General features: G+C 34.0%; 2 protein-coding genes and 2 long non-coding RNA genes across 4 annotated transcripts in view; 1 reads left to right on the top strand and 3 right to left on the bottom strand.

Annotated features, from left to right (window-relative positions):
- LOC147398094 (inactive poly [ADP-ribose] polymerase RCD1-like) overlaps window positions 1–1,912 on the bottom strand; it is a 3,726-nt gene extending 1,814 nt beyond the window's left edge. The window contains exons 1-3 of the mRNA XM_086448938.1: window positions 1,599–1,912; window positions 262–1,025; window positions 1–131 (exon numbers count right to left, since the gene is read on the bottom strand). The exon at window positions 1–131 is cut by the window's left edge and continues 99 nt beyond it. Coding sequence (XP_086305064.1) covers window positions 1–131; window positions 262–1,019 — 889 coding nt within the window. The 5' untranslated portion in view covers window positions 1,020–1,025; window positions 1,599–1,912. The remainder of the gene's footprint in view (window positions 132–261; window positions 1,026–1,598) is intronic.
- A 40,255-nt stretch (window positions 1,913–42,167) lies between these two features.
- On the bottom strand, window positions 42,168–44,497 carry LOC147398093 (uncharacterized). The gene is made up of 3 exons (XR_015180156.1): window positions 44,188–44,497; window positions 42,864–43,627; window positions 42,168–42,733 (listed from the first exon to the last, which is right to left on the bottom strand). It is a non-coding gene; the product is annotated as an uncharacterized LOC147398093 (long non-coding RNA).
- Window positions 44,498–66,364: 21,867 nt separating this feature from the next.
- Window positions 66,365–68,503, bottom strand: LOC147398092 (inactive poly [ADP-ribose] polymerase RCD1-like). Its single transcript, XM_086448969.1, has 5 exons — window positions 68,469–68,503; window positions 67,148–67,911; window positions 66,785–67,017; window positions 66,632–66,680; window positions 66,365–66,527 (listed from the first exon to the last, which is right to left on the bottom strand). Exons 2-5 carry the CDS (start codon window positions 67,903–67,905, stop codon window positions 66,524–66,526), a joined length of 1,044 nt encoding a protein of 347 aa, XP_086305095.1. The 5' UTR covers window positions 67,906–67,911; window positions 68,469–68,503; the 3' UTR covers window positions 66,365–66,523.
- A 2,895-nt stretch (window positions 68,504–71,398) lies between these two features.
- The window catches only part of LOC147398091 (uncharacterized), a 19,278-nt gene continuing 18,587 nt past the window's right edge, over window positions 71,399–72,089 (top strand). The window contains exon 1 of the long non-coding RNA XR_015179748.1: window positions 71,399–71,664. This is a non-coding gene — a long non-coding RNA (uncharacterized LOC147398091). The remainder of the gene's footprint in view (window positions 71,665–72,089) is intronic.

Genomic DNA, 72,089 nt, shown 5'->3' with positions numbered 1-72,089 from the left:
CGTCATCACCGGAGTTGGCATTACTACATGTACAAGAAGGTCCAGGCCTGTTACGTTCTCCATTGCCCAATATGACTTGGCATAGCAATATATGTTGCATGCCATTTTCATCCACCTCACAATCACTTGCACTATAAAGATCCAAACACGGTAAGAGTAAAATATTATTCTTTCCCAAATTAAAAATGGGTCTACTAAGATCATAAATATAATGGAGAAATACGTAAAACAAAAGATAGGCATTTATAGATTATAGAGCACCTCATGTAAGCGCAGTTTTCTGGGCTGAAATTGATGCCACTGCCGGAAATGTTCTCTCTTCCAAGAAATCGACCAAGTAAAATCTCGATGATCCCTTCTTTGGACGCACCAATCCATGCCCATCTAAAATTTTGGTTCCCTGGGCACCTACTAGTGATCTCTATATGTTTTTGAAATAGAGATGAATACGATATCTCCATGTGATCTTTAGGGACATACTGGTGAATTGCAACAACATTACTTGGGTTCACGAATGAACCCATCCCTGAAAGGAATTTGTTATAAATAGACACATAAGAGGAACCTCCTCTTTCTAGAAAAATTAGCCTCTCATTGGTAGACTCAAAGCCACAACTTCTATGAAAAGAAAAGATATAACTACTATTCTCCTTGTGACTATTGGGAGCTTCGCCACCATCGGAGAAAACTGCGGGGTAGTAGCACTTGCCGGATTCATCAACCCAAGCAATAAATTTATGAAAGTTGGAATCTAAATCTTTCATGACCATGTCTTGGAAATCTACGATAAAACTCCAACCAAGCATCTTATATTCGAATGAAGATTTTCCTTCTCTAAATGCTTTAATAAGGGCAGAATTTATGGGTCCAGGATAGTGGTTCCATTCTCCAAGAAAGTAGAACATCATTTGCTCAGGCGGTCCACTCATGTGAAAATTCGAGTGATTAATATTCAAATTTGTTCCTCCCCCTCCATTTGAACTCGGAGCCAACTCGTTAACTCTAGAACTAGATGCCATTGTAAACTGTTCAACAGAAATTCAAATTAAAATCTCACAAATTAAAAGATCAATATTTTCAGAGCTTTTTAATCAAATAGAAACGTTTTTCATCGAAAGATCATTAACTTTAAGGTTTGTTTACATCACATTGTTTTTCCAAAAAAAAAAAAAAAAAAGTGAAAACATTTTAAGAGCTTTTTATTCCAAAAAAAATGAAAAACCCTGTTGTTTTTTTTTCTTAATCAATTTCAATCTTGAAGTCAAATCATCAACACTAGAACTAGATTCCATGATAAACTGTTCAGCAGAAAATCAAATTAAATCTCAGAAATCTAAAAATCAATATTTTAACTGTTTTTTTAATCAAATAGAATCACTTTTTGATCCAAATAGCCTTAAATTTAGGGCTTGTTTGGATCACGATTGTTCTTCAAAAATAAAAAATAGAAACATATAAAGAGTTTTTTTTATCCCAAAAAAGAAGTCATTTTTTTAGTTCCAAACAGACTCGTGAGCTATAAACTAAACCTCATGAAAAATAGCCATAAATGGAAGAAAAGAATTACAGAAATAAGGAGAGGGATGGATTGAACTTACATGAATCGAAAACTGAAAACCCTAGTAGAGAGTTTAGTGTTTTGTTGTGTGAGAGTGATGTAATCCCTCGTGTAGACCGCCATTTAAAGGCACTAAATAGGGAGGAATCCAAAGAAAATCAGAGAATTCAGAAATATCTTGACAAATGGATTCAAAGATATGAATTTTGGGGGAAGATGTGAGAAATCAAACCATAAAAATGCGTTTTTTTCCTCTATTTTTAATTTAAGACAGAAAAATTGATAGAGGCTAATAATGATCCCATGTACCGCGGCTCTTCAAAATATAATGAGTCCTCTACCATAATTTGCACGTGACAAACTTAAAAATAATTCTTATTGTGACTAATCTAGTAATATTTCAAATCTTACCAAGGTTGGTTCGACTCACACTGTTATAGTATGGAAATCCAACACCAGACAATCTTCTAGATTTCAAGGAAAAACTCACATTCACAAAAAAATTGATCTTTTTTAAGTTTGATCTTAGTTGTTAAAAATATTCCATGCTGAAAACTAACCCTTTTTATATTTTATATTTTTTATTTATTAAAAATTTCTTAGAATTTTGTCCTCTTTGTGCGTGTGCATCGGATCATGTTTTTTGATGCCATAAAATGGACTCAAGAAACTTTCCTATTTAACTTAGTAGGAAAAGTTTTTTATTTTTAAAGAATAATATGTTGGTCATCTGTAATCATTAGTTCTGAAAATCTATATAATAAAACAGAATGGTGGGTCCCACTCCAACTCCAGTGGAGAGGGTCCAAATGACCCACTTTATTGTATTTCCTCTTCACCCCCTCCAATTTGACTCTCTTTCCTCTTTCACTCTATTTTTGACTAATACCCCTCTAACTTTATCACGTATCTTCTTTTATCCTTTAACCCTAAAGAGGATGTCAATTGTTAATACGTGCAACTCAAAGTTCAATTCTCAATCAAACCAAAATCATTAATTCTTTAAGAAAATGATTAAAATGTTGAAGTAAAGGGTTGGGAATCACCAGCCAACTTTTTGTAGTTTGTACGTCCAAATAAAATTTAGATTCAAATACATTGGCATAGTGGATCCCAAAAAGAGAACCTTTTTTTTTTTTTTTGCTAAGCAAGCAAGAAGATGTATTAGATTATAAACAAATATGCAAAGATAGAACCCTAACGAGTTACATATCTAAATTGCAGAAGATCTAGCTTATCTCCCATATAACCATTTTTTACATTTAAAGGCAAATCGCAAACTCTTTTGAATGTCGACGACTGAAGGTTCAGGATAGCAGCAGCAGCAAGTGCATCTGCCGTTGCATTAGCTTCTCTCCAAACATGGCACACTCGAGCATCTATTTTTGAAATCAATGATCTTGCCTTAAATACCCATTCATCCAATTTCCACGAGACCGCATGATGTGCAAGACCCTTGACTATGATAGCTGAATCCATTTCATTGATGATATTCTTACCTTGTAAATAAAAACTCTCCAGCGTGGCTACCAACGCAAGGACTTCTGCCATATTGTTTGTCGCCATTCCGAAGTTCCAATGACCTGCTTCTACCAAATCACCATGTTCATTACGTAAAATAACACCACCACTTGATAAACCTTGATTACAGATTGTTGATCCATCAGTGTTTAACTTAAACCAACCATGGGGCGGTCTCTTCTAGCAGATTTTAAGTAGAAAACGTTGAGCGATCTGTTTTCGATGAATTTCAATATCTGATAATTTTCGGAGAGCATCATCTGAAGATGGGGGCTTGAAAAATAAATGTTCCTCCAATTCCTTTACCCATTTCAGACAATTATTAATGACCACTTGAACTGAAGGTTTCAAGTTTTCAAAAAGACATCTGTTTCTAGTTATCCATATGTTCCAACAGATTACCCACGGAACCATACCACTAACACTTCCAAATTGGGATTTCTTTGAAAAACCCCATTTAAGTAAAGACCCAGGCGTCATAACTCTGGTTGTCTCCTCAAGCAAATGATAGCTGAAGTAGTTCCACACCTCTATCGTAAACGGACATTGGAAAAAAAGGTGCTCAATAGTTTCTTCATTACCTTTACAACAAGAACATCTTGAAGCCATAGGTATACCCCAATTTTTTCGAATACTGTCCACCGGGCACGCTTTATGATAGATTTTCCACGCTAGAGTCTTCATCTTTGTCGGCACCTTTGCATTCCAAATTACTTTGCAGATTAGAGAGACATTTCCCCTAGCTCTCAAAGATTTCCATGCCGATCGAGAAGAAAACAATCCTGAATTAGAGGCCATCCAAATTGATCTATCATGATTTCCTTGTTGAACATTTAATGCCAGAATCTCTTCCACTGCTGAATTATTCATGACCAAGGCTCTAAGTTTCGAAACGTTACAACCCTCTTGATCCCAAACCTCCTTCAACATAATGTTTTTGTTTTCATTCGGATATAGATCTATTAATGGACTTGACCCTCTCCAATTATGTAAGAATAGAGAAGTTTCTGCTCCATTTCCAATCAAGCTCTTTGCCAGCCTAATTGTTGGTTTAATAAAACACCGGAAAGTTCTCCAAAGCTTCGAGCCTCTCGTTTTTGAAGGATTCCACCAATTACCATCCTTCACATATTTTTGCTTGAGATAGTCAATCCATAGCCCCTTCTCATTCATCAATCTCTAGCATGTCTTCATTAAACCCGTTCTATGAACCTCAGAAAGTGTTTTAATGCCCAGGCCACCTTCTATCTTAGGTTTACACACTTTATGCCAAGCCACAAGATGATTTTTTCTCTTACCCCCAGTGCTACCCCAAAAGAATTTTGCAAAACATGATTCCAAAGAGTTTGAGATAGACTTGGGAATAGGTAATAACGAGATAAGGTACACTAGAATAGAGGAAAGTACATGAGATAATAAAGTCAATCGGCCTCCCTCTGAAAGGGTGTTTGATTTCCATCCCGTCATCTTCCTTGAAATCTTTTGAGACTAATCCCCTACACATGTCTCTTGTAATTTTTCCTGTGAACAACGGAACACCCAGATAGTTGGTTGGAAGGGAACCCTTGGAAAAACCCATAATGGTTTTAACTATCTCGATTCTTCTAACTCTCACATGATCAGCCATAAAAAAATAACTCTTCTCCAAACTAATTTGTTGACCCAAAGCCATTTCATAAGAATCCAGAAATTCTTTAATAGCCTTTAAGGACTTGGAGGTGGCCTTCGAGAAAATAATTAAGTCATCCGCAAAAAGGAGATGGCTTGGAGCAGTCCCTTTTTTTGAAACAGAAAATCTATCCATTTTACCTTTAAGAACTAGGTTATTAAGACCCACACTTAGTGCCTCCTCTGCAAGGATGAAAAGGCTAGGTGACAAAGGATCTCCTTGTCTCAAACCGCGTCTTCCTCCGAAAAACCCATAAGAGCATCCGTTAACTAATACTGAGTATGAGACGCTCTGCAAACAACCTTTGATCAATTTTATAAAATCAACCGAGAACCCCAACTTGGAAAGAACAACCATCAAGAAGGGCCATTCTAGCCTATGATAAGCTTTCTTCATGTCGATTTTCATTGCCAAATTATTACCCCTGACTTTTAAATTGAGATCATTTAACACTTCATGGGCCATGACGATGTTATCATAGATATTTCTCTCCTTCACAAAAGCCCCTTGTTCAGGGGAAATTAACGAGGGAAGGATCTCTCCTAGTCTCGAAGTCAAAATTTTAGACACAATTTTATACAAGAAATTACATAAGCTAATTGGTCTAAAATCAGAAAAAGAAAGTGGTACCTCAACCTTAGGAATCAGGGCTATGGATGTGGCATTTACGGCTTTTGGGATGAAACCTTCTCGGAAGAAATTTATAACTGCCTTCAACAAGTCTTTCTTGATAATGTCCCAACATTTGATGTAGAATACCCCTGAAAAACCATCTGGGCCTGCAGCTCCTTGGGCATTCATGCCTTGTATGGCCTGGAGAACCTCAATCTCAGTGGGGATAGCACACAAACGATTATTCTGACCACTAGTAACTTTGCTTGTTAAACCCTCCAACAAACTTCCAAAAGAACATCTTTGAGTAGAGTTTAGGAGATCTTCAAAAGCACAAACCGCCTCTTTTCCAATTTCTTCTGGATCTTCTATTATTGTCCCATCAGGCTTTCTGATTCTTCTAATCGAATTTCTCATTGTTCGCATCTTAGCAGACAAATGAAAAAATTTCGTATTCCTATCACCCTTTTGGAGCCAAGATACTCTAGACTTTTGCTTTCAAAGTGACTCTTCATTACTTGCCCAATTAGCATACTCCATCTTGGATTTTTGGCACTCCAAGTAGATACTATGATCCCAACCTTGATTAACAAGTACATTTTCTAGTTCTTGTACTCTAGATTCAGCTTCCTTTAACTTCATTTGAACATCGCCCACTACCTCCTTATTCCAAATTTTAAGAACACCTTTGAGTCTTTTGAGTTTAGAAAAGAACCGATATAAAGGTGAACCAATCGCTCTAGGCTCCCAAGAAACCCGCACAATTTGTAAAAAATCATCCCTATCAGCCCAAAAATCCATAAATCTAAATTGTCTAGCCAATTTTGATACCTCATTTTGGTGATGTATTTTTCCAGCTTTTGAAAATAAAAGTAAGATTCAAACATGTTGGAGTTCATATCTTAAAGTATACAACGATTGTTATTGGCAAAAAATGTATTATCCATGGATATTACGTGAGTATATTATTTCTACAAGGGAGCTAATGAAAATATATTATGAATTATAGTGTTCTACTAATTCTCAAAATCAAAATAAATTGGTGAAATTCAGAAAGATTAGTATCTACATACGTGTTTTAAATCTTACAATGATATCTAGAGTTGTAGCACATCACTTGTGTGTAAGAACTCCATGTTTTTTTTTTTTTGATTGGTAAGCTGAGGTTAAAGGGACCTCTCCCTAAAAAAAACTACTATTGAGTGAAAATACAAATTAGATCTTCTTCTACAATTCTTAGAAGATCTTGAGGAATATTAGAACAATCATGAAAGATAAAAAAATCATTTGAAACAGCGCCCAATTTCGCTAGATAATCCGCTGCTCTATTTGCTTCTCTCCACTGAAATTCAAATTCACATTCATCAAAGGCTTGAGCTTGGTCTGCAATTTCCAGCAAAATTTCTACATACTTCCACGAAGGTACGAATTCCCCCTTTATGCACTTGAAAGAATACAATGAATCTGATGAAATCAGAATTCCTTTGAATTCCCTTAATCTTGCAAACCGCATTGCTTCTAATATAGCTTGGTAAGGACTCCATGTTGGTTCGTATATATACAAATATCTCAATTTAGATATTCAATTGCAAAGGCTATTTTAATGAAGAGTCAGTCATAGCACGCCAGTAGCAATGCAAGTATAGTCATAAGATAAATTTTCATGAATATCGACTACAAAGTCTCCATATATTTTTACTTTTCAATTTTACAGTTTGAATTTGTCATTAATACCCACTTAAAAAACAAACATTGTCGACCTTTTCGGTAATGTTATACTAGTTCTCCAATATCAATTTTTTTCATAGATCTCATTTATCTTTCATATCTTCTTTCCATTCTTGATAATGCACATTAGTTATAGCGAATTCTTAAGTAATTGTGAAACTTCAAAGCATTGAGTTCGTAACCATTTGTGATATTATAACTTTTGATTACTCATGTTGAAAGATTCTTCGTCATGAAAATCATGTTACTATGTCCACAAGACCTTTGAAAAATCTATTATTGTGTACTCTTAAAACATATATATCTAGGGCGGGACATAGTTGCACGCTTTTTGTTGAAAAAAAAATCATGTATGTTGTTGTTCTTCTTTCTCTAATTTTTTATTCTTGTTTTTATTTATTTATGACATTCACAATTTTAGCAATTTAGGTTTTAAAGCAATCGGTTACAATCTTGTTCTTATTTACATTAATTTATATTAACGCAAGCTCTATAAATTCCCAACTTACTTGAATTTCACTAGTATAAAAAATACTTTAGACATTGGTTTAAAATCTGATGCATATGAGACTAATATCTTAAGTCTCTTCTTTAGAGATTGGTTAAAAACAACTGTCGAAGTTGTCACAAACCGATGTCTAAAGTTGTCAAAAAACGATGTTTTTTAAAAGAAAAAAATTTCAGGCACCTTTTACCTGCAGTAGAAATAGACCCAAACAGAGAACATGCAGGTTCTCTGTCACATTAATTTATTAACAGAAAATGGTACATGGAGTTATAATTTACAAAATTACCAAGTACTTCACCATCCAAGTGGAAAAGAAATTTAAAACAAAATCAATTAAATTAGAATAATTCTTACACATATGGGGCTCTACAAAAGCACTAACTGATTTGTTAAAAAGGGTAAATTTTCTTCTAAAAGTAACATATTTACAAATAAAATACCTATTACCAAGATGTCATTATCTCGATACCATCTTATTCAACTGTTTTGTAAATGCATGACACTCATCAAATGCACTGGGCACCCACTTCTCAATATTGAAATTAGTGTCATTTTCTCTAGATTTGAATTTGAGTTGATCACATTCCCCCTATTTAAAATCATAACATTATACTATAATTAGTGAGATGATCTTATGTATATATATGGGGGCGGTTCTAGGGACACAAGTAAAAAACAACCATTTTGCAAAATATGGATTAGAAGTTTTAGATTGAGCTGATTCTTTGGTGCTTGTGTTGACTGATAGGCATAGTCAATTCATTCTAAATTGCAGTCATGAGAGTTGTGATGCCTAATGTAGGGATAAAGTTCTTATTAGGTTCCATACTCACGATATTAGATTATCATGTGCCCAAGTTAGATTTCCAAACAGAAATAAGGTATTTTTCTAGTTTTTAATTATAGTCAATTAAAGCCCATATAAGTCTACCAAAGGAATAGTTCGATTTCCAAGACAAAAAAAAAAAAGAAAGATTACATTGTAGCATAAATATAATTCCATGAGAGTGCCCACAACTTATAAAAAGAAATAACATGTATTAATAATCAAATTATGTGTACAAGGTCTTTAGATTATCGATTGGTGGAAAGCCGAGATAGTTTTAAAAGCATGCTAAGAAAAGTATTGACTCGTCGTTGAAAATAAATTAGAACAATTCTTGTTAGTGAGTTGGACGAGCAAAAAATGAAATATGTGTAATTTTTAAAATTTAATTTTAGCAAAAGGCATGTATTCTGAAATTGCAAGTTTGTTAATCCTAATATGCATCTTGTAGTTGAACATCATTTCGACAGTATAAATGAGTATATCTCACATCTTCTTTTGCATTTTAAAGTTGTGAGGCCAAAATCCAAAAAGTGTGTATAGAAAAAAAAAAAAAAAAAAAAAAAACTAAAAAGAATAACAAATGCAAACAAACTATAAAGTTTGTACTTCAAAAAATTCCAACAGTAAAAATGAGCATATCTCACATCTTCTTTTGCACTTTAAAGTTGTGAGACCAAAAGCCAAAAAGAGTGTGTAAGGCTAAAAAAAACTAAAAGAATAACAAATGCAAATAGACTATAAAGATACTTTTAAGTTTTTTTAGCCTTACACACGCTTTTTGGGTTTTGGTCTCACAACTTTAAAGTGCAAAAGAAGATGTGAGATATGCTAAAAAAAGAGAAGAAAAAGATCGTACTTTAAAAATTGGGGAACTTTTTTAGCTAACTGTTATTGTTGAAAAGTACTTTGGCTTTCATGCCAAGTGAAAATTGAAGACTTAGATTGAGAAAGGAAACAATAATTCGTAAAAAAAACGAAGATACAATAGGCACACATCTCATCAAAGGGGTACAAATGCTGTAACGACATCAATTCCGCAATGAATATTCCTACTTGTTTAGCTAACAATTAAGAACTAAATATTTTTTCTGTCACTCACTTTATGCATTGTAAGTTAACTGAACTATTGATGATCTCAAATTCACAATTTCAGATTTAGATTTCAGCTATATATATATGAGAAGAAAATCATGAGCCAAAGTGACAAACTTTTTAAAATTTCAACTTCATTTAAGGTATGGTACTCAAATTTATCACCCATTTTTGTGCTGTTTTTAGGAGTGGAATTAAGACTACCAATTCGAGTTCCTAATTTCAGTTTGTAGTAACTATCATGTATGCATGTTGTGGATGGATTACTTATAGATTGATGAAGCGACCATCAATGAGATTCAATTAACATTCCATCAAAACAAGCTCACATTGAAATAACTAGTACAGTACTTACACTTAGTACATATGCAAATTAGATATTCATGACATTATTTTATGCAAATAAGACTTCCCCTCCCATCTCTTTACTAAATATCCCATAAATTTCACCTTTGCTAATTAGAAAGTGCCTTCAATTTGATATTTAAGAGCATTTATTAACAAAAAGGTTTCTATAAATAAACAATATGGTGAAAACTAGAAATTAACCACTAAAGATTCTCTATTGACATTTTCGAAATTCTGATTCGGTCCAAATATTTTGAAGGATGAGAGACAAATTAAACAAATCTACCCAAATGAGATTCAATTAACATTCCATCAAAACAAGCTCACATTGAAATAACTAGTTCAGTACTTACACTTAGTACATATGCAAATTAGATATTCATGACATTATTTTATGCAAATAAGACTTCCCCTCCCATCTCTTTACTAAGTATCCCATAAATTTCACCTTTGCTAATTAGAAAGTGCCTTCAATTTGATATTTAAGAGCATTTATTAACAAAAAAGTTTCTATAAATAAACAATATGGTGAAAACTAGAAATTAACCACTAAAGATTCTCTATTGACATTTTCGAAATCCTGATTCGGTCCAAATATTTTGAAGGATGAGAGACAAATTAAACAAATCTACCCAAACAAATTTAAAAAAAAAAATTACATGAAAGGAAGGCACAACATGGTGATTTGTTATAACCCCAAAGAGATGTGAGGCTTAATTTTCGGCGCTACTAACACTTGGTGCTTTTAGTCCACTGGTTGGGCTTGTACCAAAAGTATCCAAACTTGTCATCCACAATAACTTGTCATCCAAAAATAATAAAGAAGATTGAAAAAAGAAAATGAATTTCAAATCAATCAAACCGCAAAACTAAAGAACGCAAGCATAAAGTTAAATCTAGAACATAGTCATAAAATAGCTAGGGTCTAAGTAGGGATCATAGAGTTGGACAAAACACCAAATTAAGCTCAAAAAGCTTGGATTTGAGTAGTCAGAAACTTCAAAGATCATTAATGGCATGCTTTGGAAGAAAATACTTCTTATAGACGTAATATCAAACATATTGTGAGTAAATGGAGAAGGGAAGAGAATTCTATTGAAATACTAGCCCATCTTCTTTTTTGAAAAAGAAGATTTTCTACTTCCATTAAAATCATCGACGATCGAGACAAGTCCATGAAAGAAGTGCAATCGAAGGAATTTAAATAGGGATCGAACAGAGAAAATACACACAACTCTCATGACTGCAATTTAGAGAAAGAGAAAGTGATTCAGAGATTCTTTCACAAGAAATAGAAGATCAATCATCTCAATAAGCTTTAATGGGATAAAACTCCAACCAACCATGTCTTGGAAATTAACGATAAAACTCCAACCAACCATCTTATATTCGAATGAAGATTTTCCTTCTCTTAATGTTTTAATAAGGGCAGAATTTATGGGTCCAGGATAGTGGTTCCATTCTCCAAGAAAGTAGAACCTCATTTGCTCAGGCGGTCCACTCATGTGAAAATTCGAGTGATTAATATTCAAATTTGTTCCTCCCCCTCCATTTGAACTCTGAGCCAACTCGTTAACTCTAGAACTAGATGTCATTGCAAACTTTTTAACAAAAATTCAAATTAAAATCTCTGAAATTAAAAGATAAATGTTTTCAGTGCTTTTTAATCGAATAGAAACATTTTTCATCGAAAGATCATTAACTTTAAGGTTTGTTTAGAACACATTGTTTTTCCAAAAAATAAAAAAAAAACATGTAGAAACATTTTAAGAGCTTTTTTATTCCAAAAAAAAAAAAAAAAACCCTTTTTTTATTTTATTTTATCAATTTCTTGAAGTGAAATCATCAACACTTGAACTAGATGCAATGATAAACTTTTCAACAGGAAATCAAATTAAATCTCAGAAATCTAAAAATCAATATGTTAACTGTTTTTTATTTATTTATCAAATATAATCACTTTTTAATCCAAATAGCCTTAAATTTGGGGTTTGATTGGATCACCATTGTTCTTAAAAAATAAAGAACAGAAACATAATAAAGAGAAAAACTTGGGGTATGTCCTCTTTGTCCCTATGCATCGGATCATGTTTTTTGATGCCATAAAATGATGCACTCAAGAAACTTTCCTAACTCACTTAGTAAGAAAAACTTTTTTTTTCAAGAACGATACGTTGGTCATCTATAATCATTAGTTTCGAAAATCTATATAATAAAACAGAATGATGGGTCCCACTCCACCTCCAGTGGAGTGGGGTCCACATGACCTACTTTATTGTATTTCCTCTTCACACCCTCCAGTCTGACCCACTTATCTCTTTCACTCCATTTTTGAATAATACCCCTCTAACTTTATCATCTATGTTCTTTTACCCTTTAACCTTAAAGAGGATGTCTATTGTTAGTACAGGCAACTCAAAGTTCATTTGTCAATCAAACCAAAATCATTAATTCTTTAAGAAAGTGATTAAAATGTTGAAATAAAGTCTTGAGAATCACTTGTCAACTTTTTTTAGTTTGTACGTCCAAATAAAATTTAGATTAAAATACATTGGCTTAGTGGATCCCAAAAAGAGGCCCAAGGTGGAATTTCTTGCCAATTTTTATACCTCATTTTTGTGATGTATTTTTCCAGCTTTTGAAAATAAAAGTAAGTTTTCTTATCAAACATGCTGGAGTTCATATCTTAAAAAGTATACAATGATTGTTATTGGCTAAAAATGTATTATCCATGGATATTACGTGAGTTGCTTATTTCTACAAGGATGAAAATATATTATGAATTATGGTGTTCTACTAATTCCCAAAATCAAAATAGCTTGGTGAAATTAAGAAAGACCAGTATCTACATATGTGTTTGAAATCTTACAATGATATCTAGAGTTGTAGCACATCACTCTTGTGTGTATGACCTCCATGTTGGTTCATATATTTACAAATATCTCAATCTAGATATTCAATTGCAAAGGCTATTTTAATGAAGAGTTAGTCACAACGGTTCATCGTTGATCTTCAAACAAGTTTCTGATTTGCCTCTAATTGTCAAAAATGCTTATTTTGGTGATAAGCTTGATCTTCCTCAATTTCGCTCTGTAATTCGTTAGGGATCTCCCTATTGTACACTTTTTACAATTTTAAAATAATTTCATTGCTTACTTAGCAAAAAAAAAAAAAAATGATGAGTTAGTCATAGCACGCCAGTACCAATGAAAGTATAGTCATAAGATAAATTTTCATGGAAATCGACTACAAAGTCTCCATATATTTTTACTTTTCAATTTTATTGTTTGAATTTTTCATTAATACCCACTTGAAAAACAAACCTTGTCAAACCTCGTCAACCTTCTTAAATAATTGTTATACTTCAAAGCATTGATGTCGTAACCATTTGTGATATTATAACTTTTAATGAGTCATGCTCAAAGATTCTTCGTCATGAAAATCATGTAACTATGTGCACAAGACCTTTGAAAAATCTATTATTGTGTACTCTTAAAACTTATATCAAGGGTTGGACTTAGTTGCACGATTCTTGTATTAAAAAATCATGTATGTTGTTGTGCTTCTTTCTCTAATTTTTTTATTCTTGTTTTTGTTTATGGCATTCACAATTTTAGCAATTTATGTTTTAAAGGTATTGGTTACAATCTTGTTCTTATTTACATTGATTTATATTAACGCAAGCTCTATAAATTCCCAACTTACTCTTACTCGAATTTCACTAGTATAAAAAATACTTTAGACATCGGTTTAAAATCCGATGCATATGAGACTAATTTCTTAAGTTTTGTCTTTAGAGATTGGTTAAAAACAACAATCTAAGTTTTCACAAACCGATGTCTAAAGTTGTCAAAAAATGATGTTTTTTAAAAGAAAATAATTTCATACACCTGTTACCTGCAATAGAAATAGACCCAAAGAAAGAACATGGACGTACTCTGTTACATTAATTTGTAGACACCCCATTGTTGCATTTGCCTAATTCGATAATTTATCATCTAATTGTTGTGGTTTCCTAATGATGAGCATAAATAACTCGAAGGCTTGAGAGTACTATCCCCAATATTTCCATTTCTAGTCATTCTATCTCTCTTACTCGTTACGACTCGACATAGAAATTTACGCACGTTTAGGATCCCTACACCTTACACTCGATTTAGCAAGCACGTATGCTTAGGTTTGCTATACAATTCAATAATTTAGAGACCTCGATAAGTTATGAAAATATGACCTCGAGACTTATAAATAATCACATTGGGACTAAAAGAAACCTAATGCCAAAATTCGTAAAAATCTGCAAAAATCACCTAAATGATGTAAATATCTCTCATAAATTTCGGACCTTCGAAAAATTTTAAAAGTACCTTCATTGCACTCAAAATATGATTTTGAGTCTAATTAGACCAAAATTGACGAAAATAGAGAAATTTATGAGACATCACAAAATGACCGAAACACCCTTAATGTCTGAATTACAATTAAAAACCTTGATTTTTAGAAAAATATAACAATTTTTTTTAAACAAATTTGAAAGCTCTCGACTAATCAAAGTACAATTAGCCTTCAAACAACCAATTAAAATTTACAATGAACATTAAATTAAAATTAAAATCTACCCAACCAATTAAAATTCAAAACCGACTTAAAATTCAAATTAAATTTTAAAACTAAATTCAAATAAACCAAAACCAAATTTAAGATTAATCGATCAATGCAAATTAAAATTCTACCAAAACCGAACTAAAATTCAATCAATCAATTGAAATGTAAAATCAAATTTCGTCAAAATCCAATTAAAAATCCAAATTAAGTGTTGATCCACAAATAAATCAAAATCAAAATTCCAAATTAAAAAAAAAATCAACCAATAAAAATTTCAGATTAAAAATTAATTGACCTGTAAAATTGGAATTAAAATAAAAACAAATATTTAAAAATCGAAAAGATAAAAATCGACCAATCATGAATTCATAGATGGGGGACCGTCAAGGTAAGTAGTGTGGGATCAACACCCTTCTATTCTCTTAATAGAAACGTGAGAAAGAGAAGAAGAAAAAGGAAAGGAAATAAGAAAAAAAAAACGTGGAAGAAAAAAGAATAAAAAAGAAAAACTTCTTTAAAGAGGACGTCCTCTTGTTGAAAGAAAAAAAAAAAAAAAAAAGGAAAGTAGAAAGAAAATTCTATAAAAGAACAGACCAATCTCTCCATGTGTGGGAGGCTCTCTCTCAATCTCTCCATGTCTCTATCTCTCTCAGACCCCTCTCTCCCCACGTTTTAAAGAAGAGTACTATTGCTCTCCAGAAAAGGCTCTCCCACGTTTTAGGCAAAAACTTCCTCTCTCCAGAAAACGGCTGACATCCCTCTTTCTCTCTACTAACCAGATCTTCCATATTCTCCTCTCTGCTATTTTTTTATTCCTTCAAAAATGAACTAAGGGCAGACAAAAGATAAATAAGAAATAAATTCAAAATAGGGAAGAAGAAGAAGAAGAAAAAAACATAGCAGTTGTTGTGTCCTCCATGCTTCTTTTCCTCTAACTTTCCACAGCACAACCATGTTTCCCTCTCTCTCTTGAACGTCCCAAACAGCCCCAACCATCTCGTTTTAATCTTCCATCTCATCCCATAATAGCACCCCCATTTCTGCAATTCTTTCTCTTCTCCTTCAACCCACGCCATAGCCACTGAGCTGCGTTTTTGTCTTCTCTGATAAACCCACAGACCAGTGGTCATTCCTTCATCATAAACTTCTTCTCTGATGTCCCCAACAGCAGCATCATAAAACCTCGTCTTCTTCTTTCTTTACAGTCTCTAGAACAACCTCATTATAGCAGCCCTCACAACAAACACCATCTCCATTCTCTTCTCTTGAATTCCCTGACCACGGACGTATTCAATCTTCCATCTTCTCCGCAACACACCCAACAACACTGTCATCGTACCTCTTTCTCCTCTTCAATACCTCTCACGTTGCTCCAAGTCTTGCTTGAAGGAATGACGTTCAACCGACATCTTGTGTTAGAGGTAAGTTTTTATTTAGTTCTTTTTATTTGTCTTTTTTTCCTTCTTGCTTTCTTTTCTTTCTCTCTCTCTCTCTCTCTCTGTCTCTCTCTCCTCTTGGTAATTTTTTTGTGTTGTGTTCTTATGAATGTTCTGGTTTCTATTGACATCCGATAGTAATCCTGAATCGCAATCATCATGATGGAATCTTTTATAATAGAAGAAGTTCATTTTTCTTCTTCTTAGGCTATTAGGATTAAATAATATTTCTGTTTTGTGATAGTTTTGTGATCATCATGCTTAAATTAATTTTATATGGTGAATTATGGTTACAGTGATTCTTCATATTTGGGTGTCCAAAGGGTTTGATTCGACAGACCTTAGCATGTAATATGATGTGTCCATGTGACGATACAATGGCTAATTTAATAAATTTGCACATTTTGAGTGATGACTATTTTGGGAAAATCAAAAGTTGTGCACATGCGCCTGAGTGGTTAAATTGAAAATCGAATGGACATGGAAATTTTTTCATATATGGAAATTGTGCATACATCATTATTTTATTAATTTCCAATATAGTAATTTGTCATGTATTTATGATTTTTTAATTCGGAAACCCATATCAGCGAGATGCTATTTTAAAAAATTCATATTCAAGAATTTATAATTCGATAATGCATCAATTTGTAGTTTTTTAATTTGGAAACCCACCTTTATAATTTCTTAATTTGAAAGATTTCATGTTCATAATTACTCTTTTGGAAACTTCATTTTTGGAAATTTCTATTTTGGAAAATTCATAATTTTCTAATTTGGAAAAATTCATATTCATAAATATCTAATTTAGAAATTTCCTTTTTGTGATTTTCCAATTTAGAAGTTTGCATTCTCCTATTTAGAAATTTCATGTTCATAGAAATTTGTGATTTTTTAATTCAGAAATTTCGCGTTCTTTTAAAACCTTCTATTTTAGGAAATTCCTAGTTTGCAAATTTCTAATTCGTGACTCGTCATATTGGTAATTTTCTATTTTACAAAAATTATTTTTATAAATTTCTAATTTGAGAAATTTCACATTCCTAATTTAGAAACTTCATAAATTGCTAGTTTAGAAATTTCACAATCATAATTTTTTAATTAGGAAAATTTTCATAATTTCTTATTTTATCTGATTTGGAAAGTATTTGTACATGTGGATTTTTAATTGACTTTAGATCATGGGATATAGAAGGCTTTTTCAAAAAAAATTTCTTTTTACGAAATTCGAGAAATCATGTAATGATCGGGAAAACTTTAGCCTTAAGATTCGTTTAGCAAATCCAAAATAAATTGATGATGATTGGACTTTTAGTCTTTGTGTATTTTTATTATTATTGATAAGTTGTGGCTATGAAGGGCTCTACCCTAATATATTAAAGAAAAGGTTAAAGCTGAAAAAAAACAAACATTCAAATCCTCTAAGATGATATTATCAGATCCACAAGAACATTCGAAGAATCAATAAAACTTAAATTATCATAAAACTCTCCACTCCTAGCTAACCAATCGACTGCTTTGTTAGATTCTCGCCACGAAAACTCCAACACAACCAAATTAAAGCGACGCATAGCATATTTGATCTCTTTGACAATATTAATAACTCTCCACGGCATATTCCATTCTTCTTTGATCCCTTGGATCGCAACTAGCGAATCTAAGTTAACAACTATATCCAAGTATCCTTTCATAATCAAATGATTCAAACCTTGAAGAATGGCCTCCATCTCTATAGATATAATATTTGCATGCGTTGAACAACCAAACCCAGTAGTAAGTAATTCTCCACTATTATTCCTTACTATAAATCCAATTCTAACACCATTATCTAACAACAAGCCATCCGTGTTCAACTTGATCACACCCATTGGAGGAGGATTCCATCGAACAACTCTGTTTTCTTTAACAACCAGTGCTCAATTATAGCCCCAAATCTAGACCAAATGAATAATAATAGAGTTAGGCATCCTTATTCCTTTAAGCTTTCCACAAGCATCAACCATATTCATTTGGCTAAGCTGTTACACATTGACTTCCTTTTCCTCAAATATACGACGATTCCTCTCACGTCAAATATGATAAATGGTTAAGCAAAACAAAAGGCTCTATTCAATGCTGTAAATTATGATAAAATAAATAACAAAAAAAACCTTGGCAAGTAAGGGTCGAACCACAGAGACAACATTAATCCAAAGAATTTTTTACTTCCAATCCAATTCAAGTTTACAGAAACGATTAAAAATAATTTTGAAGGGGATTTATCTAAAATAAACTACTGAAATAAAAATTTAAGAATACGAGAGAGAAGTATAGATCAATTGGATCTACCTTCACAAACTTTATCAGTGAATTCTAGTTCTTTTTTTATCTCGATCCACTAAACAAAGCAATTGTTTATGGATCAAAAAATTAAGTAGTTATAATATAAACGAAATCAAAAGTATGCAATAATTTAGGCAGATATTATTGGATAAACATTAAGTGTTCTCTATGAAACATGATTCTTCTTGAACTTATCAAAGAAAGAAACCATCAAAACTATGAGAAACATTTAATATTCAACCTAATAATAAAAACCTACATTATCTTAATAACTCAGGCTGAGATTATTAGACTCGATCTAACAAAAATAAGACATTGCAAAATTAATAAAAAATTAGACTCAAACTAGGTGACATGACTGTGAAAAATTAAAGACAAGTACCCATAACGGGTTCAATTACAAATTGAGGACCTAAGACATTGTTTTCAACCAGCAAGACTAAAGCATGGTAATCTTCAAGGAATAATTGGGCAATGTTGAGAGACTCTGTGGTAGTTTGCCAATATTGAACTTCTTCTTCAGATTCTGTGTCATTTTCTAACATTTTTTTATTCAGACTTGATTCCTTTCCCTTGACCAAGGTTGTATTGAGTTTAGATATTTTGAAAATTCTTTCTTTCCAAGTCACATCTTCACATTCATTGCAATAGAGGGAGAAGTATTCGTATTCTTAGTCCAATAAGTAAGGATTTTCATCTTTTAAGAAACTAAATTCTTCCAAGTCCATTTGAGTGATGAGAGTAGAGCTATCATAATGAGGTGGGGACAAGCAATATATTCCATCTGAAGTTAAGTCGATTGGTTCACAATCAATAGTGAGAACTTCCTTGAGGACTATCATTCCAATAAGCGAAGGGTTAGGTGATTTAGAATTGATTGGGTGGGTGAGGACTGGGTCAAATGGGAGATAGGTATCGAACACCATGTTCAAGGTCTGAGGCGGTTGGTATGTAGGTAAAGGATTGATGGTAACATTTGGTTGTGCAGGGGAAGGGACAACAACTTTTTTGACATCAATGAGGTCTTGAACGGTGTGATGAAAGACGACACAATGATCAGTAAGATGACTAGGATTTTGGTGAAACTCATAATATGAGTTAAGATTGTGAGAAGCGAGCAATGGACTTGGTAGAGGTCGAGGTTGGAGAGGTGTAATGAGCCCTTTATTTAATAGTTTCTGAAAGACAACACTCAAAGACATCCCGAGATTAATCAATTTCCTGTGCGATCAAGGTTGACTGGTATTAGTTTGGTTAATAGGCAGGGTAGTAGAATGCACTGGTGTAACAGAAGTATTGGTTATATGAGGGTGATTAGTGTTGGCCTTAGAGTTGATGGATGGATTTTTGAGCTTATTGTTAGAAGAGTTGGAGAGGACCTCGAAAGTGAAGGCATTTTCCAATTGGCTACCGACTTGTAATAGAGATTCGAATGTAGGAAGGTACTAGGAGACTAGATGTTGAGCATACCCTAGGAGAGGTTTTTCAAGATGATAGCTACTTATTCTTTCTCTAAGGGTTTATCCCACATTTGCGCAGCCTTGGCCCTCTAGCAACCAATGAAATCAGTGAACGTTTCCCCATTCTTTTGTTTAGTCGATTCCAAATCCCTTCGAGAAGTTTCGATTTCAGTGTTATATTTGTATTGATGTCAGAACGCCTTCGACATATTTTCCTATGTTCCTATTACAGTTGGATCTTGAGAAATTAATCATCGCAGCGCTGATCCCGATAGAGTACGTTGGAATAGCAAGGTCATATGTTCATTACTGAGGTCCATGGTGCGCATATTGGTGATGTACACCTTGAGATATTTTTTTACGCAGCCTACTCCATCGAATTTTTTCATTTCTGGCATTACAAACTTCTCGGCCAAACAGATCTTAAGGATCTTATTTAAAACCTCGATTCCTACTACGATTTCGTCAATTCCTTTTATGTTATTAAGGTTGTTTCCAACTGGGTCATCCTATTAGCTTGTATTGGATTTTCATTGAAGTGTTCTTCGTTTCCATTAAGCTCTTCCGAATTTTTTACCGTGCTCCTTTCCGGTCACCTACCCCTTTGATCGTTAGGGGGATTTCTTATTGACTTAGAAATCTGCTCTAGTACTTTTATTTTGCATTTTATGTTATTGATGTCCATTGCAAATACCGCTAAGATCTTACAAATTTTTGCCAGTTTAGATTCAGAAGTCATTTTTGACGGTTCACTTGGTATTGATGTCTGCCCTAATCGACTTGACTCAAGACTCCAATTAGGTGGTGGATGCTTAAGCTTAGGAGTAATGATATCTTGAAATCCCATCAAATGTGGATTATTCATTGTAGATCCGAGGTTAGGTTTTAACAATTAGAACTAAAGGTCCCTCTTGATAGTGTTTATTAAATTAACTCCCTAGATTCAAAGTTTCTAACCGATGAAACATTCCGAGCAAGAAATTGTATGAAGATGATTTGCCGATTGATCAGGAATCTTAAGAAATTTAACAATGATTAAGGGTTGTACGACCATCAAAAAGTAAGATTTAGGTTGTACTAGTTTGTACATCCCTTAATATGTTTGTTACTAATCCCGATCTTGTTGATTATAAAATATTCAGTCCATTGAATTAAATTTGCCAATAAAAATTATTGGGACTACGTACCCATTTGAATTTGGGCCGATTCGACCCAATGGGTCTGAATATTCTACTTGAATCATTTCATCCGTTATTTTTAAGCCACTTAGTCCAACCGGTCTATGTCTTGATCCATAGGACCCATTTACCAATTGGGCTAATTAGTGTTACTTGATATTGATCGACATGTTTTGTGAGTTACATTTATTGGGTTGGACCGGTATTGTGGGTTCAGTTTGAACGGTGTGGACCGGTCCACCCTCTTACCTTTTGGTTCAATTAAATAAATTAACCTGGGAGCACTCTTGGTTAGTTTGAGTTGTGGTCTAGTAGGACCACACCTAAATTCAAGGTTCTAAGCTCACTATATGAATGAGGCTAAGTTAGGACAAAGCTTAGGTCACTTCAGCCCGAAACACCGATATACTATCCCAATTTTACTTGGTCAAACAGTACGTGGTACTCCAGTTTGATATACCCAAAGGTACTATACTGAAATTACAGTGTTCACTATCATCTCTTGTGTCTTGAAGGACTAGGTCAGCTTGGATCCAACTACGGGGGTTTATAAGGATATATTATGATGCAAATATGAGTATGCATGCTCGTGAGTGTGTGCAAAGGGACAAAGTATGCCCGAGGAATTTTTGCGAATATCCATCAATACAAACCACATACATCCAATCATCAATCTAATCAAAATGAAAATAGTAATTGATTACATCCAATTACACACCAAAGAAAGAAAGGACAAAATCTAACCTAGTTTAAGAGTCTGTTTGAGTCGACTAGGTTGACTCGAGTAAAATGTCAACCTAAGGATAGTCTTGGATCGGGTCGAGTTTGACCCTAAAATCCCTAGTGGAGCCGTCACTGAAATCATCTCGACCTTTTTTCACAAAATGGTTTAAAGGCTCTGATCGGTTGTAAAGCTTGCAATAGAGATGCAGAGATTAAGATTAAGAAATGGACTTTGGGTAAGTCGAATTCGTTCCACAGGGACAATGAGGATTCAAGGATTCATTCGGATAAAAATGCCAAAACAGAATTTAGAAACAAAAACAGATTAGTTTTAAAAACAAAACAAAGTTGTAGTAGAAACTAAATTGAAATCTAAACAGAAAATAAAGATTGAAATTCTAAGAGAGAGGGATTAGAGAGGTCAAGTAAACCTTTGCAAGTAATCCATAGTGTAGATAAATTCTGAAATTAACTCAATCCATGGAGCAAGTCATTGCTCATGGATCGGAAGATGGATCAATTAAATTTTTGAAAGAAATTAGAAGCTATTCATGAAAATCCTAATATGATGGAGATTGCCCAATTTATATTCTGATTATTCACATAGCATAGCCATTCTTGAACTTATCTAAGTAATGGCTATCTAAGTTGGATCAGAATTATAAGTTGGATTACCTTAATCAGAATAGAATTTTCAGAATTAAAACATGTAAGCAAGCAAGAATTTAAATCTACACTAGAGGGATTAATTTGCTATGGCTTCCTTAACTTCTCTAATGAGAATTTAGCCAATCATTGCAAGCATTGTAATTGCAGAAAAATAATAAAAGAGAAAAGAGAGAATAGGTGAAGAAGATGAAGATGATGATCGATCCGAATTCTTCTTTTATAGCTCTCCCAACAATTTACAAAGAAAAAGAATTGAGCACTCTTGATGTTCTCACTACACTCAAGAGATCTCTCAATAGAAAATTACAGAAAATTAAAGAGAGGAACAATCAAAAATTGGAGAAGAAGAGAGCAAGGAGAGGGCCCCTTCTCTAAAATCAACCCTTCAATTTATAACATTTGTATTCGGGTAATCGGGTCAACTTTTCGGATGATTTGCTTCGAACTACCCATTCAGTTACAACCACCGAAGCAATTGGAAGCTTCTGTGAAAATCTCGAGGACAAATTCCTCGAGATGACCGCGGCGCGGTCATGCCTAGCCGCGGCGCGGTGACGTGGCGCCCAAATCGATCGAGATTTTTCTGGATGCTTCCTTTCGGCTCGTGTATTGTAACCGTAATTGTTTCGCGATTTGTTGGCTTCCACGTGCGCTACAATTAACACTAATATATCATTAGCTTTATTAATTTGGATAAATAAAATAATTTTGCAATTATTTAAAGGAACTAACATTTATGCAATGGTAATCTTAATGCAATTACGGTCCCAAAATCGAATAATTGGGACCTTATCACACCCCAAACCTCAATTTTGCTAGTCCCGAGCAAAACTTAAATGTAAACAACTCCTCTTTCGTGAGGTTCCCGACTGCATTTAGCTTATGCAGTAAGCCCTTAAACCCCTAGGTTACCCCTAGTGGACGAGTTTGACTCGTGAGGGTTTGCAGTGAATATGCCCACAAAATTCTAACATTTTAAAAGATAACAACTTCAAAATTATTGTATATAATGCCATCACACCAATTTTCAGAATCCAGTCAAAGGTCTATTTGAGTAAAAATTCTTTTTATTCCTCATTTTCATAAATATCTTGAGTATGTGCACAAAATTTTCTGATTGTAACATAAATTTTTCGGAACAAGGTTTCCCTTCTTAACTACTAAAATGTATGGGTCTGCCTAACGTCTAACTCGAAACTGAGCTTCCTGTCTGGGATTGTGAGAAGTATGGATGTTCACTTTAATACCTCTAAGGGGCTTTATCTGTGATATTCCAATGTACTCACGTTTTTACCATTGACGGCTTTCACCCTACTGAACTATTTTGGTCTCATTGGACTCTTTTCACAATTTGCACTTTTTCAGTTCTAACCTTCACATCTTTCTGCTTTTCTTTTCAATATTTTTCATGCTTTATCATTTTTTTCGATATTCTTTTTTTTTTTCAAAAAGCAGGTAGCCCTTTTCAAGGTACCCAGTCTAATCCTATGGTTGCTGTCTCCAAAAATATCAACTACAGTTCTGTTTTTCTTCTATTCAGCCAACCAAAGGACAAGGAGGTCAAAGTTCATTATTTTTCAAGCTTTCCCTCTCATTCTAGACAGTGAAGAAGACAACTCTTAATCCAAAATAACTTTTTCACTACAATCAGAAGTGGCGTGAATTTTATTTTTCAAAATATCTTGTTTTTGAGGAATAAGAATTTATAAACAAATTGGACATGAGCCTGGTTTAAAAATTCGTATGATGACAGTACATATAAAAATTTTGATGAAGGTATTTTTGAAAAATGTACCGAAAACAATGTAAAATTTTTTTATTTATTTTAATTGAAATGTGCTATCCACACCCCCAAACCTAAATTTAGCATTGTCCTCAATGATTAAAGAGTAGAGGTTTAGAGTACACCTGAAAGCGGATGTCATTACGTTGTAAAAGTTGTAGGTACAACCAAAAGAAGTGTTCCACACAGGGTGTAAAAGTGAAAAGCACACTACACAGGGTGTACACCTGAAAGAAAGTTAGTGAATGCAGAAAGAATAGTCACGCAGAATATGTACAGAAATCAAGGGTTGCCTCCCGTAGTAGCGCTAAGTTTAATGTCTTCAGCCAGACATGGAATTAGAGCTAATCCTGGTACACAGGATTTCTCAAGAATGAATCTTTTTCTGATGAATGAGGGAGAGTCTGAAATGGCTTCAGCCTTTGGCCATTGACTTGGAAAATATTTCCATTGGCTGGGTTGAGTACCTCGATGTTTCCATGAGGGTGAATATTGTGGATCAAAAATGGTCCAGTCCAACGGGACTTTAATTTCCTGGAAATAAATGAAGGCGAGAGTTATACAGGAGCACTTTCTGGCCTACGTGGAAAGATTTTCTCTGAATGTGCCTATCATGCCAGATTTTCGTTCGATCTTTGTAAAGTTTTGCGCTATCGTAAGCATCATTCCTTAATTCTTCCAACTCAGTGAGTTGGAGTTTTCTAAGCTCGCCGGCCTTCGCTAGATCAAAATTTAAATGTTTGATCGCCCAATAAGCTCGATGCTCAAGTTCGACTGGCAAATGACAAGCTCTACCAAAGATTAACCGATAAGGGGACATTCCTATTGGAGTTTTGAACGCTGTTCTGTAGGCCCACAAGGCATCAGATAATCGTAAGGACCAATCTTTACGAGTCGGATTGACGGTTTTTTCAAGAATGGTTTTGATCTCACGATTAGAAATTTCGACCTGCCCACTGGTTTGTGGGTGATACGGAGTAGCTACCTTATGAGTGATTGAATATTTGCGCATCAAACTTTCAAAAACTCGGTTACAGAAATGTTTCCCTCCATCACTAATGATAGCACGAGGGGTACCAAATCGGGCAAACACTGTGTTTTTGAGGAATTGAACAACAACCTTATGATCATTCGTTCGACAAGCTGTGGCTTCAACCCATTTTGACACGTAGTCGACTGCGACTAAAATGTATTGGAATCCGTGTGAAATGGGGAAGGGACCCATGAAGTCAATGCCCCAAACATCGAAGATTTCGATGATCAAAATTGGTTGTTGGGGCATCTCATTTCTTCGACTGATTTTTCCTAGACGTTGACATCTATCACAAGATTTAGCAAAGAGATGAGCGTCACGAAAGATTGTGGGCCAATAAAAACCACACTGTAGGATTTTAGCTGCTGTTTTCTTTCCTCCAAAATGCCTACCACAAGCGTGATTGTGGTAGAACTTGAGAATACCACTTTGTTCTCTCTCATCAACACACCGACGAATTATCTGGTCTGAGAAGTATTTAAATAAATACGGATCATCCCAGAAGAACCATTTGGCTTGGGCGAGGAAGCGCAGGCGATTTTGTTTACTCCAAGAGGTGGGAGTTTGACCTGTCACCAGGTAGTTGACAATGTCAGCATACCAAGGTGTGTCAGAATTAGAAATTGCCATGATTTGCTCGTCAGGAAAATTTTCAGAAATCGGAAGAGAATCAGAGAGAGTTTCAACTACTAGCCTAGATAGGTGGTCTGCAACCACATTTTTGCATCCCTTTTTGTCTCGAATTTCGAGATCAAACTCTTGAAGAAGAAGGATCCATCGTATCAACCTTGCTTTTGCATCCTTTTTGGCAAGAAGGTATTTCAGCGCTGCGTGGTCAGTGAAAATGACTACTTTGGACCCTATAAGATAGGAACGGAATTTATCTAAGGCAAAAACTACTGCTAGTAGTTCCTTTTCCGTGGTGGAATAATTGAGCTGGGCATCATTAAGCGTCTTGCTGGCATACTGGATGACATGGGGGAGTTTGTCAACTCGTTGCCCCAATACAGCACCTATAGCGTAATCGGATGCATCACACATCACCTCAAATGGGAGATCCCAATTGGGTGGTTGGATAATAGGTGCTGAGGTCAACTCAGTTTTCAGCTTCTCAAAGGGATAAACAAGCGGTAGAAAACTCGAAAGAAATGTCTTTGGCTAACAAATCACACAGGGGTTTTGAAATTTTTCCGAAGTCTTTGATGAACCTTCTGTAAAACCCTGCGTGCCCTAGGAACGAACGGACTTCTTTCACAGTTCTAGGTGGAGGGAGATTTGCGATGAGATTGACTTTGGCTTTATCTACCTCAATTCCTTTGTGGGAAATAATGTGTCCTAGAACTATCCCAGAGGTAACCATGAAGTGACACTTTTCCCAATTTAGCACGAGGTGCTTCTCTCGACATCTTTTCAAAACTAACTTCAAATGATCCAAACAGTCATCAAAACTCGACCCAAATACAGAAAAATCGTCCATGAAGACTTCAAGAAAGTCTTCGACCATATCAGAAAATATACTCAACATGCACCTTTGAAAGGTGGCAGGAGCATTACATAGCCCAAAGGGCATACGTCGATAGGCGAAGGTCCCAAATGGACAGGTAAACGTTGTCTTTTCTTGGTCTTCAGGAGCAATTGGGATCTGGTTGTATCCCGAATATCCGTCAAGAAAACAGTAATAAGCATGACCGGCTAAACGTTCAAGCATCTGATCGATGAATGGAAGAGGGAAGTGATCCTTACGTGTCATCGAATTTAGTTTTCGATAGTCTATACAAACTCGCCATCCGGTTTGGACTCGAGTAGGTATGAGTTCATTATCCTGATTTGTCACAACTGTGACACCCGACTTTTTAGGGACAACCTGAACTGGACTAACCCATTTACTATCCGAGATGGGGTATATAATACCCGCATCTAAAAGTTTGATGACTTCTTTTCGGACGACCTCTTGTAACACCGGATTGAGTCGCCTCTGTGGTTCTCTCGATGGTTTGAAATTTTCCTCAAGATGAATTTGATGCATGACCACAGAAGGACTGATGCCTTTGATATCAGCTATGGTCCACCCAATAGCTTCTCGATTTTCGCGCAGAACGTCAAGTAACCGATTTTCTTGTGATTTTTCTAGAGTAGGGGAGATAATGACAGGAAAAGTTTCAGCATTACCCAGAAATGCGTATTTCAGCGTATCAGGCAATTGCTTTAACTCGAGCTTTGGAATTTCTTCCACTATTGGAGATGACGAGAGAGAGGACAGACTCTGAATTTTTGGGTGCCAATCCATCATAGGGACAGATTCAAGAAGAGAGTTCACTTCCTTGATGGATTTCTCAATATCGAACTCAAGGCCGAATTGGCCAAAATACTCTTCTAGCGGATCCTTGTTCTCCACTTCCTCAAAAGTGCTACTGACCAGGGTGTCGATCATGTTGACTTCTTCCAAATCATCCATGTCAGTAGATTGAAACTTATTTTGGAAGACATTCATTTTGACCTTCATGTCCCCAAATGATAGGGTCATGATACCATTGCGACACTTGATGACTGCATCGGAAGTGGCTAAGAAAGGTCTTCCTAAGATGACTGGCACATGAGAATTTGGGTTAATGACAGGTTCAGTGTCAAGAACTACGAAGTCGGCAGGAAAGTAGAAATCCTTCACCTTGATAATCACATCCTCCACTATTCCCTTGGGAATCTTCACCGATCTATCTGCTAGACTCAGAGTGATATCTGTAGGTTTAAGTTCACCTAAACCTAATTGCTGGTAGACTGAGAAAGGAAGAAGATTCACACTAGCCCCAAGATCTAATAGACATTTCTCAATCATCGTTTCTCCAATGTGCACAGAAATTGTAGGACAGCCTGGGTCCTTGAATTTAGGAACAATTGTCTGCTGAATCAGACAGGAAGACTGGGCTGTCATCACAGCCTCTCTTCGCACAAGAGTTTTTCGCTTCACTGTGGTGAGATCTTTGAGAAACTTGGCATATGAGGGAATTTGACGAATTGCGTCAAGGAAGGGAATATTTATTTGAACGTTTTTGAACACTTCTAGAATTCCTTCCAATTGTTTTCCCTTTTTGTTGTCTAGAAGTCTATGAGGGAACGGAGCTTTGGGAATGATCACTCGACTTTCGAGAGGAGGAGGTGTTCCTTAGACTGGTCTTCTTTTTCTGTGGAAGGTGCACTAGAGGTTGTTTCTTTGGATAGAACCTCCTCAGGCATTTCAACTTTATTGTCCACCAATTTGCCAGATCGTAAGGTGTGGACGGCTTGGACAGAATAGAGGGACCTGCCTGACTATTGATTTCATACTGTCCTCTTGGAACAGTTCCTGCTGGATTTGGCACAGTTTGACTGGGAAACTGGCCTTTGTTTTTCTCTCCTATGGATGAAGCTAACTGACCCATCTGAACCTCTAAATTTTTGATTGCTTGCGCAGTGACCTGGTTGGTCTGAGACTGGTTCTGGGTAGTTTGGATTTGTTGATGTATAAGTTGCTGTTGTTGCTTTAATATCTCAGCCATCATTGATTCTAATGCTGAGTTTGGTTGAGCAACCGGAGGAGAGTAATTGGTCATAGGGTCGACAACGATCGCCCGTTGATCAGAATTTTGAGGTGAAGAATAGGATGGTTGCGGAACCAAAGATAGGTTCGTACTAGCATGAGTTTGACGATTGAAATTTTTCTGAAACCCTGGAGGACCTCCTGATTGGATAGGTTCACTTTGTCGATAGGAGAAATTGGGGTGAAACCTATTATCGGGATGGTACGTCTGACTATAGGAGTTAGGAGTGGGTTTCCTATATGTGCTGTAATTTCCAACAGCATTGGCTTGCTCTGACTGCGAGAGAGTCAAGGTGGGACAATTCTCCGTAGAATGATTGAAATTCTCACATAGCTGACATGATGAAAATGTCTCTGTGGCGACTTGTAGAATTGGAGTGGCTTCGTGGAAATTGGATTTGACACTAAAAGCGTCAAATTCTTATTGAGACTTTGTAAGCTACTCACAAGGCTATTCATGACATTCTTAAGTTCAGGATCAGACTTAACCTCATACATGCCCGGCTTCTTGACTCCTAAATCTCCTCTATCGAAATCTCCTATGTTTGTGCTCCAATTTCGAGCATTCTCAGCCAATTCGACTAAGAATTCATAAGCTTGATTAGGAGTTTGATTCATGAATTTACCCTGATGCATAGACTCGAGAAGAATACGCTGGGCTGTTGGGAGACCTCGGTAAAAGAAATTAACTAATTGGGCTTTGTCTATCCCATGATGCGGACACTTAACAAGAAGGTCATTGAACCTTTCCCAAGTCTGGGAGAATTCTTCATCCGGTCTTCCCTTGAAGTTCCGAATGGCATTTTTGAATTGTTCCGTCTTCGCCATAGGGAAGAATTTGGCCATGAATTTTCTCGACAACTCATCCCATGTAGTGATAGAGTTGGAGGACAAGGAATTTAACCAAGCCGCAGCATGGTCTTCGAGGGAAAGAGGGAATAACCTAAGCTTGACATTCTCATCGTCGAGGTGACCATTTTTGAATGTCTGGCATAAGGTCAAGAATTTATTGAGGTGATTGTACGGTTGTTCGCTTTCGAAACCGTGGAATTTGGGCAGCATATTGATGGTGGCTGCCCGAATTTCAAATTGTGCCACGTTAGCGGCAGGTAGAATTATACATGATGGAGGGTTGGCAGTAATAGGTGCGAACAACTCATTGAGTGTTCGTTGATCCTCATGGATGTGATGAGGTGGAAGTGGATGTGGATCCATTTCTGGGACTGGTGGAGTGAGAACGGTGTTGCTTTCTCTTCTAACCTTAGGTAGAGGGTGAGACCTTGTGATCTCCGGATCAAATACAATTGGATTTTTCTGCGATCTCCTACCTAACATACACTACCAAATTGCACACAATAGGAGGGAGAAATTCACACGTGAGAACTGGGTGCCTATTACTAGACAGCTCCTAACTGGTTCAAAGGATTAATCAAAGCCTCCAACCCAAATCTCTGAAATCGGAACAGCCAGTTTAATCTCCAGAGGAGAGGTGGCGCACAATGCTGAGCAAGGGCACTCTTAGATCACCTCTCGTCTTGAATAGACGTAGTCTATCCCCTGAATTCACGTAGAACTACAGGGCAAGATTGCGCTAGGCACTGTTCACGATCAAGAAGTGCAATTGGTGCAACTTTTGATTAGCTTTGCTTAATGAGCTCGATGGAACCTAGAGTCCAGTCTAATCAAATTTTAATTAATTAATTTGCTGTGAATTTGATTTTCCTAGAAGGGCAAGAAATCGGTAATGAACTCCGATTCTTATCTTATGGTGCCATCCTCGTAAGGGTGCCCTTGTTACTAGATGCAATCCAATGTGTACAAATTAGTCACTCAAAAGCAATACACAAACTCACTAGCGAGTGATGCGTGAGTGTTTCGAAATTTACCTCCCGTTCTAGACGGGGGATGATCGATTTGAGTCGACTCGGGCCACCAACACCAAACTTGGTGTACGAACCCGAGGGGCTGAGATAGTTTCGCCCCACTATCGTCCGTCCCTAAATCTATTACAATCCGAGCCCTCTCGGATACTATTAAAATTTAATACAAGTTCAAGTACCTAATACAAATTGGTTTCTAAAAAATAAAATGCAGAGAAAATTTGAATTTGCTGATCTTCTTGGTGATAGAACCAATTTAGTGGATAAAAATTCCACGTGTCGCCTTCCGTCAATTTCCGTCGACTTCCGTCGAGTCCTTCACCTGAACAGAACAAAATTATTCAAATCAGAATACTAAGAAAAAAAAAAATATGACCATTACAATGTCCATGATGTCAGAAACTTGTCCAACAAAAATCAGCAGAAAATGTTGCCACGTCACCACGGCGCACCTAGGGGTAACCGCGGCGCGGTAAAATTTTGATGAAAATCGATTTTTCAAATTGGAAATGGTTTCTGATATCCTGAGGATTGTAATGAAATTTTTTTCAATTTTTTTTCTGTTCGTTTGGCTTCTGTTTCAAGCAAAATACATTCGGTTCTGTTTCGGAAACTATTTCAGATACTTTCCGAATTGGAAAATGAATCAACTCGCTGTCCCCGGCAGCGGCGCCATTTTGATCGGTTGTAAAGCTTGCAATAGAGATGCAGAGATTAAGATTAAGAAATGGACTTTGGGTAAGTCGAATTCGTTCCACAGGGACAATGAGGATTCAAGGATTCATTCGGATAAAAATGCCAAAACAGAATTTAGAAACAAAAACAGATTAGTTTTAAAAACAAAACAAAGTTATAGTAGAAACTAAATTGAAATCTAAACAGAAAATAAAGATTGAAATTCTAAGAAAGAGGGATTAGAGAGATCAAGTAAACCTTTGCAAGTAATCCATAGTGTAGATAAATTCTGAAATTAACTCAATCCATGGAGCAAGTCATTGCTCATGGATCGGAAGATGGATCAATTAAATTTTTGAAAGAAATTAGAAGCTATTCATGAAAATCCTAATATGATGGAGATTGCCCAATTTATATTCTGATTATTCACATAGCATAGCCATTCTTGAACTTATCTAAGTAATGACTATCTAAGTTGGATCAGAATTATAAGTTGGATTACCTTAATCAGAATAGAATTTTCAGAATTAAAATATGTAAGCAAGCAAGAATTTAAATCTACACTAGAGGGATTAATTTGCTATGGCTTCCTTCACTTCTCTAATGAGAATTTAGCCAATCATTGCAAGCATTTTAATTGCAGAAAAATAATAAAAGAGAAAAGAGAGAATAGGTGAAGAAGATGAAGATGATGATCGATCTGAATTCTTCTTTTATAGCTCTCCCAACAATTTACAAAGAAAAAGAATTGAGCACTCTTGATGTTCTCACTACACTTAAGAGATCTCTCAATAGAAAATTACAGAAAATTAAAGAGAGGAACAATCAAAAATTGGAGAAGAAGAGAGCAAGGAGAGGGCCCCTTCTCTAAAATCAACCCTTCAATTTATAACATTTGTATTCGGGTAATCGGGTCAACTTTTCGGATGATTTGCTTCGAACTACCCATTCAGTTACAACCACCGAAGCAATTGGAAGCTTCTGTGAAAATCTCGAGGACAAATTCCTCGAGATGACCGCGGCGCGGTCATGCCTAGCCGCGGCGCGGTCATGCCTAGCTGCGGCGCGGTGACGTGGCACCCAAATCGATCGAGATTTTTCTGGATGCTTCCTTTCGGCTCGTGTATTGTAACCGTAATTGTTTCGCGATTTGTTGGCTTCCACGTGCGCTACAATTAACACTAATATATTATTAGATTTATTAATTTGGATAAATGAAATAATTTTGCAATTATTTAAAGGAACTAACATTTATGCAATGATAATCTTAATGCAATTACGGTCCCAAAATCGAATAATTGGGACTTTATCAGGCTCCAATTGGTAAATGGCAATTTTTCGAGAAATGGAGTCACCACCTAGTTTAGGTCTAGGAATCAAAATAATTCCAAATGGACATGGATCAGTCCACGGATCAAAGAAATGGATAAGGGGTCAGGTTACGGGTTTCGGAAGATGTTAGGCACTGAACTCGTCTGATCAAAATGATTGGTCTCTACTACAATCTAAAACTAACCTATGGTCAAGACTATAGTCCAATCATCATCATTAATTTATATCGAGTTTGTCGAATGAATCCTACGGCTAAGATTTTCCCATTATTACATGATCCTTCTAATTCTGTAAAAAATAGTAGAGTTTCAAAAAGCCCTAATTAGCTTTATGATCTAAAATCAATTAAGAAATTCCACATGCAAATATTTCCCAAACTGTCCAAAGTAGAAACTCCTAAATTGGAATCCATGAAGTTTTCAAATTAGGAATCTGAAGTTTCCCAAATTAGAAATTTAGAAAGATACATTCTCCAAAATAGAAAGTCTCAAGAAATGTAAAATTTTGAATTAGAAACTCTCAAATTTCCATGAAATTGAACCTTTTAAATATGAAAATGCAACATCTTCTAAAATGGGAAATTATTGAAATATGAAATTTCTAAATTAGAAATCCATGAACATAGGTTCTCCCAAAATAGAAAATTATGCAATCTCATATTAGAAAGTTTCAAATATGAGTTTTCCAATGAGATTACAAATAAAAGTCTCTGAATTGGGAAATTATAAATTCATGACGAATCACCAAATCAGAAATTAGCAGAATAACAATGGAGAATCTCACATTACCATGCTTACCAAATTGGAGATCAATAAATACCAACGCATACAAAATCTCAAAATTTGAGGAAAACTCACAATCAACCAATTCTCAAAATAATAGATGAGCTTGAATATCATCACAAATCATGCAAATCCAGTTCGAGCATAGCGATCATGATATATAAAAAACATCCCCTAATCCTACTAACATGCAAAAATAAGTGTAAAGAAATTCCTAATCCTATAAAAAATATACAAAAATGAATAAAACATAAAAAATTAAAATATACATTTTCTCCTCATACTATCAATACGCAAAATAAATATAAAGAAACCCCTAATCCTATCAATGTAACAATAAATAAATAAAACATCTAGTAACTTACATAAAACAAACTAAAGAATAAAATTTTCTTCTAACCCTATCAGTATGCAAAAAAAAAAAAAAATATATATATATATATATATATATATATAAGATACACAAAACAAATATTTTCTCACCCTATTGATATGCAAAAACAAAGGAAAACGTGAAGAACACCTAAACGTTCTTTTAATCCTATCAACATACTGAAAACAAATAAAATAAAAAAAACTAGGAAAACTAAAGAAAAAGATATAAAAACAGCTATCAGCATGCAGAAACAGATAATGAAAAAACATGTAAAAAAAAACTCCCTTCTAAGCTCATCAATATGCCACAATATACAAATACGAAAAAAATTATCTTAACCCTATCGATACACTAAAAAATATGCCATGAAAAATAAGAAGAAAACGAGAACGAAAATAAAAATGAACCCAAGATAAACTCACCAATAGAAAAATAAAAAATGACGAGAGTCGATTCCTTCAGATACGCGAGGACTTGTGTGCACTGTGGTAGTGGAGATGTGAGTGCTAGAGAGAGGAGTTGCTGCGGCTTTCTAAAGAGATAAAGTTGGAGAAAAGGACTCGGGGCTATCGCTGTAAGAGCTGCTGGAGTTGGGCTGTTCAAAGCAGTTGCAACAGTGAATTAAGGAGAATTAGCTGGTGTAGAAAACGTGATAGAGAGGGGAAGGTACAGAATGAGAGATGGGGACGTTGGGGATGATGAAGGTAGCAAGGAAGCTGCATTGCAGAAGATGAAATGAGGAGGGCTGAGAATGACATGAAGAACAGGGGCTGTGGGAGAGAGGATGGTAGAGAGAGTGAGATCTGAGAGAGCGTTCAAAAAGAGGGAGGCTGTTTTGGAACTTTGGTTGCTGTCCAGAATAGAGAGAGACTTGTGGAGAGGGCTGTGTTGCAGGTAGAGGATGAAGAAGAGAATTAAAGCATAGAAGAAGAGATTAAGGAGATATCAGAGAAGGTTTAATAGCAGAACGTGAAAGGGAGAACATTCAACCATAAAGAGATGAAGAGCTTCAACTCGTTGGGAAGAAGACGTGAAAATTTTTTGAGGAGAGAGATCAGCCAAAACATAAACAGAAGACAGAAGGCGTTGGCTCTCTCTCTATATACAAGTTTTGCTTATATTTTTGGTCTTCTCTTTTTAATTTTTTTTACAAGTTTTCTACTTTCTTATTTTAGGAGAATGGAGGTGAGGATTCCACGCTACTCGTACCATGATGGCGGTCTCTTGTTGTTGAGTTATGGTTGGCTGATTTATTTTGTCGATTGGTTAATTTTTTGTTTAGAGTTTTTGTAGGTTGATTAATTTTTTTAATTTTGAGTTTTATTAGTTGATTAATTTTTGTTTTGGGTTTAGTTTAAAATTTTAATTGGCCATTTGATTTAGATTTTATTTGGTCGATCAATTCGACTTTTTGATGAAAAAAAAATTTTAATTGGCTAGTTGGAATTTATTTTTAATTTTGGTTTTTATTTGAGTTTGAATTTTTAAATTTAAATTATTTGATTTTTAATTTGAACTTGATTTTTATTAGATTAGATTTTCAATTTGATTTCGTTATTTTATCGTTTTCCTAAGGATCAAGGTCTCTACGTTAAAATTGGATGTTGAGGGGCATTTCAGTCATTTTTTTGATTTTTTCTAAATTTCTCTGTTTTCGTCGATTTGGGTCCTGTTAGACTCAAAATCCCATTCTGAGTGCAATGGAGGTATTTTTGAGATCGTTCAGAGGTCCAAAATTTATGAGGGGTATTTTCATCATTTTATCAATTTTTACAGATTTTTACGAATTTTAGCGTGAGGTTTCTTTCAGTCCTAACATGATTATTTTTAAGTTTCAAAGTCATGTTTTCCTCGCATAGGGAAGTCTCTAAGTTATCGAACTGTGTAACGAACCTAAGCGTACATGTTTGCTAAATCAGGTGTAAGGTGTAGCAATCCTAAGCGTGCGTAAATTTCTATGCCGAGTCGTAACAAGTAAGAAAGATTAAAAGATTGGAAATAGGAGGAATCAAGGACAATACTCACAAGTTTTCAAGTTCTTTACGATTATCATTAGGAATTCACGGTAACCGGGTGACGAATTGTCGAATTAGACAGATGCAAAAATGAGGTGTCTACATAGAGTTATAGAGCCTGAGTCAACACCCACTCACCCATATTTGTCCTCTACTCCAACTTCATCATTAGAGTCCATGATGGTTGAGATCTTAATTCGACAAAAATAAATCAACCAACAAATACAGTTCAGCCTACATCAACAACAACAGTTCATTGATCAAATCAATATCAACTAGGAGAGAAATGATCAATTATTCACGAAAATTTCACCATTCTTTCAAAATAACCTTAGTGACCAGTTCCAATTGTTTGAAAATTTTGATGATTGTCCATCAATAATTGATAATCTTATCTCAATTGAAGTTCAAATTCAAACCAATGAGGTTATTGTTCCAACCGAAATAATGATGGAAATCCAACTAGGTCAGCTCACTGTGCCTCTAGAAGAAAGAAATAATTATTAGATTTCAAATGAGATAGTTCCGGAGAATAAAGTTGTGTACAAATTTGACTAAGGAAATTGATCTACCATCAGAGAAAACTGTTGTTCAGGAAGAGAGAAGGATAAACTCTAATTTGCTAGTCACACCAATTCCAACCACCATCGATCTAACTTTGTATCACATCCAACTTATCATTTCGCAAGATTGTAAAGACTCTCCCTGTGTTACAACTTTCATTCTCTTTGATAATATGTTGGATGAAAACTATTTGGAAAAGATGGTGACACTCATAACTGAGGACAAACGAAAGATGTCGATCATTTTACAAAATTGGTTCCGTGTCCTAATGATGATCAAAATCTATCTGCCTATCATTTGCGATGGTAAGTCAATCATGCCTATCATTTGGAGTAGAAAATCAATCGCTGTACCTGTCAAATTAGATGTTAGGAAAATTCTTAAAAATCAAATCTTTTGATAGGTCCGCCTGAAGACATTAAACTTAGTGTTGTTTGGGAGGCAACCCATGTGTTTTTATTTTTGAATAATGTAGTTAGGATATCTTTCTTACATTAGGATGTTTTTAATTTCTTAGTTAGGTTCTTTTTCTATTTTAGGCAAAAAAACTGCTTCGAAAATTATCATTGTTATAACTTTCACTCTTTACAAATTAGTTATAACAAGATTTTGCTAATTAATGCCAAAATCAATTCAGGTGCGATCTAACCCTTCTCTTTCTTGTCTTACTACTTGCATATGGAGGACAATATGTCATTTAAGTTTGGAGGTATTAGGTTAACTCACAATTGCATTGCTAGTTTAGTTTCATGTTAAAAAAAAAATTAAAAAAAATATAAAATATTTAATACTTGCAAAATATTTTCTTCAAATTCTTTCTATGTACTATTTACATATGAATTTCAAATTTCAGGCTCATGTCCTAATTTTTTTTATCATAACTTCTTTTTGGTTATTCCTCATAAAGAAAATCAAAAGAATATTTTAAAAAATTCATGACACTTCTGATTAAGTAAAAATAAGATTTTATGAAACAAGTGGTGAGATGAAAAAGTGTAAAAAGACTAAATCAAAGCAAAAATACTTAAGCTGAAAAAGTGGAAAAAGAAAAAAGTCCAATGAGAATAAATAGTTTCAATAGGGTGAAAGTCGTCAATGGTAAAAACATGAGTAGGTTAGAATATCACAGATAAAACCCTTAAGAGGTATTAAAGTGAACATCCACATCTCTTACAATCCTAAATAGGATGCTTAGTTTTGAGTTAGAACTAAGGAAGAATCGACCATTCTTAGCAATTAGGAGGTGAAATCTTATTCCTAAAAAGATGTTGCTTTTAAAAGAAAAATCAGAAAAATTGTAAGAGCATTCAAGTTACTCTTGAAATTTTCTAAACTAAGGGGTGAAAACTAGAAATTTTCTCAAACGTATGGACCTTCGATTAATTTATGAAAAGTCGTTATGTTCGATTTACATACTTTGACTTTGATTTAAATATTTTTCTAAAGTGTTAGAATTTTGTGAGTATATTCATTACAAACCCTCACAAGTCAAACTCGTCCACTAGGACTTGCTGCATCCGCTAAATGCAGTCGTGTAACCTACGAAAGTGGTTTGTAACTTAGTTTTTATTTTATTTTTTCTCAGACTAACAAAATCAAGATTTGGGGGTATGATCACGGTTTAGAAAGTCGTTTTTAGGGCCTTAATTACATAGACTTTATCAATAAATTACACATTAAATCCCCTCATTAGACATAATGCATGCTTAGATCATATTTATCATTAATTTCAATTAAATTATGTAATTCAGAACTAATTACTGTTATTTACATGTAACATGAATTATTCGCAAAGTTTCAAAATGAATTCAATGTAAACAAATTATGCAAATACTTCATGTATCCTTTTGTGCTGTGGTTTACTTTAGTTGGAAGGAAAGAAATCAAAGAATTTTTGAAGACATTAAGAATTCAAAAGAAGTTGTATTGACACAGGTTGGCGAGGCGATAAAAATTCGGTTTGATGGTTTATCAATTGAGGACAGATTCATGCATACTTATATGCAGATTTTAAACAATTGGAGTTGTTATTATTCCATTGTTAAATCAGTTACAAAATAGATATGTTTGTCAAAACCAGAGGAGAATGTTGTGGAGATAAACACATATGGAGCTCGATCTTTGCAGGGGTCAAGATTTGGATTTATTGGAAGAAATAGCGTTGAGTCAATGCTTTTTGCAGGCTGAAGTAATATTGCAACAGATGATATTATTCAAATAGAACTTCAAGCAATACTAGAGGCAATGAGGTTTGCTAGATCAAGGGGATTGAACCGACTTCTGATTTCTTCAGATTCGTTATATTCAATTAAATGCATAAAAAAAGAAATCATTCCATCATGGAAATATGATGAAAAGTTGTTGGAAATTGCAGAACATAGTTTTTTTTTTTTTTGCAGATTGTTTTCTTGAATTTGTTTGGAGAGAAACAAGTCGGGCAGTGGATTTTTTAGCGAAACAGGGTACTTTTTCAAATGGTTTTTTCGTTGATGAAGAAATGTGTAATGTTCCTTAAGAACTTTTGAGAATTATTGAGGAAGATTTAACTTGTATTTACACTCAACAGTAGTGTTTTTCGGGCGGGGTCCCTTTAACCCCAGCTTATCAATCACAAAAAAATTTCACCTTTGCTAATTAGAAAGTGCCTTCAATTTGATATTTAAGAGCATTTATCAACAAAAAAGTTTCTGTAAATAAACAATATGGTGAAAACTAGAAATTAACTACTAAAGATTCCCTATTGATATTTTCGAAATCCTGATTCAATCCAAATGTTTTGAAGGATGAGAGACAAATTAAACAAATCTACCCAAACAAAAAAAATATATATACATGAAAGGAAAGCACAAGATGGTGATTTGTTATAACACCAAAGAGATGTGAGGCTTAATTTTCAGCTCTACTAACACTTGGTGCTTTTAGTCCACTGGTTGGGCTTGTACCAAAAGAATCCAAACTTGTCATCCACAATAACATGAAAGCAAACAAATTCACATTTACCAAATTATAGCGATGTTTGTTATGTAGGTAGCTAATCTTTATAATACATCAAAATTATTGCCAAAGTATTTCAACAGTTTGACTAGTAATACAGGTAGAGGAAGTTAGATCCTATATATTCATTAGTACCACTCCCAATGTTATGGAATAAATTTTATACACAAAAATGGTCACTAATGTTCTTTGGCTTCCTTCATTGAACAACATTTGAATCCCCTACAAACCATTAGCCACATAAGATAAATTATCACAAATTCAATCTTGAAACTCATAGATTCGAATCCTTTACAGAAAAATTAGCACCTACATGCATATTAAAAAGAAGGAAACTGATAAATAAAAGAGGTGACATTCCAAAAATAATAAAGAAGATTGAAAAAGAAAATAAATTTCAAATCAATCAAACCGCAAAACCAAAGAACGCAACCATAAAGTTAAATCCAGAACATAGTCATGAAATAGCTAGGGTTTAAGTAGGGATCATACAACTTTTGACAAAACACCAAATTAAGCTCAAAAAGCTTCAATTTTAGTTGTTAAAAACTTCAAAGATCATTAAAGGCAAGCTTTTGAAGAAAATACTTCATATGGGCATAATATCAAAGAGATTGTGAGTAAATGGAGAAGGGAAGAGAGTTCTATCGAAATCCTAGTTCATCTTCTTCTTTGAAAAAGAACATTTTCTACTTCCATTAAAATCATCAACGATCGAGACAAGTCCATGAAAGTAGTGCAATCAAAGGAATTCAAATAGGGATCGAATGGAGAAAAGACACACAAACCTTGATGATACTTCGGAGTAGGTTGGTGTTTGCCACAAGAAGTTAGATATTAGAGAAAAAGAAAGACATTCAGAGCTTCTTTCACAAGAAATAAGAGACCAACCATCTCAATTAGCTTTAATGGGATCGAAAGGAGAAGATTGACACAAATGTTGATCATCTTCACACCATTGTTTTCAACCCTGATTGATCCAGAGAAATCGAGACATATAAACAGACAGATGCAAGTAAAAGCTTCAATCCATGAATGGAGAACTTACTTTGGTCAAAAGAAGAACAAAGAGTGAGATTCAGAGAGGATGAGAAAGAGGGAGAGAGATCTGAGAAGAATATCGAGTATCTATGGAGAAAGATGAAAAAGACCCCAATGTCTAAGAAAACAAGCCAGGAAACTACTAAAAATGTCAAAAATGGTAATAATGGAGGAATTAATTGCATGATATCTATTTTTTATTGTAATGAACTAATAATCTTTCCATGACGTTTCGTTAAGCAATTTGAAAAAACTTTCAAAAATCTAAATAATCCATCTCAAGCAATTTTCTCTTTGGAAATATATAATGAAAAGAAAAACATCAAATGATTCCAAGTTAAGACAAGAAGGAAACTTTGGTTTTTAAAAATGTATCAACATCAACACTATTATCATGCAAATCTCAAATAGATACACTCTTCAATAAAGAGAAACAAGATTAGGAAATAACTATCGAATCTGAAGTTTGAATTTTTTTTTTTGGCTAAGCAAGCAAGGAAATTATATTAAAATTGTAAAAAGTGTACAATAGGGAGGTCCCTAGCGAATTACAGAGCGAAATTGAGGAAGATCAAGCTTATCACCAAAATAAGCATTTTTGACAATTAGAGGCAAATCTGAAACTTGTTTGGAGATCAACGATGAATCGTTGTGAGTTCCAGCAGCAGCAAGGGTGTCTGCGGTTGCATTCGCCTCCCTCCATACATGATTAACTCGTACCTCAAGATTAGCCATGAGCCTCCTTACTTGATGCACTCATTGATCTAGCTTCCAAGAGACTTTTTGATTGATGAGACCTTTGACTATGATTGCTGAATCCAACTCAATAATTTAAGATTTGTCGAATCTTAGTTGGTCCAATTCAATAATTTCGACAAACAACAACGGGAACAGGATCAACCATAAAGGCGTCAATTTCATACTCCTGGATCCGTTGGTAAAGGTTTCCCGAACATTTACAGTTTTACCTGTAGATAAAAAAAAGTGAAGAAACATCATGTTCCTGACTCTAAGGAAGCAAGAAACAGATAAAAGAGGGAAACATCAACAAAGTAAATCTTAAATTTAACTTACCGACGAACTGTGGAGCTCTCCACCTGATCTTTACGCATGACAATTTTCTCTATTAGAAGAAATATCCAACAAGGAAAGTATGTTACAACTTAAACTGTGAAAATATGAACAAAAAATCCGAAGTTAATATTGTTAGATAAAAAAATAGAACTTGAAAAAATTGCTCTGAGGCACGTAGTTATCTACGTTGTCTTATAGACAACAGATGCCCCCACTCCGATTGAACACGAAGATGCAGATGGGTTGCTGGCGAACTTGTCTTCAGGATACAACAGAGCCCAGTTCTAACACAACTGTATATTTCCTCAAAATTTGCACTATTTTGATAAAATCTGTCACACAGAATTTCTGATACACGAATGCCTCTTTTTGTATAAAAATTTTGAATTATTTATTTTAACAGAATTGATCTCCATAAAATAGATAACAATTATAAAAATCACACCCATTCGTAAATGATTTTTGAATCTCAATAGGTATGAAACTCATTGGAACCACTAGGCACCTATTCGGATTAAGGAATCCATTAAGCACCCTTAGGCCCCTTCGACACCTTTCGAATCGGCCTTGGTGCCTATCCAAAATTGAACGGCCCTATTAAATATTTAATTTTTCTCTCTCTCTCTCTTTCTTTCCTTTCTTTCTTTCTTATTTTATATATATATATATATATATATATATATATATATATATATATATATATATATATATCTATATATAAAATAAAAAGAATTATTAAATTTCCATATAGCTTGAAGCTATTAGGAGCTCTCAAGGAGAGAGTCTTGGAATGAAGAAAGAGTTGAGAATAGGTTCTTATTTATAGGTTTAAAAATCCCTCCAAAACATTTAAAAAGCAATGTGGGATTTATAAAATATTTGAAAAAGGAGCCAAAAGAACTTTTACAAATTTCAATCCATGTGAAAAGTGATCAACCAATAGAAATATTCTTTTAAAAATACTTACTTTTCTTTAGCAAAAAGTACACCAACCATAAAGTAACTTTCAAATATCATTTTAAAATAAAATAAATTAATTTTATTTGAATCAATTTTAAATAAATATTAATCAACATTTATTAACATTTATTTTAACAAATATACCTTTAAAAACTTTGAATCCACCTCTAACGCTCGGAGAGAGCTTAAAACTAATGATAGAGTCTGGATCAATATGAAAGACCAGAGCCCTCCATATATAATAAAGTAGTGGATTGTCGAAATCGTCATCACTGGAGTTGGCATTACTACACGTACAAGAAGGTCCAGGCCTGTTACGTTCTCCATTTCCCAATATGACTCGGCATAGCAACATATGTTGCATGCCATTTTCGTCCACCTCACAATCACTTGCACTATAAAGAGCCAAACACGGTAAGAGTAAAATATTATTCTTTCCTAGATTAAAAATGGATCTACTAAGATTATAAATATAATGGAGAAATACGTAAAACAAAAGATAGGCATTAATAGATTATAAAGCACCTCATGTAAGCGCAATTTTCTGGGCTGAAATTGATGCCACTGCCGGAAAAGTTCTCTCTTCCAAGAAATCGACCAAGTAAAATCTTGATGATCCCTTCTTTGGATGCACCAATCTATGTCCATCAAAAAATTTGGTTCCCTGGGCACCTACTGGTGATCTCTACATGTTTTTGAATTAGAGATGAATACGATATCTCCATGTGATCTTTAGGGACATACTGGTGAATTGCAACAACATTACTTGGGTTCACGAATGAACCCATCCCTGAAAGGAATTTGTTATAAATAGACACATAAGAGCAACCTCCTCTTTCTAGCAAAATTAGCCTCTCATTGGTAGACTCAAAGCCACAACTCCTATGAAAAGAAAAGATATAGCTACTATTCTCCTTGTGACTATTGGGAGGTTTGCCACCATTGGAGAAAACTGCGGGGTAGTAGCACTTGCCGGATTCATCAACCCAAGCAATAAATTTATGAACTTTGGAATCTAAATCTTTCATGACCATGTTCTGGAAATCTACGACAAAACTCCAACCAACCATCTTATATTGGATTGACGAATTTCCTGCTCTAAATGCTTTAATAAGGGCAGAATTTATGGGTTCAGGATAGTGGTTCCATTCTCCAAGGAAGTAGAACATCATTTGCTCAGGCGGTCCACTCATATGAAAATTGGAGTGATTAATTTTCAAATTTGATCCTCCATCTCCACTTGAAGTCGAAGCCAACTCGTTAACTCTAGAACTAAATGCCATTGTAAACTGTTCAACAGAAATTCAAATTAAAATCTCAGAAATTAAAAGATCAATATTTTAAGAGCTTTTTAATCAAATAGAAACATTTTTCATCGATAGATCATTAACTTTAAGGTTTGTTTAGATTACATTGTTTCTCCCAAAAAAAAAATGTAGAAACATTTTAAGATATTTTCTTATTCTAAAAAAAAAAAAAAACCCCTTTTTTTTTTATCAATTTCAATCTTGAAGTTAAATCATCAACACTAGAACGAGATTCCTTGATAAACTGTTCAACAGAAAATCAAATTAAATCTCAGAAATCTAAAAATCAATATTTTAACTTTTTTTTAAAATCAAAAGGTATAACTTTTTAAGCCAAATAGCCTTAAATTTAGGATTTGTTTGGATCACCATTGTTCTTCAAAAATAAAAAATAGAAACAAATTAAGAGTTTTTTTATCCCAAAAAAGAAGTCTTGTTTTTAGTTCCAAACAGACCCATGAGCTATAAACTAAAACTTTGAAAAACGGCCATTATGGAAGAAAATAATTACAGAAATAAAGAGAAGGATGGATTGAACTTACATAAATCGAAAACCCAATACCCTAGTAGAGAGATCAGTGATTTGTGGTGTGAGAGTGATGAAATCCCTCGTGTAGACCGCCATTTAAAAGCACTAAATGGGGAGAAATCCAAAGAAAATCAGAGAATTCAGAAATAACTTGACAAATGGATTCAAAGTTATGAATTTGGGGGGATGAGGTGAGAAATCAAACCATAAAGATGCATTTTTTCCTCTATTTTTAATTTAAGACAGTAAAATTGATTGAAGCTAATAATGATACCATGTACCGCGGCTCTTCAAAAGATAATGAATCCTCTACCATAATTTGCACGTGACACACATAAAAATATTTGTTAGTGTGACTAACCTAGTAATATTTCAAATCTTACCAAAGGTCGTTGGACTCACACTGATTATCGTATGGAAATCCAACACCAAACAATCTCCTAAATTTCAAGGAAAAACTCACACTAAAAAAAAAAAAATTTGATCTTTTTCAAGTTTGATCCAACTGTTAAAAATATTCAATGGTGATAACTAATCTTTTTTCTTTTTATTTTATTTTATTTCAAAATTCTTACAATTTTATTCTCTTTATCCCTGTGGCATCGGATCATGTTTTTTGATGTTGTAAATTAATGCACTCAAGAATCTTTCCTAAAGTTTAGTAAGAAAAGTTTTGAAAAGCTATATGATAAAACAGAATGGTGGGTCCCACTCCAATTCTAGTGGAGTAGGGTCCACATGGCCTATTTTATTGTATTTCCTCTCCACCCCTCCAATTTGACTCTCTTTCCTCTTTCACTCCATTTTCAATAATACCCCTCCAACTTTACCATCCATCTTCTTTTACCCTTTAACCTAAAAGGGATGTCTATTGTTAATACAGGCAACTCAAAGTTCAATTGTAGTCAATCAAACAAAATCATTAATTCATTAAGAAAGTGCTTAAAATGTTGAAATAAAGGGTTGAGAATCACCTGCCAACTTTTTTTAGTTTGTACATCTAAATAAAATTTAGATTAAAATACATCGGCTTAGTGGATCTCGAAAAGAGACCCTAGGTGGAATTTCTAACCAATTTTTATACCTCATTTTTGTGATATATTTTTCTAACTTTTGAAAATAGAAGTAAGTTTTCTTGTCAAACATGTTGGGAGTTCATATCTTAAAATATACAACGATTGCATTGGCTACAAATGTATTATCCATGGATATTACGTGAGTTGCTTATTTCTACAAGGGAACTAATGAAAATATATTATGAATTATAGCGTTCTACTAATTCCAAAAACCAAAATAACTTGGTGAAATTAATGAAGACCAGTATCTACATTTGTGTTTTAAATCTTACAATGATATCTAGAGTTGTAGCACATCACTCTTGTGTGTAAGACCTCCATGTTGGTCCATATATATACAAAAATCTCAATTTAGATATTCAATTGCAAAGGCTATTTTAATGAAGAGTTAGTCATAGCACGCCAATACCAATGCAAGTATAGTCATAAGATAAATTTTCTGGGAAATCGACTACAAAGTCTCCATATATTTTTACTTTTCAATTTTATTGTTTGAATTTGTCATTAATACCCACTTAAAAAACAAACCTCGTCAACCTTTTTTGTAATGTTATACTAGTTCTCAAATATCAATTTTTTTCATAGATGTCATTTATCTTTCATATCTTCTTTCCATTCTTGATAATGTACATTAGTTATAGCGAATTCTTAAATAATTGTGATACTTCAAAGCATTGATGTCGTAACCATTTGTGATATTATAACTTTTGATTACTCATGTTCAATGATTCTTCGTCATGAAAATCATGTACCTTTGTCCACAAGACCTTTGAAAAATCTATTATTGTGTACTCTTAAAACTTATATCAAGGGTGGAACATAGTTGCACAATTCTTCTTAAAAAAAAATCGTGTATGTTGTTGTGCTTCTTTCTCTAATTTTTGTTTATGACATTCACAATTTTAGCAATTTATGTTTTAAAGATATTAGTTATTGAAATCGCCTTAACTCTTTTTTCACTAAATAGTGAAGGCGCCCGATTGGTAAATTGGAGATTTTTTAATAAATAGGAGTCACTACCTAGTTTAAGTCTAAGTACCAAAAATAACTCCAAATGGATCTGGATTGATTCACATATAAGAGAAATGGGCATACGGGTTTCGAAAGGTGTTAGGCACTGAACTTGCCCGATCAAGATGATCAATCTCTATTACGATTCAAAACTATCTTATGGTCAACATACAAAGACCAAAAATCAAACTAGGGTCTAATCATCATCAATCTATATCAGATTTGGTAAACGAATCTTAGGGCTAAAATTGTTTCAATCAGTACATCCTTCTTCGAATTTCGCACCAAAAAAGGAAAACTTTAAAAAAATTCTAATTTCATCTCATTTTCTAAAATTCGCATTACAATATTCTTCAATTGAGAATCCACATATGCAACATTTTCCAAATCAGATAAAATGGAAACTTATAAAAAATTCCCAAATTAGGTAATTATAAATGCGTAATTTCTAAATTAGTAATTATGATATTTCTAAATTAGGAACATGAAAATTTTCAAATTAGAAATTTACAAATATGGGATGAATTCCCAAATTAGAAATTTATAAATATAAATTTTTCAAAATAAAAAATTACCAAAAAAATATGAAATTTCTGAATTAGAAGGTCATAATTTTCCATGAACGTGAAATTTCTAATTAAGGAAAATGCAAAATCTTCAAATTGGAAAATCACAAAACATGTAAAGTTTCTTAATTAGACATTCATGAATATGAATTTTCTCAAAGCAGAAAATTATGAATTCACAAAATAAAGAGTTCCAAAATAGAAATTATGAATTTCCAAATTAGACAACCATGGACACACAACCACTTATCAAATCGACAAAATTCAATGTCTCACAAAACCACAAAATTAACAAAACGTGAATATACATGAATCTTAAAATTAGCAAAAATCAAAATCATGTGAACTTACCAAATAAGAAAATTATAAACATACATGAATCTCAAAATTAGAAAAAATCAAAATCATGTGAACTTACTAAATTAGAAAATTATGAGCACACATGAATCTCAAAATTAGAAAAAAAACAAAATCATGTGAACTTAACAAATCAAAATATTATGAACACATACATGAATATCGAAATTAGCAAAATCAAAATCATGTGAAATTATCAAATCATGAACATTATGGACATATTAACAAATTCCTGAATTGGAGATTCATATACATATCAAATTTCTAAGTCGGAACATCGTGAACATAGGGCAAATCAACGAATAAAAAATCCACATATGTAAAATTTTAAAATAAAAAGAATTAGAAATACGCGGCAAATCGGTGAATTACCAATTCATAAACATATGCAAAATCTTTGAATTCAAAAATTTATGAAGACGTGGCAAATCAATGAATCATCGATTCATGCATACATGTAAAATTTTTGAATAATAGAAAAAATTAGGAACACGTTATGATCATTATGAACACGTTAATGAAAGCCGAACAATCATTCATACAAAATAAAAAAAAGAGAAAAGAAATAGAAAGAAAATAAAAATAAAAATAAATAAATAACAAAAACTAAACTAAACTTACCTCCACCACAAAATTATGGTTGCCGTGCGTTCCTTCAGGCATAACTCAAGACGAGTAATGTAATAGTAGAAGATGAAAGAGTTGATAATGGACGTTGGGGTTGTTGTAGAGGATGAAGAAGAAGGAAAGTTGAAAGACAAAGTGACAAAGAAGTGGGAGAGCTGACTTGAAAGAGAAAATCAAGAGAGTGAGGAGTGGGAGCAAGTCTGAGTAGACCTGAGAATTAAAAACTCAATGGGTGAGGGAGTGGTAGCTGTTGTAATAGGGTTGTATTGGAGTGTTGATGATGATGATGGTGGCTATTGTAATGGCCGAAGAGTGTGGAGAATGATGGGGCTGTTGCTGTAGACATGGTTGAGAGTTAGAGATGAAGGTGACCATGGTTGGAGTTGTTGGGGATGTTTAAGAGAAGGAGGGGAATATGACTGCTGCCCAGGTAGTCTGTTTTTTTTCTTTCTTTGCTTCTAGCTACCTATTATCCAAAAAAGAGTGACACAACGTGAGGGAGAGGAAGAGAATGTATAGGAGAAAGAGAGAGTAGATAAATTGAGAGAGAGAGAAAGAGAGAGAGAAGGAGATGTCTAGCCTGTGAGAGAGGTTCAGAGATTGAGAACTGCCACTAGGAACGTATAGAAAAAAGGATCTGAGGGAGAGCCATTAGAGAGAGAAGATGACTTGAGAGAAAGCCATTAGAGAGAGGGAAGACATGAGACAGCCTGTAGCTGCTACTAGGGCTTTATAGAAAAGAAGATGGAGAGAGAGTAGATATCCGAGAGAAAATGTGAGAGAGAAAGGAGGGCAGAGACGTGTAGTCAAAAGGGATGTGGGGAAGAGTGAGGAGAATCAAGTAAGTTCTTTTCTCTGTAGATACCCCATTTTTGCATATGCCTAATTCAACAATTTGTCATTCGGTTGTGATGAATTCCTAATGATGAGCGTAAAGAACTCGAAGGCTTATGCTTACTATTATTGATTTCTTCTATTTATCGTCCTTCTATTTCATTTACTCATTACGACTCGAAAAAATAATTTACGCACGGTTAGGATCACTACACCTTATACCCGATTTAACAAGCACATACGTTTAGATTTGCTATACAATTTTGATAACCTAGAGACATCGTGACGCTAGGAAAATACGACCTCGAGACTTAGAAATATCACGTTGGGACTAAAAAAAAATTTGCAAAAATTAACAAAATGACAAAAATACCCCTCATGAATTTATGATCTCCGAAAAATCTCGAAAGTATGTTCATTACACTCAGAATATGATTTCGAGTCTAATGAGATCTAAATCGACGAATATATATAAATTTATAAAAAATCACAAAAATTACATAAATGCCCCTCAATGTCCAATTCTAACCTAAAGAACCTGATCCTTAGGAAAACATGATAAAAAATCAAAATCAAATTAAAAATATAATCTAATGAAAATTCAATTTAAATTAAAAATTAAAAATTAAACTCAAATTAAAAAGTAAAATCTAATTAAAATTTAAAATAAAAAATGAATCGATCGATTAAAATTTATGGAAGAATTTCATTAAAAATCAAATTAAAAATCTAAATTAAAATTTAATTGACCAATTAAAATCAAATCGAAATTCAAAATCAAATTAAATTTTCAAATCAAAATTTATCAACCAATAAAACAAAAATTAAATCAACCAATCAAAGATTAAATAAAATTCAATCGACCAATCTAATCAAATTTGAAGTAAAATACGAAAGATCATAATTGAAACTAAAATTTAATCGATCAATAAAAATTTCAAATAAAAAATCACTTACTCACAAAATTGTAAATTAAAATTGACCAATCATGACTTAATTGATGGAGGAATATTAAGATGTGGGTAGGGTGGGATCCCCATGCCCATTCTCCTAAAAAGAAACGTGTAAAAAAAACAAAAGGTAATAAAAAAATATGAAAAAACGTTAAAAAAAAAAAAAAAAAATTTGGAAAGTTTTTTCTATAAAAGCAGAGACATCAAACTCTTAAAAAAAAAAAAAAAAGTGATTGCTGAATGTTCTCCTTCTCCAAGGAGAGACTGCTGAACGTTCTCTCCTCTTCTTCTCTTTTGGAAATTGCATCTCTCTCCTTTTGGCTAAACACCCCCCTTGGTCCCTCTCTTTTTTGGGCTGGTCTCCCTCTCCCTCACGTTCTCCATCTCTACGGCTGGCTACACTATCTCACTCTCCCCCATCTTCTTTTCTCACAGAATCCCTACATCTCTGCAACCCATCCACGCTTCAGACCTTTCTCTCTCACGTCCTCCCTGCTTCAGCAACAACCTCTTTGCACTCTTTTTCTCAAAAAAACGTTCCAGCATTCTCACCCTCTCCGACCCCCTCTCTCTTGTGTATCTCTCCTCTCTCACTTTTTCTGGACAGAAAGAAGAAGGAAAAGAAGAAGAAGAAGGAAGGGAAGCAAGAGACTTACCTGTTTCATCTTCTCCACAGCAGCAGCCATTAACGTGTTCCACTTTCATCTCCAACTCTCCACGTTTTTCTACCACTCTCTCACTCTACACGTCCTCTCTCTCCCTCTCCACCTTCTTCTCTTGCTCCACAGCAGCAGCAACTCATGTCTACCTCCCTCTCTCTCTGCGCTGACGCTCCAACAACCCCTTCTCCTCCATAATCTATCACAGCAACTAGCAGTAACCCCTTCTTCTCCATAATCTATCACGGCAACCAGCAATAGCTCCGCCCTCTGTTTTTTTCTTCTTTTCCTCACCCCAACATCAGCCTTCCTCACTCTTCTTCGTCTCTAAACAAACTCCCTCCAAGCATAGCAATTGCTCGCATTTTCATTTTTTACTACTACACTACTCGCAACCCGTTCTGAGTCAGGCCTGAAGGAATTCACCGCGGCCACAACTCTATCGTGGAGGTAAGTTCAGTTTTTTTTTTTGTGTTTTTTTTTATTTTATTTTATTTTGTATTTTACATTTTTTTCTTTCTCCTCCTTTTCTCGTTTCTATTGTGTATGGATGATTATCCAACTTTCGTCAATGTGTACGTAAGGTTTATCACATATCCTTGGTGTTTGTTTATTAAAAAATCTCGCACACAGATGTGAATATTTAATTCGCTGTTTTTCAGCGAGTTTCAAAAATTCTAATTCGAAAATTTTGCATCTATGTATGAATTGACGGCTTATTGATTTTGATGCAATTGGAGACTTAAAAAGTTGAATTTCTTTTTATTTAAAATACATCCGAGTCGACTCACTGATTTTGGTGCATATAGAGACTTAAAAGTCAAATTTCTTTTTATTTAATACATGTGAGTTGAGTTGACGCTTTAGATGCACGTAGCGCACAAAATATTATTTTGATTTCATAAAATGGTTAATGAATTGATTTATCGATTTTTTCGCATGAACTCGAATTAATTTACCAATTGATTTATGGGTGCATGGCTTGAGGACTTATTTGAAAATTTATAAATTGCATGTGTTTCGGAAGTTTCTATTCATATTTGTAATTTTCTATTATAGAAGATTATTTTTATAAATTTCTAATTTTGGAATTCATCATATTTGCAAATTTCTAATTTGGAAACTTTATAAATTGCCAATTTAGAAACTTCACGTTCATAAATTGCCAATTTAGAAATTTCACGTTCATAATTTTCTAATTAGAAGATTTTTACAAATTTTTGTGTTATCCAATTTGAAAAATATTGCCATATATGTTCTAAAGTTCATATATGAACTCTAAAATATATGATACGATTTGGGCCTTTTCACAAATTTTCCCTTGTTATGCGAAATTCGAGAAATCATATAATATTTGAGAGAATATTAGCCGTAAGATTTGTTTAGCAAATCCAATATAGATTGATGATGATTGTTCTTAGTTTGATTTTAGTCTTTGTATATTGACCATAGGATAGTTTTGGATCGTAGTAGAGACGGATTATCTTGATTGTGCAGGGGTTCGACGCCTAACACCTTTCAAAACCCATAATCTAACCCCTTACCCTTTTTTCTTATCCGTGGACCGATCCAGATCCATTTGGAGCTATTTTTGGTTCCTAGACGTAAACTTGGTGACAACTCCCATTTCTCAGAAAATCCCTCATTTACCAATCGGACTTTTTTAAACTATTTAATTAAAAAGGGTTGAGGCGATTTCAGTGGTGACTCCACTGAGGATTTTAGGGTCAAACTTGACCAGATCCAAAACTATCCTTAGATTGACTTTTCAATCATATCAACCCAATTGACGCAAAGAGACTCTTAGATTAGGCTAGATTTTATCTATTATTTTATTGATGTGTGAGTGGATGTGATTGATTGATTATTTCTTGCAATTGATTTTGAAGAATGTATGTGGCTTGTATGGTTGCATATTAGTGAAAATGCCCCGGACGCGCTTTGTCCCTTCGCACACCTCACGAGTATGCATACTCATATTTAAATCATAACATGTCTTTATATTCTCGTAGCCAAATCCAAACTAACTTAGTCCTTCGAGAAACGGGGGATGCTCATGAACACTATAACTTAAGTATAATACCTTCGGGCACTAGGAAGTAGGAAATCTCAAAGAAGGCATGAACACCCACTAATCCCACTTGTGCCTGAAGTGCATCGAAAGAGGAAGCAAAGATGTTGTAGAAGGTATACCAACTACCTCTATATTGCCTAGGCAGTAGTGGAATTGGGAGGCCAGCTCACATACAAGTAGAAATATGACGGCGAAGCCCCATCAACAGAGGTGTATCATGAATTTGTGTAGTGATCTTAAAAGGAATTATCACCTTAAGCCCCACGGTATCATCAACCTCTTCAATGACAACTTTAGGCTTTGCCCTAACAGGAGGAGAACCATGTATAGCCTCATACTCATTTCCCCTATCTAGCGGAACATGAAGCCTCGCCTTCCCATAACTACTTGAAGAGTCATCCTCGGGAGGAGGAGAAGCTTTATTCTTACTTATGCTAAAAGACTCTCCTCTCAAGGCCTTGAAGATGTTGAATTTACCCATCTGAGAAGATAGAAAAAAAACACATGAGGAATGTAAGAGGCCAAAAAAAAAAAAGATTTACCTCAGCCAATTCATACTCATATAGGCATTACTTCAAACACTTGGCATAGCTAGCATGAAACGATTACCCCAAACCAACAAAACCCCCACCTTAAAATCATACCCAAGCCACCTAACCCACCACTCCATTGAGGCATTTCTTCAAACACGTGGCATACCCACCATGAGACAATTGCCTCAACCTTCAACTCATCTAACCTACCACTTTCCATTTAGGCCATTTCCCAAACACATGGCATATCCACCGTCAGATAATTGCCTCAACCTTCAATTTGTCTAACCCTCCACACATTCCATTTAGAACATTTCCCAAACACATGGCATACTCATCGTGAAATAACCACCTCAACCTCCAACCCATCTAAATCAATTCAAATAACACCTCCTTGGTTCATTGAGACATCTTCTTAAACACATGGTGCACCCAACGTTAAATGGCCACATCAAACCAATAAATTCCTTACCAAAATGCCCCCCCCCCCCTCAAAAAAAAAAAAAAAACAAAAAAACACATCATTTCAATACCCTTTTTTCATTTAGATTTTAGATAATTAGTTTAATTTTTATTTTCTTTCTTTCTAAGTTTTATGAAAGTGATAAGGAGGTTCTACCGGTTTCAAGTCAAGCAATAAAGATAAGTTTTTTCTCTCATCTTTCTTTTTCCCCCATGTTTTCTTTATTTTATTTTTACTTTATTATTCTTGCAATGACTATTGGCTAAATCTTCGATAGATCAGTTAAGGAAGGCTGATCAAGATTTGTTAGTGTTTTACTATTCTCAAAATGATTTAATAATTTTATTTTGATAGTGTAGGTATTTATTATTAGGTTGAATATGAATTATTTTCAAAGTTTTAATGGTCTCTTTCTCTGATAAGTTCAAGAAGAATCATGCTTTATAGAGAATAGTTAATGTTTACCTAATAATCTCGACTTAAACTATTTCATACTTTTGATCTTGTTTATATTATAACTGTTTGATTTTTTGATCCACAAACATTAGTTTTGTTTAGTGGATAGACATAAGTAGAGAATCAGAATTCACTGATAAAACTTGTGAAGGTGGATCTAATTAATATACGCTTCTCTCTCATATTTCTAAGTTTATTTTATTTTAGTAGTTTATTTTAGATAAATCATCTCTTGCAAACTGTTTTTAAATCATTTTCATAAACCTGAATTGGATTAGAAGTAAAAAATTCTTTGGATTAACATTGTCTCTGTGGTTCGACCCCTTGCTTGCCAAGTTTTTATTTTATTCTTTATTTTATCATCATCTACACCTCGAACAAATTGGTGCTGCTGTTGGGGACAACGGTGTAATCCATTATTATTTTTATTCGAAAATCAGATTTAGTTTTCTGTCGATCAAAATTTTTATTTCAGAAAAATTCAAAAAAAATATTGTTAGATTCCTAAAGTCAGTATGAAAAAAACCCTATAAGTTGAGTCAATTTTATCAAAAAATTTCCGCACCCCATGGGTCAACTGTGGCACCGCGGTCAAACCTCGATATTAGTACTTCAAATTTTTGTAGAATTTTTCTTCAGACTTCTGGATTTCAATGAATATATAATTTTTTTGTAATTCTAACTTTGATTTATTTTCTATTTTCAACCGAAGGATTCAACGAGGAGCAACATGATTCGAAAATTTTATCCCACCACCCGGATCCGATTCTTTGAGGAATAAACATGAATTTATGTTTTATTTAAAGTAGAACTATAATAGGATTTTTTTTTTTTTTTAAAAGTTTTTAATTTATTTTCAGAATTTAATTTTAATTATTTTGAGAAGGCCCGGATTGTAATAGAATTAAAGGAGGACAACAGTGGGACGTAACTGTTTCGACTCCTCGGGTTCGTACACTGAGTTTGGTGTCAGTGGTCCGAGTCGACTCAACTCGATCATCGCCCGTCTAGAACGGGAGGTAAAATTCTAAACCCCCACGCATCCCTTGCAAGTAAAATTCTGTATTGAATTTGAGTGATTTAACTACACACTTCCGATTGTACAATAGTAAAAAGGGCACCTTTACGAGGATGGCACTAACAATATAAGAATCAGATTTCATCACCGCATTCTTGCCCTACTAGGAAATTAATTCACATAAGCCCAATTTAATTAAAATTTGATTAGACTTGATCATAGGTCCCATCGAGCTCAATAGGAAAAGCTAGCCTGAGTTGTACCAATTGTACTTCTTGATCAAAGTCAGTGCCAAAGCGCAATCCTACCCCGCTGTACCCTACTATACGATGGGGATAGTTTACTTCTATTATAGACAAAGAGGTGATTTAAGAGTGTCCTTGCTTAGCATCGTGCGCCACCTCTCATCTAGGGATTAAACTGGTTGATTTCGATTTCAGATAACTGGATTGGAGGCTTAAGCTATCCCTTTGAAATAATTAGGAGCTGTCTAGTCTAATAGGAACCCATCAAGCACATATGAAGTTCCTCCTACTATCTATATCCATCATTAATGCCTGTTAGGTAGGAGATCTCAAAAGAATCCACTTTAACCATTTGATCCCGAGATTACAAGATCTCATCCACTTCAAGGGATTGGAAGAAAATTCGATTCTCACATATCTCTCAGCCACCCGAGATGGCTTAATCAATTGTCCCACCTTCATTGATCCAAGAAGATCAACGAACTCTAACGATTTATTCGCACCCACTACAGCTACTCCCCCTTCATGTATTGCCTTGCTAGCAACCAATGTGGCACAATTCGAAATTAGGGTAGGCAACATCAACATTCTCCCTAAGTTTTTTGGATTCGAAAATGAACAACCTTATAACCATTTGAACAAATTTCTGACCATATGTCAAACCTTTCGAAATGGTCACCTTGATGATGAAAATGTCAAGTTAAGATTATTCCCTCTATCTCTAGAAGATTATGCAGCAGCATGGTTGAACTCGATGCCCTCTAACTCGATCACTACTTGGGATGAGTTATCCCATAAATTCATGGCCAAATTCTTGCAAATGGCAAAAACAGAACAAATCAAAAATGCCATTAGAAACTTCAAGGGCAAACCCGATGAAGAATTTTTCAAATCTGGGAAAGATTTAATGACCTACTTGTAAAATGTCCACATCATGAGATTAATAAAGCCCAACTAGTTAATTTCTTCTATCGTGGTCTTACGATAGCCCAACGTATCCTTTTGGAGTCTATGCACAAAGGAAAATTCATGAATCAGACTCCAAATCAATCTTACAATTTCTCGTAGAACTCGCTGAAAATGTTCGAAATTGGAGTACCAATTTAGAAGACTCTTATAGGAGTGACTTTGGAACCAATAAACTAGAAATGTAAGAGATCAAAAGTGATCCTGATCTCAAAAACGGAATTACTACTCTATTTAGTACTATACAAAACTTAAATAAGAAATTTGATGTTTTTAACATCAAAACTAACCAACAAGAGGTACATCTTGCACTCCAAGTAAATTTAGAGATGCCTTTCGTATGTAACATATGCGAAACTTTTGACCACCTCACGGAGAACTATCTTATGGCCAACACAAACAAGCCAATATTATTGGGTCATATAATACTTTTAGAAAACCCACTTCAAATTCATATAATCAGACTTACCACCCTGATAATAGGTTTCACCCCAACTTCTCCTATCGTTAGAATGAACCTATCTAACATGGTGGTGCTCCTAGTTTTCAAAAAGGCTATAATAGGTAGTTTTAATCTAATGCGAATCTTTCTTTAGTTTCACAAGTATCTTACTCTTCACCCCATACGTCTGATCAAAGGACCATTGTTGTCGATCATATGACCAACTATTGTCCCCTAATTGCATAAAAAAATTCTATATTAGAAACAATGGTGACAGAGATATTCAAGCAATAATAGCGTACAGCTCAACAAATACAGAAATTCATGCAAGACCAAGATCAAAAGAATCAAAGTCGTGAACAATTAATTAAAAATCTTGAGGCTCAACTAGGACAATTATCTCTATCTCTTGGGGAGAGAAACAAATGACAATTTCCAAGTCAAACTGTACTTAACCCAAGAGAATTGCCACAAAAGGACAGAATGAAATAGTAAGTCAACCTGGTTCCTCTAATGACCCTATTCAAACAGTCCACACACTACGTTCTAGAAAGTTAATGGATAACCAAGTGTACATGCCCAATGAGGTCCCAATACAAGAGGACATCCAAAGTGCACCTTCAACAAAAGAAGAGAACTAATAAAAAAAACTCTTCCACAAATGGAAAAGGAAGTTACTATTCGCAAGGCCCTGTTTTCACATAGATTAGCAAATAATAAAAAGGGAAAGTAATTAGAAGGTATTCTTAAAATCTTCAAGAATGTTCAAATTAACATCCATTTTCTGGACGTTATCCATCAAATCCCTTCATATGCTAAGTTCCTTAAAGATCTCACTACGGTGAAAAGAAAAATTATTGTGCCTAATGAGGTTACAATGACAGTCCAATCATCTTGTCTGATTCAACTGACAATTATGCCTAAATTCAAGGATCCAGATTGTCCAACAATTTATGTGCATACATGAGAAATAATGATTGAAAAATGTCTACTAGATCTAGGGGCCAGTGTGAATCTTCTACCTTTTTTTGTCTACAAACAACTAGGTTTAGGAGAACTCAAACCTACAGATATCACTCTCAGTTTGACAAATAGATCAGTTAAGATTCCCAGAGGGGTAGTGGAGGATGTAATAATCAAAGTTAAAGACTTCTATTTTCCTTTTGATTTTGTGGTACTTGATATTGAACCTGTCTTGAATCCAGACAACTATATTCCGGTAATCTTGGGTCGATCATTCTTTGCCACATCTGATGTTGTGTTCAGATGTAGAAACAAGATCATAACCTTAGCCTTTTGGGACATGAAAGTAAAATTGAATATCTTTCACAACAAGTATCAATCCATTGACATGGATGATATGGAGGAGGTCAATATGATTGATACATTAGTCAACAGAACATTCCAGGAAACGGAGAACAGTGACCCGCTAGAAGAATACTTAGGTCAATTTGACCTTGAGTTTGATGAATAACAGTTCATCAAAGAGGTAAATGCCCTCTTTGATGAATAACAGTTCATCAAAGAAGTAAATGCCCACTTGGAATCCGTCCTTGAGATAGACTTTGTAAATTGGTAATCTAAAATAGAGAGTCTCCCCACATCTTCATCCACACCTTCACTTGAAGAGACTCCTAAACCTGAGCTCAAACAGTTGCCTAACACACTGAAATATCCGTTCTTAGGGAAAGTCGAAACCTTCCTTGTAAGCATATCATCTGACTTAGAGAAATATCAAGAAGAGCAGTTATTAGAAGTCCTACGTGAACATAAGGAAGTTATTGGTTGGACCATAGCTGATATCAAGAGCATCAGTCCCTCTGTGGTTATGCACCAAATACACTTTGAGGATAACTACAAACCACGAGAGAACCACAAAGGAGATTGAATCCGGTCTTACAAGAGGTTGTTCGAGGAGAAGTCCTCAAATTTTTAGATACGGGTATTATATATCCCATATCAAATAATAAATGGGTAAATCATGTTCAAGTGGTCCCAAAGAAATTTGGTGTCACCGTTGTGACCAACAAGGACAATGAATTAGCACCAACTCGTATCCAAATTGTATGGCGAGTTTGTATAGACTACAGGAAGTTGAACTCTATGACACGAAAAGATCACTTCCCTCTCCCTTTCATAAATCAAATGCTCAAACGCCTAGCTGGACATGCCTACTACTACTTTCTTGATGGATATTCGAGGTATAATCAGATCCTGATCGCCCCTGAAGATCAAGAAAAAATAATTTTCACATGTCCCTTTGAGACTTTTACCTATCGACGCATGCCCTTTGGGCTTTGCAATGCTCCTGCAACTTTTCAACGATGTATGTTGAGCATTTTCTTCAATATGGTAGAAAATTTTATTGAAGTCTTCATAAATGACTTTTCAATTTTCAGATCTAGTTTTGACAATTGCCTACATCACTTAAAGTTAGTCTTAACTAGATGTCACGAAAATAATCTAGTGTTAAACTGGGAAAAATATCATTTCATTGTCACTTTTGGGATTGTGTTGGGACACATCATATCCCACAAAGGAATTGAGGTAGATAAGGCAAAATTTGACCTTATCGTTAATCTACCTCCCCCTAAAACTGTGAAAATTTTCATTCCTACTTAATAGGATCCAAAGTTATAATCTTCACTGACCATGCAGCGCTGAAATACCTTCTTTCTAAGAATGATGCAAAAGCAAGGTTAATCCGATGGGTTCTTTTTACTACAAGAATTTAATCTCAAAATCCGAGATAAGAAAAGATGAAAGAATATGGTTGCCGACCACTTATCCAGACTGGTAGTTGAAACAAGTTCTGACTCCCTCCCAAACTTCGAGAATTTTTCAGATGAACAACTGATGTCTATCTCCAATTTGGAAACACCTTGGTACGTTGACATTGTCAATTACCTGGCGACTAAGCTGACACCTACATCATGAAAAAAATAAGAGCGACTGAGATTTCTCACCCAAGCTAAATTGTTATTCTGGGATGACCCATACTTATTTAAGTACTGTCCAGATCAAATAATCCGTCAATGTATTTCTGACCATGATCAGAAACATATACTCGATTTCTACTTCAACCACGCTTGTGGTGGACACTTTGGAGATAAGAAAACAACAATAAAAAATGTTGCAATGTGGTTTTTACTGGCCAATGCTTTTTCGTGATATCCACATATTCGCTAAGTCTTTTGATTGATGCCAAGGTTTAGGAAAGATTAATCGAAGCAATGAAATGCCTTAACAACCCATTTTGATTATCAAAATTTTCGATGCTTGGGACATTAATTTCATGGGACCCTTTCCCATTTCGCACGGATTCCAATTTATTCTAGTCGTAGTCGACTACGTGTCTAAATGGGTAGAAACAACAGTGTATCGAACCAACGACTATAAAGTCGTTGTGAACTTCCTTAAAAATATCGTATTTTCTCGCTTCGGTACTCCAAGCGCGATCATTAACGATGGAGGTAAGCACTTCTGCAATCGAATTTTTGAAAGTCTCATGCGTAAATATGCCATTACTCACAAGGTCACCACTCCATATCACCCTCAAATGAGTGGATAAGTCAAAATTTATAATCGTGAAGTTAAGATCATTATTGAAAAAATAGTAAATCCTTTACGAAAGGATTGGGCTTTGCGATTAAATGACGCCTTGTGGGCATATCATACTGTTTTCAAAAATCCAATTGGCATGTCCCCCTATCGTCTCATCTTTGAAAAAGCCTGTCACCTCCCTGTAGAACTCGAATACTGTGCATATTGGGTTATAAAACATCTTAACTTTGATTTTGCCAAAGTAGGAGAACACAGAAAATTTCAACTCTCTGAGTTGGAAGAACTGCGTAACGATGCATACGATAATGCTCGACTGTACAAGGATCGTACATAGGCCTAGCATGATAAATACATTCAAAGAAAGTCCTTCCATATAGGTTAGCAAGTATTACTCTATAATTCTCGCCTCCACTTATTTCCGGTAAAAATTAAAATTCTGATGCCCTTTGTGATCCATAAAATTAATTCTGATAGCAACATCGAGATACTCAATACAATGGATGATAATATTTTCCAAGTCAATGGTCAACGACTCAAGCCATTTCTCACACTCCTATCCCAAGAAAAAGATTCTTATCTGAGGGATCCTGTGTATCAAGATTAGCCTCATGTCATTATCTGGCTGAAGACAATAAACTAGTATTTTTCGGGAGGCAACCCTTGGTTAAGATGCGTTTTATTTTGATTAAGATGTTTTTAATGTCTTAATTAGGTTGTTTTTCAATTCTTAAGTAGGATTTTATGCAATCCTGTTTCGAAAATCATCATTATTATAACTCTCACTCTTTTTAGATTAGTTGTAACAAGAGTTTACCAATTAATGCCAAATTTGATTCAGGTGTGATTTAGTCATTCTCTTTCTTTCCTTACTATTTGCATATTTAGGACAATATGTCATTTAGGTTTGGGAGTAGTAGGTTAGCTCACAACTGCATAGTATTTCATTACTAGTTTAGTTTCATGTTTTTAGGAAATAATTTTTTTTTTTTTTAAATCAAAAAATATTTAACACTTGCAAAATATTTTCTTCAAACCCTTTATATATACTGTTTACATATGAATTTCAAATTTCAGGATCATGTCCTAATTTTTTATCATAAATCCTTTTTAGTATTCTTAATAAAGAAAATCAAAAAAATATATTTTGAAAAATTCACAACACTTCTGATTGAGTAAAAATTAGATTTTAGGGAACAAGTTTTGACCCTCTTCTCTGTCTAGAGTGTTTAGTGAACTATGACTTCATTGTCCTTTGGTTGGTTGGTTAAAAGAAAAACAGAACTAGAGATAATATGACTTAGACAACAATCATAAAATTAGACTAGGTACCTTGAAATCGGCTACCTACTTTTTGTAAAAAAAAAGAACACCAGAAAAATGGTGATGTGTGCAGAAGTTGAAAAATAAATCAGAAAAGTTGTGAAGTTGAAAAATGAAAAAAGTAGAAATATGTGAAATAAACCAAGTCAAAGCAAATATGCTTGAGCTGAAAAAATGCAAAAATAAAATAATTCAATGAGTCAAATAATTTTAGTAGGGTGAAAGTCGACAATGGTAAAAACGTGAATAAGCTAGAATATCACAGATAAAGTCTCTTAAAGGTATTAAAGTAAATATCCACACCTCTAATAGTCCCAAATAGGATGTTTTGTTTCGAGTTAGAATTGGGGTAGAATTAACTATTCTTAGCAATTAGGAGGTGAAATCTTATTCCTACAAAAGATGTTTTTAAAAGAAAAATCAGAAAAATTGCTTGAGCACTCAAGTTATCTTTGAAATTTTCTAAACTGAGGAGTGAAAACGAGAACTTTGCTCACACATATAGACCTTTGACTGATTTGTGAAATATCGTTATGTTTGCCTTACATCTATTGAGTTTGACTTTGATATTTTTATAAAGTGTTAGAATTTTATGGGTATATTCACTACAAACCCTCACGAGTCAAATTCGTCCACTAAAGATAACCTAGGGGTTTAAGGGTTTGTTGCATTCATTAAATGCAATCGTATAACCTACGAAAGTGATTTGTACTTTAATTTTTATTTTATTTTTTCTCGGGACTAGCAAAATCAAGGTTTGAAGGTGTGATCAAGATCTAAAAAGTCGTTTCTAGAATCCTAATTACATAGACTTTATCAATAAATTACACATTAAATCTCCTTATTAGATATAGTTCATGGTTAGTCTATAATAATTCTTATTTTTAATTTAATTATGTAATTTAAGACTAATTACTATTATTTACGTGTAACAGGAATGATTCGAGAAGTGTCAAGACAAATCAGAAAAATCCGAAGTTACTACTGTGATCAAGGGTTCAAAATAAGACAGTGGACTAAAATTCAAGTTAGTTGACCAAAACTTTACCACGGCGCCATGATCATCGACGGTGGTGTGGTCCACTAAGAAGGTCAAGCCTCGAATTTCGTATTAAAGCTTGGTGGCAGAATACCATTCGTAATAGACTATTTTTAATATTTTTTGTAAACACAGAGTATCTCGGAAATCCTAATTTCCATAAAAAATCTTAATATGATCTCTCTATAAATAGAATACCAGACCAAGAGTTGAGGGGAGGCTAGATTTTAGAGAATTAGTTTAGTTTTTATTTTCTTTCTTTCTGAGTTTATGAAGGCTGTAAGGAGGCTCTGCCAATTTCAAGTCAACCAATAAAGATAACTTCTTTCTCTCATCTCTCTTTTCCCTCTATGTTTTCTTTATTTTATTTTTACTTTATTGTTCTTGTGATGACTATTGGCTAAATCTCCGATAGATCGATTAAGGAAGCCTGATCAAGATTTATTAGTGTTTTATTGTTCTCGTAATGATTTAATAGTTTTATTGTGATAGCGTAGGTATTTATTATTAGGTTGAAAATGAATTACTTTCAAAGTTTTGATGGTCTCATTCTTTGTTAAGTTCAAAAAGAGTCATGCTCTATAGTTAATGTTTACCTAATAATCTCGACCTAAACTATTTCATACTTTTGATCTTATCTATATTATAACTGCTTGATTTTTCGATCCACAAATATTAGTTTTATTTAGTAGATCGAGATAAGTAAAGAAACAGAATTCACTGATATAGCTTGTGAAGGTGGATCCAATTGATCTATACTTCTCTATCATATTTTTAAGTTTATTTTATTTTAATAGTTTATTTTAGATAAACCATATCTTGCAAACTGTTTTTAAATCGGTTCCATAAACCTGAATTTGATTGGAAGTAAAAATTCTTTGGATTAACGTTGTCTCTATGATTCGATCCTTCCTTGCCAAGATTTTCTTTTATTCTTTATTTTATCATCTACAGCTCAAACAGGAGGCTCAAAGAGGAATCTAAATTTCTCTTTAAGAAGGAAGTGATCTAAAATGCTATCCAAATTCTCTTAAATCTTTCGAACATTTCCCATTCTCTCAAAACCTCTCTAAAATTCAAAGTAGGTCAAACCAAGGAAAAGAAAGAAGAAGAAAACCAAGGTGGGGTTGAACCCTTCTTTCTCCCTTTCTAAAACCTTCTTCTTTATAAACCCACTCTTTACATTCTAGCAAGTTTATTTCATGTTTGTTTTTCTTATAATAAAGTAGATCTTAAAGTTACTTTATTTGACTTGGAGGAAGAGAGTAAGACCTCCTAGAGGCAATGTCCTCGTATAAGCCCTCAATAAGTTTCTTAAGAGTACTAAACTAGGTTTTTGCTTTCTTGTTTTATGTTTATGCAATTTGATTTCATAGTATAGACGCTTTATTTTCATAACTTTACTTGCAATCTAAGTTTTCTAGTATTTCTTATTTTACTTCATTGATGGCAATAAATCTAGAAAGTAAACCCTCTTTGGAGGTGATTTTTTCTTGATAATGCCATCACATGCATACACTTTATACACACTCACTTGTAAAAGGGCTACAAGGAAAGGTGTAGGTTTTATAGACCTATATTCAACCTTTACAACCAACAAAAACAGTCCAAAATAAATACATTGCTTGCTTAAGGTCCTTAGCCTTCCCATGGTGGTGTCAAAGTTATGGACATCTCTTAAAGGCTTAACCAACAATAAAATGCTCCTAAGTGAGCACATAACTTATGGATTCTCATAACTTCTAACATAGCCCCTTTAGATCCCAAAAGGGTGAAATTCTTATGAATTCTCATCAAAATCCTAGGCACATAAAAAATTCTAACAAGTTACATTTTTATTTTAACTTGATCATTGCTTTATTTTGTTTTTTTCATAAAATAGACGAATCATTTTTTTAAAAATAGCTTTTTGATCCAAAATAAGGTGAAATCCTCATGAATTCTCACCAAAATTATACGCTAACAAAAACTTCCCACAAGCAATTACTTCTAGTAAAGATTTGCTCATCATATCGATTTGTCCATTTTTCAAAACAAAACTATAGTTGGTTTTCTTTAATTTTCTACATTATTTCGTTTGTTTTTCAAAAGCAAGTTAATGTTTCTAAATCACACCTATCGTCACATATTGGTAACCATCCAAGGATGAGTAGGACAAGGTGCCTAACACCTTCTTTATCCCTCAATCGAACCTCCTTACCATAGATCTCTAAATACACCATTTTTCTTATCTTTTTGGATATGTGAATCACTACAAACCAAAAAACAGATTTCAAGAAAACAATTTTTATAGTATCCATTCACATTTTAATTGAATGGTGGCGATTCCTAAACCCGTGTAAATGAGCTCAAATCTTTCTTAAAGGTTTCGAAGCCCGCGTATCTACATATCCAATTATTAAATTATTAAAATAGAATCCACTTTAATAATCTAAAACTAAAACTAGAACTTGATAATTAAAGTAGGCTACCTTCGTATCATGAATATTTTATATATTATTGACTGTGTAGCTTCTTGAGTTCTTTTATTCTTGTTAATAAATGACTAAATGTAATCAATTTTATTCAATTTAAAAAATCAGTGATATCCGAAATCCAAATATATTGTTATAAGTTTGTTTTTATTTCCTTATTTTTTTGGTTTTTTAAACATTTTCCTCCTTTTTTTCTTATATTTTACTGTTTTTTTTTTTTTTTTTTTTTTTTTTTTTTTTCAAATAAAAAAATATTTTTTCCAATATGCAACCGCATATGCGCCACATATAGTCACATATGCTGGCCGCATATAGTCGCATATGCTATTTGATAACATTACACTAAATAGATCTGGATTTATTGCTAGTTATCCTTTCCACACCCGAGTTTGTTGCAAAATGTTTATCTACGATTGATGAAGCCCTTGGTGTGACTTTATTCTTTCATTTACCTTTTGAAAATAAAACATCATCATCATTTCAATAAAAGACTTACTTGACATTTGCCTCTCCAGCGCTTCTTGATTCAAAAGAAAATTTTCCAATTTGATAATGGAAGGTTGATTCATCCATCCTTGCAAGGAAGTGATGAATGGGATGTATTTATTTCTCAAACCCCGAACAAGGTAACATCGCTAGCGATATTCACTCACGGGCTTGTCAACATCCAACTTTGAAATTTCAGCACAAGTGTTTTTCACCTTCAAGAAGTATTGAGGAGCAATTTGGTGCATATTTAAGTCCATAAGGATGAGAACAACCCCGTAGGAGGCACGAACTGAGGAAGTGAAAAGATTTGAATGAAATGTGCTTTCAGTAGTAGGGTAAAAGTCTATATGACATAGAATGGTGGAACATGATTCGCATAGAGACCACATACTCTCAAACATTATCCTTTTAATTAATTATGGCCTGTAGAACAACAAGTACATGATCTAAACAGAATTAAATGGAAGAACATGATTCGCTCACCAGATCCCAAATATTTGGGAAAAGACTTTGATCATTATGATTATCATCATCATTGTACTTTACATGTTAACATATCTAAATGACACACATTGATGAATCATATGATGTTTCTTAGTACATTTAAAAGTGTTATGCTATGTTGAGAAGTGTCCAATCGTCAACACCCATAAATTCCATAAAGTAAACGAAAAATAACAAGAAAAGCCCCAGTGGCTAAGAAAACAAACCAGGAAAACTACTAAAAATGTCAAAAATGGTAATAATTGAGGAATTAATTGCATGATATCTATTTTTTATTGTAATGAACGAATGATCTTTCCACGACATTTCGTTAAGCAATTTATCTTTAACAAAATCCTTCAAAAATCTAAATAAGCCATCTCAAGCTATTTTCTCTTTCTAAATAGAAAATGAAAAGAAAAACATCAAATGATTCCAGGTTAAGACAAGAAGGACACTTTGGTTGTTAAAAATGTATCAACATCAACAATATTATCATGCAAATCACAAATAGATACAGTCTTCAATAAAGAGAAATAATATTAGAAAATAGCCATCAAATCTGAAGTTTGAGTTGTTGAATCTCAGTAGGGCCAATTCTATAATTTCTACAAAAAACACCGGGAATGGGATCAACCATGAAGATGTAAATTTCGTACTCCTAGATCCGTCTGTAAAGGTTTCCCCAACATTTATGGTTCTACCTGTAGATAAAAAAATGAAGAAACATCATGGTCCTGAGTCAGAGAAGACAAGAAACTGAAAAAAGATGAAAACATCAACCAACTAAATTTTAAAACTAACTCACCGACGAACAGTGGAGCTCTCCACCTGATCTTTAAGCATGGCAATTTTCTCTATTAGAAGAAATATCCAAAAAGGACAGTATGTTACAGCCTAAATTGTGAAAATATGAACAAAAAATCCGAAGTTAATATACCTTTAAAAACTCCCAACCCACCTCTAACACTCCGAGAGAACTTAAAACTAATGATTGACTCTGGATGAATATGAGAGACCAGAGCCCTCCATATATAATAAAGTAGTGGGTTGTCCAAATCGTCGTCACCGGAGTTGGCATTACTACAAGAAGTACACGAAGGTCCAGGCCTGTTACGTTCTCCATTGCCCAATATGACTCGGCATAGCAACATATGTTGCATGCCATTTTCATCTACCTCACAATCACTTGCACTATAAAGAGCCAAACCCAGTAAGAATAAAATATTATTCTTTCCCAAATTAAAAATGGGTCGACTAAGATTATAAATATAATAGAGAAATACGTTAAACAAGAGACAGACATTTATAGATAATAAAGCACCTCATGTAAGCGCAATTTTCTGGGCTGAAATTGATGCCACTGCCGGAAAAGTTCTCTCTTCCAAGAAATCGACCAAGTAAAATCTCGATGATCCCTTCTTTGGACGCACCAATCCATGCCCATCGAAAATTTTGGTTCCCTGGGCACCTACTAGTGATCTCTACATGTTTTTGAAATAGAGATGAATACGCTATCTCCATGTGATCTTTAGGGACATACTGGTGAATTGCAACAACATTACTTGGGTTCACGAATGAACCCATCCCTGAAAGGAATTTGTTATAAATAGACACATAAGAGGAACCTCCTCTTTCTAGCAAAATTAGCCTCTCATTGGTAGACTCAAAGCCACAACTCCTATGAAAAGAAAAGATGTAACTACCACTCTCCTTGTGACCATTGGGAGCTTGTTCGCCATTGGAGAAAACTGCGGGGTAGTAGCACTTGCCGGATTCATCAACCCAAGCAATATATTTATGAAATTTGGAATCTAAATCTTTCATTACCATGTCTTTGAAATCTATGATAAAACTCCAACCAACCATCTTACATTCGAATGAAGATTTTCCTTCTCTAAATGCTTTAATAAGGGCAGAATTTATGGGTCCAGGATAGTGGTTCCATTCTCCAAGGAAGTAGAACATCATTTGCTCAGGCGGTCCACTCACGTGAAAATTCGAGTGATTAATATTCAAATTTGCTCCTCCCTCTCCATTTGACCTTGAAGCCAACTCATTAACTCTAGAACTAGATGCCATTGTAAACTGTTCAACAGAAGTTCAAATTAAAATCTCAGAAATCAAAAGATCAATATTTTAAGAGCTTTTATTCAAATAGAAACATTTTTCCTCGAAAGATCATTAACTTTAAGGTTTGTTTAGATCGCTTTGATTTTCAAAAAAGAAGTAGAAACATAATAAGGTCTTTTTTTACCCCTCCAAAAAAAACATTTTTTTTTTCCTCAATTTCAATCTTGATGCCAAATCATTAATACTAGAACTAGATGCCATGATAAACTGTTCAACAGAAAATCAAATTAAATCTCAGAAATCTAAAAATCAACATTTTAACTGTTTTTTTTTTTTATCAAATAGAATCACTTCTTAATCAAAATTGCCTTAAATTTAGGGTTTGTTTAGATCACCATTGTTTTTCAAAAATAAAGAATAGAAACATATTAAGAGGCTTTTTTATCCCAAAAAGAAGTCCTTTTTTTCAGATCCAAACAGACCTATGAGCTATATACTAAAACTCATGAAAAATAGCCATTAATGGAAGAAAAAAAATTACAGAAAGAAAGAGATGGATGGATTGAACTTACATGAACCGAAAACCCAAAACCCTAGTTGAGAGATAAGTTATTTGCTGTGTGAGAGTGATGAAATCCCTCGTGTAGATCGCCATTTAAAGGCACCAAATGGGGTGGAATCCAAAGAAAATCTGAGAATTCAGATATAACTTGACAAGTGGATTCGAAGTTATTAATTTGGGGGGAACGAGAAATCAAACCATAAAGATACGTTTTTTCCGCTTATTTTAATTTAAGACAGAAAATTTGATTGAGGCTAATAATGATCCCATGTACCACGGGTTTTCGAAAGGAAATGAATCCTCTACCACAATTTGCCACGTGACACACATGAAAATAATAGTCAGGCTAGTCTGACTAACTTAGTAATATTTCAAATCTTACCCTTGGACTCACATGGAATATCATATGGAAATCCAGCACTAGACAATCTTTGAGATTTCAAGGAAAAACTCAGATTCAAAAAATAAATTAAAAAATGATCTATTTTAAGTGAGATCCAAGTTGTTGAAAATATTCAATGGTAAAAACTAACTTTTTTTTTAAATTTATTTCAAAGTTCTTAGAATTTTTTCTTCTTTGTCCTTGTGCCATCCGATCATGTTTTTGGATGCCACAAAGTGATGCACTCAAGAAACTTTCCTAACAAACTTAATAAGAAAAGTTTTTTTTCCAAGAATAATATGTTGGTGATCTATAACCATTATTTTTGAAATAAAATACAATGGTATGTCCCACTCCAATTATACTGGAGTGGATCCACATTACTCACTTTATTGCATTTCCTCTTCATCTCTTCCAATTTGACTCTCTTTCCTCTTTTATCCCATTTTTCAATAATACTTCTCTAACTTTACCATCTTTCTTCTTTTACCCTTTAATCCTAAAGTGGATGTCTATTGTTAATATAGGCAACTCAAAGTTAAATTTTCAAGCAAACCAAAATCATCAATCCTCTAAGAAGGTGATTAAAATGTTGAAATAAATGGTTGAGAATCACCAGTAAAAACTTTTTTTAGTTTGTAGGCCCAAATAAAATTTAGATTGAAGTACATTGGATTAGTCGATCCCAAAAAGAGACCCTAGGTGGAATTTCTACCCAATTTTTATACGTCATGTTTGTGATGTACTTTTCCAGTTTTTTTAAAAATAAAAGTAAGTTTTTTTATCAAACATGTTGGAGTTCAGATCTTAAAGTATACAAAGATTGTTACTAGCTAAAAATGTATCATCCATGGATATTACATGCGTTGCTTATTTCTACAAGAGAGCTAATGAAAATATATTATGACTTATAGTGTTCTATCTAATTCCAAAAAAAAAAACAAAATAACTAAGTGAAATTACGAAACACCAGTATCTACATACGTGTTTTAAATCTTACAATGATATCTTGAGTTGTAGCACATTACTCGTGTGTAAAACCTCCATGTTGTTTCATATATATACAAATATCTCAATTTAGATATTCAATTGCAAAGACCATTTTAATGAAGAGTTAGTCATTGCACGCAAGTACCAGCATAAGTATAGTCATAGGATAAATTTTCATGAAAATCAGCAGCAAAGTCTCCATATATTTTTTCTTTTCAATTTTATCGTTTGAATTTGTCATTAATACCCTCTTAAAAAACAAACCTTGTCAACCTTTTTGGTAATGTTATACTAGTTCTCAAATACCGATATTTTTCACAGATCTCATTTATCTTTCATATATTCTTTCCATTCTTGATAATGTACATTAGTTATAGCGTATTCTTAAAAAATTGTGATATTGATGTTATAGCCATCTGTAATATTGTAACTTTTGATTACTTATGTTCAAAGATTCTTCATTGTGAAAATCATGTAACTATGTCCACAAGACCTTTGAAAAATCTATTATTATGTACTCTTATAACTTATGTCAAGGATGGGACATAGTTGCACAATTCTTCTACAAAAAAACTCGTGTATGTTGTTGTGCTTCTTTCTCTAACTTTTTATTGTTGTTGTTGTTTATGGTATTCACAATTTTAGCAATTTATGTTTTAAAGGTATTGGTTACAATCTTGTTCTTGTTTACATTCATATATATTAACGTAAGCTCTATAAGTTCCCAACTTATTTGACTTTGTATACTCTTTTTGACATGAACAAGAAATGAGAAATTGCATGCATTTCCTAGAAGAAAAAAAGTCAGTATAACCACAAGCAACAAAATTATAAAAAAAATAGTCACACCCTATTGTTGGTGCATGCAAAATGAGTGTGATAGAGAGAAAAGGAAAATCAGTTGCCTAAGATGACTCAATTCTCCTAGATCTCAGTACTTCATAAAATAAAAAGGTTATTAATGAAACATAAAAGAACTATATTCATCTACATTAAGAACCATGAGGGTTTAGATCATTTTTTGAGACTTTATCTATTGTAAATGAGTTTCACTGTGAGTAGTCGATTGTCATATAGTATGTTGTTGAATTTATTTGGTTGGTTTCTCATTATGTTAGGCCTTTTTAGCATTTTAGCATGTCATTTCTACTTATTGTCAATCTTCACTTGTTTTGGTAATGAAATAATTCTATTAGGAAAAAAATTCATGAGGATCATCTTCATTAGTTTTTGTGATGTCCCCAATGCGTATGTCGAATGCATGTCATTTGATGATCGCTCAATACAACAATGTTCGTCTTCAACATTTCATTTGGTTCTTTCAAGACTACTAGCCCTAATTCATATGGTTCCATGGCCAAACGTAACAAGCACTGCGTGAAAATCTCAAATTTTAACGAAAACAATTGTTGGGCCTAGCCCGTTAAAGTTTAATACCCAAATTCCACGGCCAATGGACCACGATTTTCATGTCCACAATTGCCAAACTCATTGTCTCAACTTGTTCTAGGCTTAAACCCTAACAAAACCTTCAATGAAATCTCTCTTCTTTTTTTCTTTCCCCGCATTCTCTCTTTGCAAATCTAGAACAAAATCAAAGATCACTCTCTATGTCTCTCTTTCTCTTTTCTTTCTCAAATGTCTTTATCTCTCTCTCTCTCTATCCCTCTCCCTCCGTGTCTTCCTCGATTTCATCTCTTGATTGATCTCATATGTTCCACTATTTGCTCGCTTAATCTTTCTCTATATGATCTCTTGATCTCTGAACATTAGATCTCTCGATCTCTCAACATTAGAAATGATGGAGTGAAGAAGTTCTCTGTTGTGTTTTAAGGTGAGTCTGTCTCTCTCTCTCTCTCTCTCAGGTTGATAGATTCATAACCCTGTTCAGGTTGTTGATGATGAGATCTAGGATTTGTAATCCCACAAAATACATTAATTTTGGTTTTCTATTTCTCAAATGTATTTACCTTCAAGTTGAAAGATAATTTTGTTATTCGATTTTTTTTCCCATCGATTAGGATTTCATGTCATTTTAATTTGATTTACAAAAGCGAAAAACATGAACATCAACACTATTTCTTCTCTGTGAGATTTTGATAATCTGTTGGTGTTCTTAATCTCTAAAAGAAATTGATTCGAATACTTCGTTATCATGTTTTAGGGTTTTATTAAACATTATAAGCTTTGTAGATCAGGTTAGTTGTTTCATAAATTTTTTAGAACTTGAGATTTTGTTTCGATGCTTGATCTAAATAT

The sequence above is a fragment of the Akebia trifoliata genome, chromosome 7 (genome assembly GCF_017979445.1).
Source record: "Akebia trifoliata isolate Shusen 1 chromosome 7, ASM1797944v1, whole genome shotgun sequence".
NCBI classification, from domain to species: Eukaryota; Viridiplantae; Streptophyta; class Magnoliopsida; order Ranunculales; family Lardizabalaceae; genus Akebia; species Akebia trifoliata.
The sequence above is the reverse complement of the archived record's forward strand: the minus strand, read 5'-3'. Positions and strand labels throughout refer to the sequence as shown.

What these genes read in the sequence shown, in the direction of transcription:
- LOC147398092 (XM_086448969.1), bottom strand. Translation starts at nt 67,905, where the DNA reads ATGGCATCTAGTTCTAGAGTTAATGAGTTGGCTTCAAGGTCAAATGGA. An exon ending in GAAAATTGCGCTTACATGAG is followed by an intron (nt 67,018 to 67,147) that starts GTGCTTTATTAT and finishes GGCTCTTTATAG; the next exon opens with TGCAAGTGATTGTGAGGTAG. An exon ending in GTTCTCTCGGAGTGTTAGAG is followed by an intron (nt 66,681 to 66,784) that starts GTGGGTTGGGAG and finishes TTCTTCTAATAG; the next exon opens with AGAAAATTGCCATGCTTAAA.